Below are 65,381 nucleotides of genomic sequence, written 5' to 3'. Positions count from 1 at the left end.
AAAAAAAAAAAAAAAGAAAACAAACAAACAAAAAAAGAGAATCCCATTACATCCAACGACATAAATAGGATGAAAGTAAGTATATGGGAAAAGATATATCATACAAGCAGTAACCAAAAGAGGGCTGGAGTGGCTATGCTAATATCAGACAAACAGACTTTAAAAGTTGTTACTAGAGGAAAAGGAAGATATTTTATAATGATGATAAAAGTTTTAATCTATCAAAAATATGAAACATTATAAGCATATATGTACCTAATAACACAGACCCCAAAATACAGGAAGAAAGAATTAAAGAGAGAAATAAATAATTCAACAATAATTATTGGAGACTTTAAACCCTGATTTCAATAAAGGTATAACAAGATAGAAGGTCACCATGAGTATAGAATATTTCAACAACAACGTAAACCAGCCAGACCTAAGCCCCAATTATAGAAGACAACACCCAAAACAGCAGAATATTTTTCTCAAGTATACATGGATCACCTTTCAGGATAAACCATATGTAAGCCCACAAAACAAGTCTCAATAAATATAAGGGGATCGAGATTGTACAAAGTATTTTATCTGTCTGCAATGGAATAAAATATGAAATTAATAACATCGGTAAATTTCAGATGTTCACAAATTTGCAAAAATTAAACTACATACTCCTAAACAACCAATAGGCAAAAGAAAAAATCACAAAGGAAATTAGAAAATATTTTGAGATAAATGATAACGAAGATATATGTACACACATGGTCATGTACAAGTGAACACCAGCTTATCACATGGTTCAGGTGCACTAGCTTGCATTGTTGATTGCACAGTTTTAGAGAGATGTGGTGATGACCCTATTTTGCCACTTCCAGAGACCAGATGTACTGTGCAATTAACCAGAAAACACTGATTTATAAAGCATGAAAATAAGAATCTCTTCTGAGCTTATAACTAAATGTACCTAAACTATAATAAACACTAAATTCCAATGACTTGATATGGTTTGGATCTGCATCCCCACCCAAATCTTATCTCGAATTGTAATCCCTACATGTCAGGGGAGGGACCTGTGGGATGTCATCGGATCATGGGGGAGGGTCCCCCCATGCTGTTCTCAAGATAGCGAGTTCTCATGAGAGCAGATGGTTTTAAATTGTAGCACTTCCCTATTTGCGCAAACCCTCCATCCTGCAGCCTTGTGAAGAAGGTGCCTGCTTCCCCTTTGTCTTCCACCACGATTGAAAGTTTCCTGAGGCTTTCTAGCCATGCTTCCTGTTAGGCCTGCAAAACTGTGAGTCAATTAAACTTCTTTCCTTTATAATTACTCGGTCTCAGGTAGTATTCTTTATAGTGGTGTGAGAATGGACTAATACAGGACTACAGCTGTGCCTAAACAGGCTTCATCAAAAATAATAATAAAAAATCTACTCCAAAAGATGAACAATGGCTACCTCTGCCATATGGGAGGATTTAGATGGGCTACCTTCTCAAGTTGGGAACACAATCCTGTACATACGTGCTTACCAGTGCCACACCATAGATTACAAGTCAGCACAGGAAACCCAATCAGAGACTCTAAGATGCCCCTCAATAAATAATTAGCTGCACAGCTTCAGTAAGTGTGCTTATCTGACAGCCTAATATCTCTTTCAGGGACTAACTTTACAGCTGAAGTCACAATCTTCTAGGGGTGGTCACCAATCAATGATTAGGCAATGCAGTTGTAGTCAAGACCATACACTTCTCAGAAAGGCCACCAGCCAATGACTGAGCAAGTCGTGGGTAAAATGGCTTAGAAAGTCCCATAAGAGGGACCCCTCCTCCAAGCAATCTTTGCTTCAAAGCTCCAAATTGGACTAGCAAAGACTTTGTGAGATCTGCCCAAAAGACAAGAGGGAGAAATCGGATATGTATAATTGTTAAGTTCTTACGTGACATGCGAAATAATATACTATTTGAAGGTAGACTGTGATTAAGTAGAGATTACATTGTAAACTTTAGGGCAACCACAAAAAGTTCACTAAAAGAGATACACATAATTAGGTAGCAATGAAGATAAAATGGAATAATAGAAAAATGAGTGCCTATTCACAATAGCAAAGACATGGAATCAACCCAAATGCCCATCAATGATAGACTATACAAATAAAATGTGGTACATATACACCATGGAACACTATTCAGCCATAAGAAGAATGAGATAATGTCCTTTGCAGTGATATGAATGGAGCTGCAAGCCATTATCCTCAGCAAACTAATGCAGGAACAGGAAACCAAACATCACATGTTGTCACTCATAAGTGGGAACTGAACAGCGAAAACACAGGGAGGGGAACAACATACAATGGGGCCTGTCGGTGGGGCAAGGGAAAGACAGCAATAGGAAAAATAGCTAATGCATGCTGGGTTTAATACCCAGAAAGCTGGGTGGGAGCCTGAGGGCCATCAACACATGCATTTCATCAGAACAAAGAGGTATGCATCAAGCCTGGAACAAAGAAATATATTGTCTCACAAGACAATAAGCCCAGCACAGGCTGTGAGGGCTCTTTATCTCCCAAGAAGAAAATGTTCCAGGTACAAGGCCCACCTTATGCAACTGAGCAGGTTGGTCAACATGTGACAGGACATGACTGCCTTTACCAACAATATTAAAAGGAGAATGTATCATTATTGAGATTTATCTCAGAAATTCAATATTCTCAAATCAATCTCTGTAATTAACTGCATCAACAGACTAAAGGAAAATGCATTTGATCATATTCAAATGATTAAAAGTTTTATGATAAAAGTCTAGACAAGTCGAATTAAAAAAGAAATAATTCAACTTGATATAGGACATGAAAAAAAAAGAGGAAACCTCTACAGTTAGCATCATACTTAATGATGAAGGACTGGATAAAAAGCTGGGATGTCAATTCTGACCAATCCTACCAATATCTCTGTGAAAGTCCAGACCAATGTAATCAAGCAAGAACAAGATATTAAAGACATTCCAATAGGAAAAGAAAAACATGAAACCATCTCTATCTGCAGATGACACTGATCGTATTTGTCCCTTTTCACACTGTTATAAAAAAAATACCCAAGACTGGGTAATTTAGACAGGAAAGAGGTTTAATTGATTAGTAGTTCCATATGGCTGGGGAGGCCTCAGAAAACTTACAATCATGGCAGAAGCGGAAGCAAGCATGTCCGTCTTCACAAGGTGGCAGGGAAGAGAAGTGCAGTGTGAAGGGGGAAGAGCCCCTTATAAAACAATCAGATCTTGTGAAAACTCAGTCAGTATCATGAGAACAGCATGCAACTGCAGGCCCAATACCACCTGGAAACCACCAAGGCTTGGGGCTTGCACTCTCTGAAGCAATGGCCTGAGCTGTACATTGGCCCCTTTTAGCCATGGCTGGGATGCAGGGCACCAAGTTTTGGGACTGCACAAAACAGCAAGGCCCTAGGCCTGGCACACGAAACCATTTTTTTTTTCCTTAGGCCTCAAGCCAACCAGAAGTCCTGAATTCCTAGCCTTCCCAATTCTAGGAACCCCCTGCCTCTGGTAGGGAGGAAAGCATCTAATGTCAAAAAGACTCAAGGGCATCATGGACCTTCCATATGGGTACAGGACTGCAGGACACCCATCAGCCTCCAAAAGACCTCTCCACTGCCTTTCAGTTGCTAGCTTCTCAGACTCATAGGCCCAGGGGAATTACAATGGGGCTGCCGCTGGCCTGGGAAGAGCAAAAACTGTGGGGCCTTGCACGTAGCAGGAAAAGACTGGAAGGAGACTCAAGACCATGACAACTCCTTTCTGTGAGGGGCCCTGAGAGGGCAAATAGGTAATGACGGAGGGTGCCAAGTGAGAGGAATTTAACGAAGGGACGGTTGTGAAATTTGAGGAGAGAGGCGGTGAGGTCAGGAAGGAGATGTGGGGTCCTCAGGAGGGTGTTGAATAGGGAGAGGGCACGGGGTCAAGGGGTGTGGTACATGGGGTCTGCAGAGGATGTGGGGTCAGGAAAGGGTCTTAGGATTTCAGGTGTGGGGACACACAATGAGGTCCCAGGAGTAGAGCCCATTGAAGTGGAGGCTCTGTTCTATCTGCAATCTTGGTCCACACTCCTTAAGATTAACCAGAGAAACACGTAGAGGATAAAAAGATAGTGAATGTGGACAGAGCAGTGAAGATGCCAGTGGCCACAGAAAATACTGTTTCTTCCATGCTCTCGCCGGGGAGTGCTGCGGTGTTTGATGGAAGGTACAGCAGTAGGAGTGGTGTCAACTTCGACCTGCCAGAGCAGACGAACAGTACTTGAAGGAAACGCTGGGGTCAGAAGCCATGTAAAAGCTTCCAAATGCACGCGTGTCAGGGCCAGCAGAGGCAGAAGGTGCCAGCAACCCAGACCCCATGACTCCTTCTGTGGGGATCAGTCAGGTGGCCTTGGCATTGGTCAGACAGGAAGTGAGGTGGGTTAGGACTGAGAACTACCAGGAGTCAGCAGGGCACCACCAGCTTGGATCCTGGGTCTGGAAGAAGACCATATCTGAAGCAGTGCCCCTCCTCCCTCAGATTTGCCCAGGTCACCCCTAGGAGGCCATCCCATTCTTCTCCTGCCATCTCAGGAAAGTACATCACAGTGGAGGGCATAAGCTGACCCAGTACCCCCAACCATCATCCTATGCGTGACTTTACACACAGATACTTTCCTACACACAAAGACCAATTCAAAGCTGCTTGTCACCATCCTTTAAGTGAATCTTTAAGGAGCCTAATGTGACAGGGCCTCAGGTCAGGCCCACTTAATCAAATCCAGCACCTTCTGAATGACCACCAGGGCACACCCAGAATCTGCCTGGAGGAAGCCCAAGCCCTGCCCTGACTGCTTTTTCTCTACTTCACCTTTCTCTCCTCTTCAAGGAAATAAATTTGCTTATGCTGAGGGTTACTTGTCACCAGGCTGACTTATTTCTTCCACCCTGTCCTACAACAGTACTTGTGGACTCCAGGCAATGCTCCTGCAACCGCATCACCTAGGGACTAGTTAAGAACCAGCATCTCAGGCCCCACTCAGCCCTAAGGAGTGAGAATCCACATATCAACAAGATCCACAGGAGACTCCTGTGCATGTCCCCATGTGCTAATCCAGATGTGGTGTTTCTTCTTTGTGCCTCTGCCTCAGGGAATCTGTGACTCACTGAATTCAAGGTCCTCTGTTCATTAGTCAGGTGGAATCAGGCAGGATGTCCTGACTGGATCCTTTTCAGAATCTTCCGCCAACGAAACCATACCACATAGCAAGAGCTGCTTTCCACTTTCTGAAGTGGATGCACTTTTTTGCAGTTTAACATTCCCAGCAACAGTGTATGAGGGCTCTAATTTCTCTACAACCTTGTCAACACATTATTATCTGTCATTTTTGTTGTAGCCATTATAGTTAGTATGAAATGGTATCTCATTTAGGTTTTGACTTGCATTTCCCTAGTGACTAATGAAGTTGAGCATCCTTTCATGTTATTTTGGCCATTTGTAGGTAGGTATTCTTTAGGGAAATTTCTATTCATATTCTTTGCTCATTTTTGATGGTTTGTCTTTATATTATGGTATTGTAAATGCTCCTTACATATTCTGGATACAACTTTCTTATCTGATACACAGCTTGCAAATATTTTCTCTCAGTCTGTGGGTTGTCTCTCTGTCTAGAGGAGCCTTTTAGAGCACAAAATGTTTTTTTGTTTGTTTGTTTTTTGTTTTTTTATTTTAGGGAAATCTAGTTTATCCATTTGTGATTTTGTGGGGAAAACTATGCTATAAATTGGAGGGAAAATGCAACTGAGTGGCAGTATGAGCTCAAGGAAGAAATTTTTTGACAGTTGAAATGGTCACATTATTTTTAGTGTGAATGATCCAGTAAAGAGCAAGGATTAGCTAATAAAAGAGAAAAAAATGAGACAATTTCAAGAGAAAAATGCTTGAGAAAGAGTCTGTTCTAGGCTCTTACATAGTGCTGGAAAGCTTTGTCTTTTGTCAGAAAAGAAATGACAGAGAATGCAGGTATATTGGTGGCATCAGAGGTGGGATAAAGAGTGAACTGCCATCAAATAGTTTTCATTTGCCTTATAAGAAAGGTGGAAAATTGGCCAGGTGTGGTGGCTCACGCTTGTAATCTTAACATTTGGGAGTCCAAAATGGGCAGATAACCTGAGGTCAGGAGTTCGAGACCAGCCTGACTAACATGGCGAAACCCCATCCCTACTAAAATACAAAAGGTAGTCGGGTGTGATGGTGGGCACCTGTAATCCCACCTACTCGGGAGGCTGAGGCAGGAGAATCACTTGAACCCAGGAGGCGAAGGTTCCAATGAGCCAAGATCACGCCATTGCACTCCAGCCTGGGCAACAAGAGTGACACTTTGTCAAAATAAAATTAAAAAAAGAAAAGAAAGAAAGGAAAGAAGAAAGAAAGAAAGAAAGAAAGAAAGAAAGAAAGAAAGAAAGAAAGAAAGAAAGAGAGAGAGAGAGAGAGAGAGAGAGAAGGAAGGAAGGAAGGAAGGAAGGAAGGAAGGAAAGAAGGAAAGAAGGAAGGAAGGAAAATTATCAGATACTGTTGAAGGCTAGAGTGTTTTGGAGATTTGAGAAGATTTGAAATAGATTTTTTGCAGAGTGAGAAAGTGAATTCACTAGAGGAATTAAGCAAGTTGTCTCAAATACTTCAAAGGACATCATAAAAAATTGAAAAGGCAACTCACAGAATGGGAGAAAACATAAGTTAATCATATGGAATAAGGATCTAATATCCAGAATATTAAGAGAACAGTCACATTTTAACAATTAAAACACATATAACCCAATTTAAAATGGGCAAAGGATTTGAATAGACAGTTCTTCAAAGAAGATACATAAATGCCCAATAAGCACATGAAAAGATGCTCAACATCATTAGTCATCAGGGGAACACAAATCAAAATCACAATGAGATACCACTTTACATACACTAGAATGGCAAAAATAAAAACGGGAGACAATAATAATATCTCTAAGGATATACAGAAATTAGAATCCTCATACATTACTGCTAGAAATATAAAATGATGCAGCTGCTATGAAAAACATTTTGGCAGTTCCTGAGAAAGTTAAGAATGGAGTGTTACCTTATGACCCAGCCATTCCATTCCTAGACCCACACCCAAAATAATTGAAAGCAAATAATCAAACACTTGTACATTAATGCACATAGACGCATTATTCATAATACCAAAAGGTGGAAATAACCCAAATGTCCATCAAGAGATGAATGGATAAACAAAATGTATATATACATTTGTTCATCCTTGAGAAAATAAAGTGCTGATACACACTATCACATGAATGAAGTTTAAAAATAGTATGGTAAGTGAAAGAAGACACACACAAAAAGCTAAATGTTGTTTGATTACATTATTATGAAGTTCCAAGAATAGGAAAATCTATAGACAAAAAGTAGATTAATTCCTGACAAGAGCTAGAAGAAGAGGGAATGGGAAGTGATGGTTAATGAGGAGGTGTTTTCTCTTGGGGATAATGAAAATGTTCTGGAATTTGGTATGGCACAACTTATTAATAGTTAAAAATAGTGACAATTACTGAATCATACTTTTGAAGTGGTAAATTTATGGTATGTGTATTTTTTTTAAAAAGAAAGCAAACTGACAACCCACAGAATTGTGGTGGAGAATAGGAAAGAGCATCAGTAGAGAGCCTCTTTGGGGTGCAGCCCTACTGAGCTCATAAAAGCGAGGAGGGAGCAGGAACTCTGATATAACACTCCCACATGATGGACCTCACTCTACACACAGGTAGAGACAGATCACCACTGGGAGACTTTGAAGGTGATAGCAAAAACAAAGCCTAAACCCAGCTAAACTACCGAAGAAATTGACCACACACTTCCCTCGCACACAAACTTACAACCTAGCTGAAGAAGACACATTCCGATTTACATGCATTAATATTATTTACCTCAGCCTCTACTGTTCTTTTACACATGAGGACTGGCATTCAATAAAAATTATAAAATACAAAAAAATTAATAACTAGTAACTCATTTTCATGAAGAAAAGCAATAAACAGACCTGGACTCAGAAATGACCTAACTGCTGACTAAATTACAAAGTTACTTGGAAAGAATTGTGATTAATATGTGTATGAGTCCATTTTCACACTGCCGATAAAGACATACTCGAGAGTGGGAAGACTACAAAGAGCTTTAAGGGACTCACAGTCCCACATGACTGGGGAAGCCTCACAATCATGGTGGAAGGCAAGGAGGAGCAAGTCACATCTTACATGGATGGCAGCAAGCAAAAAGAGAGAGAGCTTGTGCAGGGAAACTCCCCTTCATAGAACCCTCAGATCTCATGAGACTTATTCACTATCACGAGAACAGCAGGGGAAACACCTGCCCTCATGATTCAATTACCTCCCACCGGGTCCCTCCCACAACACATGGGAATTAAAGATGAGATTTGGGTGGGGACACAGCCAAACCATATCAACATGTTAAAGAATATAGTGGAAAAACTGAACAATATGTATGAAGACAGGTATCAAGAAAATCATACATCACTGCACACACTTGTTAAAATAATTGATTGGGACGCCATAAGACTGAAGCAGCTCTAGCACCCTGAGTTCCTATGTAAACAAACTGAAAGTTTACTCAATGCAAATGGAAAAATGAAATAAATTTTACCAAAGTTGGCCAACTAACCTCTAATAGGGGATTTGCCTATTGGAAACCACCAAATAACCACTAACTAGGGGCTTTAAGACTACTGCTCCACTTTTTTTTTTTTTTTTTTTTTTTTGAGACAGGGTCTCACTCTGGTGCCCAAGCTGTTGTGCAGTGTTGTGATCATAGCTCACTGCAACCTATGCCTGTCAGGTTCATGTGATTCTCATGCCTTAGCCACCTGAATAGCCAGGATTACAGGTGTGTGTCACCACACCCAGGTGATTTTTTTATTTTTAGTAGAAATGAGGTTTTGCCATGTTGGCCAGGCTGGTCTCGAACTCCTGACCTCAAGTGATGTGTCCACCTCAACCTCATAACGTGCTAGGATTACAGGCATGAGCCACTGTGCCTGGCCCTACTGCTCCATCTAAACCAAAAAAATATTTTCTTTGCCTTGCTTCTGCATGCACATCATAAAAGTTCTGCCCTCATGCCCTTTTGGTGAAGCCCTGGATCACCTGTGGTTTTATGTTGCCCAATTCATGAATTGCTGTTTGCTGAAATAAACTCTTTACAATTTAATTTTTCTAAGTTTATCTTGTAACACAACTATTTTCAGTTTACTGTACACATTGAAACAAATAACTGATCTCTGAGTGATGAGAGATGGAAAATAAAGTGAGCCCTAAAATTTCCTTAGCTTACTGCCTGGAGGACAGAGTACACAGCAGGAAAGCCTTGATATTTTTTGAGTTGAGGCGGTAGAATTGGGAGGACAGAGAGACTAAAAATTGCAGAACAAAATAATGAAGAGGAGAAAGTCATATAGAGAGAAATCTCCAGAGCTTACATGGGTATGAGGATAGTTCTTATTTCCTCTATTCAGAGTGAAAAACCTTATAAAGCATGGGACATCAGCCAAAAATCTTAAGAGGGTTTTGTCCAGGTTATGAGGCATTATAAGCTATAGACTAAAACTGCTCTGATCTCACCTAAAAGTTAAGAGCAAGACTTGAAAAAAATGCTACTATTTTCAAGAAACTTATCTATGCTGAAGAATAAATTTCAATAATATTTTATAGAAATACAAAAATATCCAGCACTCAACAAAGTAAAACTCACAATGTCTTCCATCCAATCACAATGATCAATTTTGTAAAAAAGCAGAAATTATGATCAATAATGAGGATAAAACACACACATGACACCGATAATAGAGATTGTAGGCAAAGACAATTAAAAAATTCTGGCTCAAGCCTGCAATCCCAGCACTTTGGGAGGCCGAGATGGGCGGATCACGAGGTCAGGAGATCGAGACCATCCTGGCAACACGGTGAAACCCCATCTCTACTAAAAAAAAAATACAAAAAACTAGCCGGGCGAGGTGGCGGGCACCTGTAGTCCCAGCTACTCGGGAGGCTGAGGCAGGAGAATGGCGTAAACCCGGGAGGCGGAGCTTGCAGTGAGCTGAGATCTGGCCACTGCACTCCAGCCTGGGCGACAGAGCAAGACTCCATCTCAAAAATAAAAAAAAATTCTGAATGTATATGAGAACCACAAAGCAGAGGGGAAAATGAGGGATAAAAAAATACTTAAGGAAATAATGAAAAGTTTCCAGGTTTGATAAAAACCATAAAACCCAAAATCTAATAAACGAAAAAAAAAAATCGCAAGAACAATAAACGTGTATAAAGGTATACCAAGGCACTTGATAATCAAATTGTTTAAAATCACTGAGATTTTAAGAAGAAATCACAAGAAACTTTTAAAAGTAACCAGAGATACAAATTATGTACACTACCTACAAAGGAACAAAGATAAGGATGACAGCAGATTTCTTGTGAAAGATAATGAAAGCCAGAGGAGAGTACTATCTTTACATATTGAAGGAAACAAATTCTAAAGACATAAATTTCTATATTGATGAAAATATATTCCAGGAATAAAGATGAAACCCTTTTGTTTCAGGAATGCAAAATTATAATGAATTTATCACCAACATATGTGCACTAGAAGAAATGTTAAAGCAAGTCCTCCAGGCAGATGGAAAGTGATGCCAGAGAAAAATCTGGATCTACACAAAGGAATCAAGAGCCCTAGAAGGTGCAACTGCCTGCAAAGTATAAAACATATTTTCCTTGTTATGTAATGTCTTCACAGCAAAGTGACTGTTTAAAGTAACAGTACTTAAAGTACTTAAAGGTATTAAGTTAAAAAACAGCAATGTATGATGTGGCTTACAACATATGTAAATGCAAAATGTATGCTTAGAATAGACCATAGGATGAGAAGGGGGAAATGGAAGTATACCGTTGGTTTTTATGTATCTGACTATTGTAAGTGCCAATGGGTAGAGTTGAATAGAGATGACTGTTTTCCTCATTGCACATGAGGCATATTAATAAGGTGAGCCTGCACATAACAGACATTTTTAAAAAACACTCATCATTTATTATGTGAACAGAGAGAGTGCTGTGAACTCCAGACAATTACTCTTTAATATTCCTTAAATGAGAAACTCTTACAGAAAGAACTTTACCTTGTTTTCTTAAAGGAAATTAAGAGACATATCTCTAATAAATTTTGGTTGATATGAAGCCATCTGAACATCAGTCAAGGGGATTGTGCACCATGTGCGGAAGCAGAGGCAACAGGTAAAAGTAAAATGAGTCAAGATCCTTGTTCTTGTTGAGCATGCTTGTACATGGTCTAAGAATACTCTCAAAAGAAGGAAACACAGTGAAAATGCCCATAATGCTGTTTGGTGATGATAGGCTGTAGCAGGGGCCTCTTTTCCAGAGGAGAGGCTGAAGCAGGGCTAGGAATGAGGTTAGAGACAGAGATTGGGGCCAATACTAAGGAAGATCCTTGCAAAATTCTAACAGGGATAGTGGATTGAAGGGAGGAAGGGAGGGTAAACAGTCCCATTTTGAGAATAGAGAATAGATAAATACATAGAAGAACAGTGTATGCTTACATGTGTTTAGGTCAGGGGTAGGACAATGAAGAAATGGGTAAACAAGAGGTGACATGGTGAGGTATACTGACGATACAGAGATTGCGGGCTATCAGTTGTTGGCAGGGCTGGAGAGGCAGGAGGCAAAATTGGAATTCAGTGCACTGGGCAGAATGGCATCCACATAGATATGTGCCTGTGCAGGGGCATGATGAAGCCCACCTTTGAGGAAGGTCTTCTAGCACAGAGCTTTCCCAGTAGTGCAGGGACATCCCTAGTGTTCTGTAGCAGGTGAGACATCAGGGCCCACTGCCTCAAGGAGGGAGAAAGGATGCTGGGTGAACGGACTCTGGGACTAGAGTGCTCACTTCAACCAGACTGCTCTGCCTTCTAATGTTCATAAATTGGGGTTCTATGGAAGGCTTCAGTTAAAATAAGGGATTCTATGTCTAAAATTTGGCAACCATAGTCTACTTGTGAGATATGGGATGCATCGTGGTGTCCTGGCATCCTCTACTTGTGCCTAATATTGCCTTCAGCCCTTTGCTTCACTAACTTTAGTTACTGCAAAGTTGCCAGCTGCCTACAACACACTAGATTAGAGGAAGTTTAACAAGGAAGTGTGTACCATCTTCATGGATTTTCCATCTACCCTTCAAATATCTGCACTTTAAACCAATCTTCTATTCCAGACATTATCTGCTGACATGTAGACCCACTTTTGTAGTCACAGGACACAGGTTCTCTGTTGTGACAAGAACGCGGAAACCATGGGAGGCATTCTGAGCTGGGAACATCATCTGGATCATTTTTCATACACCTTTATCTACAGTTACTGAATTAATTGGTCCTGGGCATTCCCACTCCAGCTTACCGCTTCTTGCAGATGCACATTCCCTAACGTTGCTCATTGGTATTCCTAGCCTGTATCAATGGTCAGCCATCAGTCATCAACTCCACTCACATAGCACCCACCTCTATGAAGGGGGTCCACTGTACACAGGAAAAAATTTGTCAGCCTCCACTGGGGATCAAGACAGCTCCCTGCCCTGGTGAGAGTGCACAGGCTTACTAGAGTGGTCAAGAGAATGACTTAGGCAGCCAGCTATACCCTTCCTGACAGGAAACTGGGAAATTTTAATGTAGGCTGATTGTATATGTATATGTATGTGTATATGTATATGTACATATATATATTCACTCCATGGTTCCTGACACTCTCAGAGATCTTGTTATTTCCTAAGTGAGTAAAACATTAAGAATATCTTTCATTAAAATATTTGTCCTTTTGTCTTTGGTTCCTGAAGCAGTTTCAGAACAGCTTCGGAATACTAAAGGTGGAAGACAGTCTTTTGTTATACTGTCAGAGTGCTTTAGGCCTCAGAAGCAGACCTCAGAAAACACCATCTTGCTCTCTAACTTTCTTTTGCCCCCCTTTCACCTTCTTCTTTTTCTCCCTAAGACAAGCTGTAGAAACGAAAAATATACTCATCTCCCCTCACCTGTCTTAGAGCTGGTCATAAATAAATTCTCTGACCTACCTTGTCTGATTGTAGGTCTTAAACTGCCATTTCAGAAGAGGTCCTGACCCATACCCTGGAGGACACAATGCTGCTCAGGGAGAACAGGAAGAATCTGAACAGACAGGCCTTGCTGGTTTCCCGACTCAGTCTCTTAGTATTAGGTTATATCTTTCTGTCCAATCATATTTCTACACATCTGTCCATGCTTTAATCATGCCTATCCAATGAAGTCTTAGTAAAAGGCCCAGGAGGACAGGATATTGAGAGCTTCTGACCAGCTGAATTCATGGAGGCTTGCAGAAAGGTGCATAAGAACTCATCCATGTGCCAGGAAAGTGCTGCACCCCAACTTCATGGGAACAGAAGCCCTTGTAGGGCAGATCCTCCAGAACTCGCCCCATGTACCTCTTCATATGGCTGTTTCATTGTGTCCTTTAAAATATCCTTTGTTATAAACCAGTAAACAAAAATGTTTCCCTGAATTTTGTTAGCTTATCTAGCAAATCAAGCCTAAAGAAGGGGTCATGACAACCTGAAGTTGAAGCCAATCAGTTAGAAGTTCCAGGGGCCTGGACTTTTGACTAGCATCTGAAGTGAGGGCACTGTTGTGGGACTGAGTCCTCAACCTGTGGATCTGATGCTATCTCCAGATAGATGGCATCAGAATGGAATTGAATTAAAAGGCACCTAGCTGGTGTCTGTGTAGAATTGATTTCATGCTTTTTGGTGAGGAGAAATCCCCATACATTCAGTCACAGAAGTCTTTGTTGACTGCTGTGGTGTGAAAGCAGATGAAAACAGGGATTTTTTTTCCTACATGGCTAAGTTGTCCAGCATGCTACTGGTGCATTCAGCTATCAGGCCTGCTCACTCACATCACATGGCCATGTCCAACTGGAGATGATGGTGCCCAGATTTCCCAAGCCTATTCCTGCTCATTGTCCTGTCCTCCCTCCTCCCTTTCCCCTTATCTCCCTCAGGTCCCTGACCCCACTGGGCTGAACTCTGGATTGAGAGCTCTGAGTGCCAGCCTGCCTGGGGCTCTGTGGACTTGGTTGTGTGCGTGGTCTCTCTCATGGACTCTGGCAGTTGCCCTTTCTTGGATCCTCCTAATGCCCCTCAAGAGCTGAGGGTGTCCTGTCTTCTCTCCTTCTCTGCCACCTGGTCAGTCTGACTGCATTAGTCCATTCTCGTGCTACTATAAAGAACTGGCAGAGACTGGGTAATTTATAAAGGAAAGAGGTTTAATTGACACGAAGTTTCACAAAGCTAGAGAGGCCTCAGGAAATTTACAATCATGCAGGAGGGGAAACAAATATGTCCTTCTTCACATGGTGGCAGGAAGGAGAAGTGCTGAGCAAAAGGGGGAAAAGCCCCATATAAAACCATCAGACAACTCACTCACTATCACAAGAACAGCATGAGGGTAACCATCCCCGTGATTAAATTAACTCTCACCATGTTCCTCCCGGGACACATGGGGATTATGGGAACTACAATTCAAGATGAGATTTTGGTGGGACCCAGGCAAACCATATCATTCTGCCCCCAGCCCCTCCCAAATCTCATGTCCTCACATTTCAAAACACAATCATGCCTTCCTGACAGTCTCCCAAAGTCTTAACTCATTCCAGAATTAACCGAAAAGTACAACTTCAAAATCTCATTTGAGACAAGGCAAGTCCCTTCTGCCGATGAGCCTGTAAAATCAAAAGCAAGTTAGTTACTTCTTAGATACAGTGGGGTAAAGATATCCATTCCACCTGGGATAAACTGGCCAAAACAAAGGGGCTACAGGCCCCATGCAAGTCCAAAATCCAATAGATCAGTCATTAAACTTTAAATTTCCAAAATGATCTCCTCTGGTTTCATGTCTCATATCTAGGTCACACTGATGCAAAAGGTGGTCTCCCATGACCTTGAGCAGCTCTGCCCCTGTGGCATTGTAGGGTACAACACCCTACTCAACTTCCCTCAAGGGCTGGCGCTGAGTGTCTGTGACTTTTCCACATGCACAGTGCAAGCTGTCAGTGGATCTACCATTCTGGGGTGTGGCAGACTGTAGTTCTCTTCTCACAGCTCCACTAAGGAATACCAAAGTGGGGACACTGTGTGGAGGCTCCAACCCTACATATCCTTTCATCACTGCTTTAGCAGAGGTTCTCCATGATGGCCCTACTCCTGCAAGAATCTTCTTCCTGAACATCCAAGAGTTTCCATACATCCTCTGAAGCAGGCAGAAGTTGCCAAACCTCAATTCTTGACTTCCCTGGACCCACAGGCTCAACACCACAGGGAAGCTGCCAAGACTTGGTGCTTGTATCCTCTGAAGCCATGGCCTGAGCTATACCTTGGCTCCTTTTAGACATGGCTGGAGGGGCTGGAACACAGGGCATCCAGTCCCTGGGCTGTACATAGTATGGTGGCCCTGGCCCAGGAAACCATTTTTTCTTCCTCAGCCTCTGGACCTATGATGGGAAGGACTTCCGTGAAGGTCTCTGGCATGCTCTGGAGACATTTTCCCCATTGTCTTGGTGATTACATTTGGCTCCATGTTACTTATGCAAATATCTGCAGTTGGCTTGAATTTCTCCCCAGAAAACGGGATATTCTTTTCCACTGCCTTGTCAGGCTACAAATGTTCCAATTTATATGCTCTTTCACCTTTTGAATGCTTTGCTGCTTAGAAATTTCTTCTGCCAGATATGCTAAATCATTGCTCTCAAGTTCAAAGTTCCACAGATCTCTGGGGCAGGGGCAAAATGCCACCAGTCTCTTTGCTAGCATAGCAAGAGTTACCTNGAAATTTCTTCTGCCAGATATGCTAAATCATTGCTCTCAAGTTCAAAGTTCCACAGATCTCTGGGGCAGGGGCAAAATGCCACCAGTCTCTTTGCTAGCATAGCAAGAGTTACCTTTATTCAGTTCCCTACAAGTTTCTCATCTCTATCTGAGACCACCTCAGCCTGGACTTCATTGTCCATATCACTATAAGCATTTTGGTCAAAGCCATTCAACAAGTCTCTGGAAAGTTCCAAACTTTCCTACATCTTCCTGTCTCCTGAGCTCTCCAAGTCTCTAGGAAGTCTCAAACATTCCCACATTTTCCTGACTTCTGAGCCCTCCAAACTCTTTCAACCTCTGCCTGTTACTCAGTTCCAGAGTCACTTCCACAATTTTTGGTATCTTCACAACAGCTCGCCACTACCCGGTACCAATTTACTGTATTAGTCCATTCTCATGCGACTATAAAGAACTGCCCAAGACTGGTTAATTTATAAAGAATAGAGGTTTAATTGACTCACAGTTTCACAGGGCTGGGGAGGCCTCAGGAAACTTCCAATCATGGTGGAAGGGGAAGCAAATATGTCCTTCTTCACATAGCAGCAGCAAGGAGAAGTGCCCAGTCAAAGGGGGAGAAGCTCCTTATACAACCATCAGATCTCATGAGAACTCACTCACTATCACAAGAACAGTAGCATCTGGGTAAACACCCCTGTGATTCAATCACCTCCCATGGGTACCTCCCATGACACGTGGGGATTATGGGAACTACAATTCAAGATGACATTTTGGTGGGGACACAGCCAAACCATATCACTGGCCAAACCTTTCTTGAAGTAAAGATAAATGGGAATTTCATGTCAGAAGATGTTTACTGCTGGTCTTTCTTCATGTGCCACTTGTGAGAGAGGTATGGTTTTGACCACCTAGGAAAGTTAGTTTATGTGCTCAGTACTCAGTTTTAAATAAGACTACATCAAAGGCATGCTTCATTTCTGTTACATTACCTTTGAATTATAGTACTCACTTTAGATTATTTCATCCAGTTTTCACCTCTTTGCTGTCGTTTCCCATCTATTCTTGTGTGTTGTCTACTTTTTTTCATTAGACCTTAAACATATGAATCACTGATATTTTATATTCATATTTTGTAAGTATAAAATCTGTGTCATACTCTGGTTTTGTAACTTGCTTTGTCACTTCAGGCTCTTTTTCCTTGCCTTGCGTCATGCTGTGGAATTTTTTTGTGAAAAACTGAATATGATGTATTTGGTAATAGTAAACCAAGAGGAAAAGCGTTTAGTGTGATACTTCCTGTTAATCTGACTAGGTCTTCGACAGGGCTTAATGTTTGCTGTAGCTGTAGGTGCCAAAGCCTTCAATGCCCCACAGTATTCTTTTTCATCTCCTCCTGTTGTCTTTGGTTTTCTTAATAACTACCAATTAAATTAAGCCTGCGTCTTCTAGCTCTTCATCCATTGTAATCTACCATCGATATGGTTGTAAGGTGTTAGGGAAAAAATTGAAACCATTTTTGTAAATGTTATAAAATTAATTGGGGAAGAAGAGAGGAGGAGAAATGAAAACAAACCAAGCTTTCAGCACAGTTAGCACTAATCATTAGATTAGCTTGCTCTCTGACCCACTCCTCATAGTCATTTGTCTCTTTTCCTCAAAATCACACAGACCTTGTTATCAGATTATAGGTCCCCATAATTGCTCTATAGATAGCAACTTAAACATTCTGAAACGTTAAGTTTTCCTTTTGAGATGTTCTTTCCAATCCTTCATACCAGTGAAACCTACTGATTCTAGCTGGTCTGAAGGACCCCAGGAGGAGCTGACTCACGGAAGAATGCAGTTTCCACATCCTGATGACTTCATCTGTCTTACCCCAACCAATCAACCACTCCAACTTTAAGCCTCTTGCCCGCCACGATCCTCTTAAAAATTGTCACGCACGTCCGTGTGAAAAGACCACCAAAGAGGCTTTGTGTGAGCAATAAAGCTTTTTAATCACTTGGGTGCAGGTGAGCTGAGTCCAAAAAGAGTCAGCAAAGGGAGATGGGGTGGGGCCGTTTTATAGGATTTGGGTGGGTAGTGGAAAATTACAGTCAAAGGGGGTTTTTCTCTTGCAGGCAAGGGCGGGAGTCACAAGGTGCTCAGTGGGGGAGCTTCTGAGCCAGGAGAAGGAATTTCACAGGTTAATCGCTCAGTTAAGGTGGGGCAGGTCACAATGGGGACGTCCAATCAGTTAAGGCAGGAACCTGCATTTTCACTTCTTTTTGTGGTTGCTTCACTTGGCTTTCAGCCACTGGATGTATACCGTGCAGGATTGGGCTCCAAAGGGCGCTGACAAATCACATCCCCCAGAACTCCTTGGGGGAAGATGGATTTGGGGGGTCTCCTCCCATCTCCTTACTCAGGGCCCTGTGATAATTAAACTTTCCTTCTGCAAACTTTGCTCTCGTAGTGTATTCAAGTGTTACTGCTCAGTTAGCACATGAACCTGTTGGTCCTATAATAGGATCATTCCATAATCTTATGATTGAATTGCAGGAATTATTGAATATGTGTCTCTGAGTTGTGATCTTCATGACTGTTTCACCAGCAGTATAGTTTATTTGCCCCATTTCCCCCAACTCCTTTTGCTAGCTCCTGTGTTCCTATGCAAAGAAAGATTGTCAAATCAGGCAGCTCCAGAACCAGAATAGGTTCAGAGCAACTCCGGGGTTACCATGTGATGAGATAATATTTGTGTACCAATAAAGGATAGTAATATACAGAAAACAGAAGTGACATAGAGTAAGAACTGGATAGGCCACAGCTGGGCATTTGCCTTGTTTGAACCTGCTTTGAACAGTTGGCTGCTTGTGGTTGACTGAGACTCAGTTGCTTGTTACAAGGTATATTACAATCTGTTTATACTTCAAGTTAGGTTACACTACACTATGTATAGAGGAATCTTTAGGCCAACCTTCAAATATGTAGAGGGGAAGATTTAGATCAAACTCAGTTATACCCTTTAGGTAAGACAAGAAAGCTAGAAGTTTGCAGTGGGAGGAATGCCATTCCCCAAGCTGGGATGATGCTATGGCAAAGGCTTTTATTGCTGGAGAACACCTTTATTATGGAGAAGACTCTGAGTGTTTTTCACAATGGCTATTTTTCTCCTACTCCTTCCCAGATGAATGAGAGAAGCTTGCTCAGATCTTCAAGGTGAGAATTGGCTGATGCTCCTGGAGGTAAAGCACTCAACAGTTTGCTTCCCAAGACTGTGGCTGCCAAGTAGTTTATCACTCCCATGGTACTCCACATTCAGCATCTAAAATTTCATTAAATTGCCTTTAAAGGTTTTTTACTAGGTTACAGACCCAGAATCATCTACTCCTGATAAGTGTAACTTAGCTTTGTCTCTTTGAACCTGACTCTCCAGATTTTGGGTGGTAATTTGCCCCGCAACATCAATTCCTTAGTATGTGTGAGACAAATAATTGATTTTCAGTTTGCCAAACATATTTTGTAGTAAAATGACAGTGTCAATGTTCAACACCTTTACAGTCAGGGCTGAAGTTAGAAGCCCTGTATTAATTTTTAGTTATCGATTTATTATTATGTATACCTGTTAGAGTAGGCAGATAGCCAGAAATGAGCAGGCAAGGGAGTCCCTGGGAAAAGGAGTCCTAGGAGACAGTGCCCACTGACAGTCAGAAAAAAATAAAAGCAAAAATAAAAACCAATGGCTATATTGGCTATACCTGGCCTTGTGGTAAGGCTCTTCCAGCCCAGAAGGGGTCTTACCAGGCCCTAGCCAGAGACAACAATAGTAGGGACTTTTCCTACTGAGGAGCATGCACACTCCCCCCATAAATCACCCTGGAATAACCTTTTGCTTATTGTAATAGTGAAAAACACACCCTGGGGTGGAGACTTTAAACGCTAATGAGACATGCCACGTGTGTACTAGTATGTACAACCACAGAGCATGTGCGGTCAAGGGGATCACCTAAAACATGATTGCAAGTGACATTCCCTCATGCCCCTTCATGAATAATCATGTAAGATTCTCATAAAGACAGTCCCGCAGCACTAGCTGTTGCTGGCTCATTCTGTCTTTCAACAGCCCACTCTGATTTGTCTTCCAGAGTGTACTGTCTCTTTAAACAAACACTGCTATTGCTCTTTTTCCAGCCAAACCAGCCTGGAACTATTTTCCACAGAGTAAGTCTGCTCCTCTCTAGAAGTATTCTCTTATATCCTTAATAAACCTTTTGCTTACATTACTAATTACTAATTTGCTTACAATACTAATCTCTTAGCCAAATTATTTTCCCCAAGTTAGACAAGAACTGAGGATTTCTGTACTTCCCAGGAAAACACCTACCTTACCAAGATTATTCCAGTTATTCGTTTTCTATTACTAGATTGTGCATTTTCATTGTATCTAAGTATTTGTTGGCTACTACATAAATGAGCCAAAGGTGGCCCCTGCGTTTTGCCCTAAAATAACCCCCATGGCGTTTAGTTCTTCACAGCAAGTTAAGGTCATTAGCCCAAAGCCCACTAGCGCTAAACTCAAATTCTTATGCATCCAATTGCTTTCAATATAGTCCAGATAAACATATTTTAACAATTTGGAACCTATCTATTTTGCATACCCCACAAAAATGCACCAATATCTGCTAACCATAGAAAATCTGCAGCTGTAAAAGACCTCCAAGCTGCTGTTGTCCTTTGTAACTCTCCTCTTACCCAGAGATTCCAATCTTGCTATTGAGTAACATTTCCTAGACATGTAAACCAGCTCATCAATTTCTTCTTTCCTGGAAGGTTGCTTGCCTTATTCATCTTCCCAAGATGATTCTCTCCCCTCATGCAACCCTGTCCAAGTGCTTCCCAATAAAACTGGCTGAATGTTACTGCATCTCATGGTCCTGCCCCTTTCCTGATCAACTCTCAAATCCTTAAACTAATCACAGTAATCAAAGGTAACAAAGATTTTTTTCCTACGTATTCTTCAAGAATTTTTTATTTTAGTTTTGACATGCAGGTTTATGATCCATTTAGAGTTGCATTTTTCTATGAATCAAGATATGGACTGAAATTTATTCTTTGCATATGGGTATCAACCTATTCCAGACATAAGTGTTAACTATTCTTTCTCCTTTAATTTTCCTTTGTATCTTGTATCAATAATGAATTCTCCATAAATACGTATATGTGTGAGTATATTTCTAGACTCTCTTTAGTTCCATTGATATATTTCTATTGTTATGACAACACCATACTTTTCTGATTATCGTCACTTAAATAAGCCTTGAAATTAATTACCGTAACCCCTGCAATTTGTGTTGTCATTTTAAACGTTATTTTGGCAACTCTAAGTTCTTCGTACTCATACGTGAATGTGAACACCAGTCTGTCAATTTCTATTTTTAAAAAACCCTTTCAGGTTTTTTATATGGATTTGATTTAATCTGCAGGTAAATTTGGAAAGAAAGTACATCTTAATAATATTAAGTCTTCCAACTCATGAATAAGATACCTATCTCCATTTATTTAAGAGATACATACCAAAATAAACTTTATTTAGGCATTTATCCTTCATTAATTTATCACTGCAATATTTCATAGTTTTCGGTGTACAGATCTTCTACCTATTTTGTCATAGTTATGTCTACGTATTTTATGTTTTCTAGTGTTATTTTTATTCTTTTCTTTTCTTTTCTTTTCTTTTCTTTTCTTTTTGAGACAGAGTTTCACTCTTGCTGCCCAGGCTGGAGTGCAGTGGCGTGGTCTCGGCTCACTGCAACCTCCATCTCCCAGGTTCAAATGATCCTCCAGCCTCAGCCTCAGCCTCAGCCTCAGCCTCCCATGTAGCTGGGATTGCAGGTGCCCGCCACCACGCACTGCTAATTTTTGTATTTTTCATAGAGACGGGGTTTCACCATGTTGGCCAGGTTGTTCCTGAAGTCCTGACTTCAAGTAATCCGCCTGCCTCGGCCTCCCAAAGTACTGGGATTGCAGGTGTGATCCTTCGCGCCTGGCCTAGTGTTACTTTTAAATCATACTGTTTTTAACTTCAATTTCCAATTTTCATTGCTAGTATATAAAATAGAATTAATTTTGTGTCTTGATATTTTATCTTGTGACCATGCTAAATTCAATTATTAGTTCTAGAAGCATTTTTATTTTAGATTTGTACACATTTCTGCATAGACTGAAGACGGTTTTACTTTTCCCTTTCCAATCTGCAGGTCTTTTTCTTTCTTCGTTGCACTGAGCAACAAGTATAGTGTTGAACAACCACCCCACCTCTGTGAACTCAAACGTCTTAGGTTGTAGTTTCCTGCATGCAAACACCCCGCACAACTTCTGGCAAATGAATATCTCCCTCATCCCTCCTGTTAAAACCCAAATCTGGTACTACACAGACTGAGATGAGCACAATGCCCACAGTTGAAACAAGACTAATAAGATACTCAGTAGAACAAGGCTATTTACAGCATGAGAGTCTGGCAGCCCGAAGGCAGCGATTTCAGATTGGAAAACAGAAAACTGAAGGGAGCTCAATGGACACTAGGAAAAGAATGCGGGATGGAAATTTTCCCTGACAGTAACCAAGAAGTGAGTGGTCTCCAGGTCACATAGGATAAATTTTTAGGAGGGAAGTGGGATGATTCACATCTCTGCATACAGCTAAATTGGCCATATTACCTTGGAGGGATTTTGGTGAGATGTACAAAATTAAATAATCGTGAAGGGTAAGAGAGAACGGAGTGAGCCACCGAATGAGGTGGCCATGGGGGAAGGCTTGGAGGGAACACTCTCTCCCCACTATGTGACCTACCAGAACTTAGCATGGGGAGATGAAGAGGGTAGCAGGTTAGTTTGGATGGCTGTATAGGGTTGCTAATGAAATGCTATGTTTCTCCAACCAGAGCATCTTGGCTCCCTCAGTGCCACCCCTCCCCCACCATCACCGCAGAAGTGTCAGGTTGGTGTTTTGTATATTTAAGCCTTCCAGAGCCACCACTGGATGGGTAGTGGCTCTCTGACTAGTCAAAGCTTAGGGATGTGGTTTGTCATTGTCCTGGGAGGGGTATATATGGGGAGGCCAGGTGGCCTGGAGTAGACCATTGAGAGACGAGGACAAGGTGAAGATGGCCGGGAAACCATGAGCCTCCAGCCTAGTTGTGGAACAACCACCTGCCAACACCAAAGAGGCGAGGAAGAGGAAGACCCCTTCTCAATCAACGTCCAGAAGCCCTAACAAGGTGAGGAACCCACCCGAGCTCCTCCTCGTCTTCCCCTTGACTCCTCCCTCCCAAGACTTCTACCCTATCCTGGCCTGACACAACCCCCACCCCAGCCTGTACCCCTTCTCATGGAACCCCTCTTTCCACCCCTCCTCCATCCACTTCCCCAAAACCAATGCCTTTCTGTGATCTGTCATTATATGATAACTTAAAGCAAAAGAAATGTGAAGAATATAAAGCTGGAGAACATAATGCCAGCAAAGGATGGTTTGATAATTTTATTATGTGTATATATATATATATATATTTAAATATATACATAATAAAATGAAATATATATGTGTATATATATATATATACACACACACATATAAACTGGGTCAACTGAGGCCAGATATTGGGGAGTATGGGCAAGTTTGGGCAAAGCACAGGTATATATATATCATGTATATTATATATATCATATAATGACTTGGCTTTTTCTGGATTCATATTAGAATCTATAGGTATGCCTTTCTTGTGGCAATTCTGCACCACATAAAGGCTGCATTTTCCATATTAGATAAAAGGTGTTTCACAAAATGTGCAAGGTTTCCACACCTGCTGATGTAGTTGCAGCAACAGCTTCATGAATTTCTTTTCTTTTCTTTTGTTTTACAATGCTTATTATGCTGATTTCATTAATCTTGAAGCAGTGGGCAACTACAGCTGCAAACCCAATCTACTGTACATGTTAAGCAATTCAGCTTTTCTTGTAATGTTATTTCTTTTCTCTGCTTATTGGCAGGAATTCTAGCATCACTAGTGGCACATTGTATGGATCCGATGGTGTTATTCAAGTTTTAAAGTATTGCACTAAACAGGTATTGCACTAAACTGGGCTAGAGGCAATGGTCTGATAATCTTAGAAAATGGTTTGGCTTGAAAAATGTCAGGATAACAGGAAAAGCAGCTTCTACTAACCAAGAGATAGCAGACAAGTTCCCAGATGTCATTAAGAACATCATTGAGGAGAAAAGATATCTGCCTGTACAGGTTTTTAATGCAGATGAAAATACCCTACTCTGGGGGAAAAAAATACCACAAAGGACATTAATTAGTGAGGAAGAGAAGTGAGCACCAGGATTTAAGGCACAAAGCAATAGGCTAACTCTATTGTTTTATGCAAATGCAGTCAAGTTTGTGATCAGGACTGTCCTTATCTATAAAGTTGCTAACCCTCAAACCTTGAAAGGGAAAGATAAAACACCAGCTTCTAGTCTTTGGATTGTACAACAAGAAAGCCTGGACAATTAGAACACTTTTTCTGGATTGGTTCTATCGATGCTTTGTCCCTGGAGACAGGGAGTGCTTTGGCAGTAAGTGACTGCCTTTTAAAGTTCCTTTGATATTAGACAATGTCCCTGGCCACCCAGAATCCAAAGAGTTCAACACTGAAGGTGCTGAAATGATCGAAGTTATCCCCAAACACGAGGTCTCTAATTCAGCCTCTAACTCAGGGGGTGATAAGGACCTCTAAGGCTCACTACACATGGTACTCTATGGAAAGGACTGTCAACGCTATGGAAGAGAACTCCCATAGAGAAAAAATTGTGGAAGTCTGGAAGGGTTATACCATTGAAGATGCCATTATTGTTACAGAAAATCTGTGAAAGCCATCAAACTTTAAACAATAAATTTCTGCTGGAGAAAACTATGCCCAGATGTTGTGCATGACTTCACAGGATTTACGACAGAGACAAATAAGGAAATAATGAAAGAGGTTGTGGATATGGTCCAAAAGATGGAGTGTAAAAGATTTCAAGATACGAATCTTGAAAAAATTCAAGAGCTAATAGACACCATGCCAGAGGAAATAACGGAAGGTGACTTGATGGAGATCAGTGTTTCCAAACCAGTGACAGATCATGAGGAAAAAGATGTATAAGAAACAGTGCCAGGAAAAAAAAAAATTAACACTAGACAATCTGGCAGAAGGATTCCAATTTTTTAAGACTGCTTTTGACTCCTTTTATGACATGGACCCTTCTGTGATGTGGGCAGTGAAACGAAAACAAACAGTGGAAGAAAGACTGGTACCATATAGAAACATTTTTAGATAAAAGAAAAGAAAATTACAACCTATTCTCACTCAATTACACTGAGTGTGCCTGCCTCTCCTGCTTCCCCTGCTACCTCTTCATCCTCTGCCAGCCCTGAGACAGCAAGACTAACCCCTCCTCTTCCTTTTCCTCAGCCTACTCAATATGAAGATGATATCTTCATGATGATTTACTTCCACTTAATGAATAGTAAATACATTTTCTCCTTCTTATGATTTTCTCAGTAACATTTTCTTTTTTATAGTTTATTGTTAGAATACAGTGTATTATACACATAATATATAAAAATACCTGTTATTCAACTGTTTACATCATCAATAAGACTTCCAGTCGACAATAGCCTATTAGTTAAGTTTTGGGGAAAGGCAAAAGTTATAAGTGGATTTTTGACTGCATGGAGGGTCAGTGCTCCTAACTCCCACATTGTTCAAGGATTAATTGTAGTTGCTTTATGTTGGACACCTGCAAAACAGTTTATGGGAGAGAATACAAGTGCTCATCTATGTCTTGTCCTCCTTTCCTTCCTGAACACAGGGGAACATTACAGTCCTTTTGAAGTTAGGAAGGGTCATGTGATGACTCTTTGCCACTTAAATATGAGCAGACACATTATTTTGTGACAGTCATTTCTATTGAAGGTGCTGCAGAAGCAATGCATTCTCAAACCATAACAACACAGAACACAGATCACTCTACACCTAGGAGTTGTCATACACATTTGCTCCCTTAGATGTGAGAAACCAGATTCTGTGCATTTAAGGCCGTGGGTAGGAATCACCCTACAGGATGCTGACTACAGGAAGTTTTTCACGTTACCTGCAATCTTCAGGCTTCTGAAAGTTGTGTTGTCCTCCTCAGTATGGGTGGACGGCAGTGGCCAAAATAGCCAAAATCTCAGTTGAGACCAGGGGTTTCCTTCTCCTGTTGCTGTGCCCAAACTAGCCCATACTCCCCAATACCTGGCCTCAGTTGGCCCTGTTTACAGCTTTACCATTCTTATCTCTACTAACAACCACTGGGCCCAAGATAGGATCTGATGATTATGTTAACACGCAAATATCATCATTTGAAATTCCCCAGTAAGGAATCACCTTCCAAGATATTGTGGTAGAACTGGCAGGAGATGATGAAGTTTTTGGCGAGTCTCCTAGTGGTTGGTAAATAATAATCATTGCAGTGTGATGAGTGACAAATCACTATGATTAGGAGGCACTATTCAAATAATCCCCCATGTAATGCCTGGCTTTTGATTAACTGATTACCTTAAATGGGTGACAATGAGGTTTTGCTTTCTGAGGTTGATCCAGAGAGGTGCGGCTGGGGTGTCCTAGCAGAGGCAGCTAGGGCCTCTATATCCCCAGACAGGCAGTTAAAGAAGACTAAAGGCTATAGTGGATGGTGGGGGCAGTGAACATCGGGACACTCCGCGGTCCCCAGAATACTCCTACACCCACATTAGGATTTAGAAAGGAGCTTGGTGTGAGAGGGTTTTGGGGTCCTGAGGGATTAGGCCACGCTGAGGAACAGCCACCCCAGGAGATACGTGAGGAGGAGCACCTGCCAAATCCAGCTGTACTGCCCTGGGTTGGCTGTGGGGAGAGGGACATGGGAGCAGAACGAGGCTGGACCATGTTATGAGCCAGGTGCTCCTGGGAATGGCCAGGGGCAGATGCCTATGTGACACTCCAGGTTGGAAGCAAGGACACTGCTAGAAACAGGGACACTGCATGTCCCTTCTTAGAGCCAATGTGTGTGGAGAGTGCTCACCCTGTGTTTCCTAAGGACTGTGGGGCTGGAGCAGCTAGGATGTTCCACACATCCCCACAGCCTCCCCTGGAGGCATTTACAGGGTCCAGCATCCTCCACAGCAGCCCCCAGTGTGGGCACACATCACACAGGACAGAGCCAATCTTGACCATGGCAGAGCGGAGCAGATGGGAGCCTCCTTGTGCCCATCTGTGGATAGGTCTTGAGGGTTTCCAGATGCCCTGAGCCTGCCCACTGAGGGGCTGGTGGGAGGCCTCTCAGACATGATCTCGTTTCCCTCAGAAACCTCCCTCTTCCACCAGCCATGGCTAACCACCTACTCTGAACTCCAGCCTCCTTGGCAAGGAGCTGATCTCCTGCCTGGCTCTTGTCAGCCCTTGCCTTTGTTGACATCGACACAATAAATTGCTGGATTTTAATTGGGATTTTGTTAAATATATAGATCAAGTTAGGAAGAACTGACATCTTAACAATACTGAATCTTCCTATCCATGTATATTTGTTTTAAATGCCTCCATTTATTGTTTTTAATGTTTCTGTACCAATATTTGTCTTAGATTCTACATGTGCATTGATTGGTACAGCTTTCTTCTCCTGAAAATCTGTTGTCATGGGTAGTTCATCTCACATCTCAGAACTGTGCAGATATAACTTGTTCTAGCCCTGGCTGGGGCAAAAGTCAGAGTCACCAAACTGGGGCCAGGATTAATACATGGATCTGTGGGTGTTGACCACGAGGGAGGCTTCCAAGACATCTTCCAGGCCCACCCTCCTTGCATTCAACCCAACATCCCAAAGCTTTGTGAGGGACAGTCCTCTGGCTGGACACCCTGAATGCCAAAGAAAAGGTTCCACACTGTGCTTTCTCCTGGCCTCCCAAGTTCATAGTTTTGAGGAATGCTGGAGCCACGTTCCAAATTATCTCTGTCACAGCTTGTACTTGCAGGTTGGCCCTCCACATGATTATTTAAAAACCATTGTTACTAATTGTCAGGGAAATGCAAATTAAAACCACAGTGAGATACCACCTTACTCCTGCAAGAATGGTCATAATTTAAAAATAAAAAAAATGATGCTGGCATGAATGTGGTAAAAAGGGAACACTTTTACACTGCTGGTGGGAATGTAAACTAGTACAACTATAGAAAACAGCATGGAGATTCCTTAAAGAACTAAAAGTATAACTACCATTTGATCCAACAACCCTACTACTGGGTATCTACCCAGAGGAAAAGAAGTCACTATGTGAAAAAGACACATGCACACGTATGTTTATAACAGCACAATACACAATTGCAAAAATATGGATCCAACCTAAATGTCCGTCAACCAACAAGTGAATAAAGAAAATGTGGTATATAGACACCATGAAACACTACTCAGCCATAAAGCAGAATGAAATAATGGCCTTTGCAGCAACTTGGATGGAGCTTGAGGCTGTTATTCTAAATGGAGTAACATAGGAACAGAAAACCAAACATCGTATGTTCTCACTTAGAAGTGAGATCTAAGCTAAGAGGATGCAAAGGTGTAAGAATGATATAATGGACTTTGGGGACTCAAGGGGAAGGATGGGCAGGGGTGAGGGACGAAAGACTACATATTGGGTACAGTGTACCCTGCTCAGGTAATGGACGGGTGCACCAAAATCTCAGAAATCACCTCTAAAGAATGTATCCATGTAACCAAAAATCAACTATACCTCCAAAACTATTGATATATTTTTTAAAAAACTATTGTTACTCACACAATCATTTTCAAGGTTTGAATCAGCCTAGGGTTACCTACTTGTCAACTGCAAACCTCTCTTGTGCCAATAATATTTCCAATTTCCTTTTCTCCATTTCCTCCCAGAAAGCAGCCAGAAGAGGAATTATGTCTCTGAGGACATAATTATGCCTGCATAATGAACTGGAAGCCACCTCCGAGTGGTTTGGGTAAGACTCTGTGATGGTTAATACTGAGTGTCAACTTGATTGAATTGAAGGATGCAAAGTATTGATCATGGGTGTGTGTCTGTAAGGGTGTTGCCAAAGGAGATTAACATTTGAGTCAGTGGGCTGGGAAAGGCAGACCCACCCTTAATCGGGGTGGGAACCATCTAATCAGCTACCAGCATGGCTAGAATATAAACCAGGCAGAAAAACGTGAAAAGACTAGACTGGCCTAGCCTCCCAGCCTGTATCTTTCTCCCATGCTGGATGCTTCCTGCCCTTGAACATTGGTCTCCAAGGGCTTCAGTTTTGGGGCTTGGACTGGGTCTCCTTGCTCCTCAGCTTGCAGACAGCCTATTGTGGGATCCTGTGATTGTGTGAGTTAATACCTAATAAACTCATCTTTAAATATATATACACATATATATCCTATTAGTTCTGTCCCCCTAGAGAACCCCGACTCATACAGGCTATAAAAGATTTGTTGTTCTGGCTGCACCTTTTCTATGCCTGACCCCTAGTGATCTGCCAGCTTCCTCATCTAAAAAATGGGGTGTATTAGTCCATTCTCATGCTGATATGAAGAAATACCAGAGACTGGGTAATTTATAAAGAAAAGAGGTTTAACTGACTCACAGTTCTGCAGGGCTGGGGAGGCCTCAGGAAACTTATAATCATGGCAGAAGGGAAAGCAAACACGTCCTTCTTCACATGGCAACAGCAAGAAGAAAAGCTGAGCAAAAAGGAAAAAGGCCTCTTACAAAACCATCGGATCTTGTGAGAACTCACTCAATATCACAAGAACAGCATGAGGGTAACTGCCCCCATGATTCAATTAACTCTCAGTAGGTCCCTCCCATGACATGTGGGGATATGGGGAACTACAATTCAAGATGAGATTTGGGTGGGGACACAGCCAAACCAAACCATAGCACAACTTCAGAGCACTGGTTAAGATTGCACTAGTTTCCTGGGACTGCCATACCAAGGTATCGTACCACAAAGTGTGTGGTATAAAACAACACCAATTAATTCTCTCTCAGTTCTGGAGGTTCAGTGCCCAATATCAAGGTGTTGACAGGGTTGTGCTCCCTCTGAAGGCTCTAGGCGAAGATCTTTCTTTGCCTATTCCAGCTTCTGGTAGCCCCAGGTGTTCCTTGGCTTGTGGCAGCATCACTCCAGTCTCTGGCTTCAGTTTCACATGGCTGTTTTCTCTCTAGGTCTGTGTTTCACTTTCCCTTTTCTTACAAGGACATTAGTCATATTGGATTAAGGGCCCACTCCAATGACCTCATTTTAACTTTATTACAGCTGCAAAGTCCCTATTACCAGTGAGGTCACCTTCACAGGTATTGGGGATTAGGACTTCAGCATATTGAAGGGTATATTTTGGAGGGTACAATTCAACTCATAACAACAATTAGATGGCCCAAAGTAGGCCTTCTCATGATCAATAAGAAGGAGCAATTAATGCTGAACATCTAAGACACACCTTCTCCTGTACATGGTAATATTTCTGAAAGAGTATAGATCTTAAGATGCATAAGTACATTGATTCATGCAGGGTTTTTCCCCTGAATATCTGTTATTAAATAGATGGTTCATCTCACATCTTAGAATTGTACAAGCACAGTATAAGTTGTTTTATAAGAAGACACAAAAAACCTCAACATGTCAATGATTGGTAGGAAAATGGGAATGTGGGTACCCACAGATAATGTCTGCAGATATTAGAAACTTGGAAAGAAACGGCCATTGTTTCTGCAGACACAAGTTGCCTGGTTTGAGGCAAGGGATGAGGAAGAACTGCTTTTTTGTCTGTGCCCTGTGACTGTCCAACATCAGCATTAATTTCATGACCATTGCCTGAGCACCTACTGCATACCGGGATCCAAGGATGCAGGGTCATAGTGGGAAGCATCATGGGACTCCAGAACTGAGTCCTCCAAGCGCAGAGAGCTAAGAGAGCACATGCACAGCTGCCTGTAGGGAGAGTGGGGTGGTGGGAAGGAAAGGGAGGATGGTTGCAGACAACATTGTTCTCCAAAATGGTGCACCTGCCTCCACTCACTGACTTCTGTGCTTTTACAACTGTTGTTTACTCTGCCTGGAACCTCATTTCCTCTCTTCCTACCCTGCAATGTTATTTTTTCTTTCAGATTCAGCTCGGCGGTTCCCACATCCCCAATGCTTATCATGCACAATGCTGTGTTTTCATTATTCATATCTGTGTGTTCCCAGTTCCTTCCACAGTGCCCGGCACAAAGCAGACACTCTGGAAGATATATGTCAGATGAATGCGACTAAAGGAGTGAAGGTTACAGGCTACCCAAGATGAAAGGATCCATTAGGGGAAGGCAAGATGAGGAAGAGCACATTTGATTAGTAGGGCAGAGGGCCCCAGAGGAATGTGCCAGAAATCCAATGTGGAAACATAAAGGGAGAAAGACAAGCAGTGAGTGGAGATTCAAGAATGAGAGCAGGTTGGGAACAAACAGAAAAAGGAATCATGTGGGCAGCTGGTTGGTGACCTTTGGCAAGCATGGGCCTTTTTGTCTGCCCCATGTGCTTGGCCACATGCACTTGACCTGGGCTTTGCATACACCACACACTGGAGGAATGTGGCACAGCTGGGAAGGCTTCCTGGAAACCCTGGCATCAGGAGAGGTCCAGAGAAGAAGCACAGGGATAATGTGGTAGTTTGCAGGCCCAGGCAAATGCTCCCCATTCTGCCTTCCAACAGGAAATGGCCCCTGCTTCCTTTAGTAGAAAGCATGCTCCATGAGGGATGATAAACCACCCACTCCCAGGGCTACCCTGGGTGACAGGAGGTCCACTGGGGCCTTGGGATTGTCCTCCCTCCCTCTTCTCTCTCAGTAACTGTAGTTTGATACCTGAGGGAAGACTCCCTGAGGAGGTGGCTCCTTCTGGGCTCTGGAAGGCCATGGGGGTTGCTGCTAGTCCAAGCAGAACTATAGCTACTACCTCTGTGGTCCCTTCGGTTGCCTCCCCGCAATCTCTTCCTCCAGTTCTCCAAGCCCCTAAATCTAGCCCTGTATTTAACCAAATCCCTGTCTAGACTCCAGACCCACTCGCCTCCCAGGGAGATCTCAATGTGTATCCAAGTTAGGCTAAAGTTGCCTGAAACAACGGGTTCTGTCAGGAAGGGGGAGATTGCATTCTGCAGGTGGATTAATTCCCAGCATCTTCAGCAATTCTCTAATTGTGGCATTCAAAGTGTGGACTTTAGGGAACCTAGAGTGGGGAATTCCAGACTGAGAAAGCCTTGCAGGCTGGCACCTCCATGTTTCCTGGCTATAGAACTTGTCAATCTGACCTCCCAGTAGCTCTTTATAGTCCCATAGACCTTGCAGGGACTGGATCCCAGCTGGCCCTCTTTCCACTGGAGCAAGGGTGAAGCTGGTGTTGAGTTCAAATCTACTAATTCCACACTCTCTCCATTCTACTGCTGCAGCCAGGGAAGGAGGCTTGGTGGTGTGGAGAGCTGTTCCACAGCCATTTTCTTCCCCTATGCCAGGTTTCCCCAGTCCAAGTGTCTAAATGCACCAGGATTCTCTTCAACAGGCCCTTGCTCTTCAGAGGACAGCCATCCTATATCACCACATTGGAGCCAATGTGAATATTGAATTGGTCAAGCCACCAACTTATCAGAAGGGTGGTACAAATCCAAGTTAGTCTTTAAAACCATGGTTAGATATACACTAATGCTTCTGAAACACTGTAACCTAAGCCCATGCCAAAGTCACAAGAATATGCTTTCTGGCTTATTTGGGGGTCATGCTTTTTCAATCCAGAGCCATTTCTTGCCTTTGAGTGAAGAACATTGGGAGCCCCTAGTAAGATAGCCCTGGAATTTTGTGGCAAGTCAAGAAAAAGATAAAGTCAAACTCTGCTAGTGGAGAAGATGTGGGTGTCATCTTCTCCACTAGTAATACTTACTCTTGATATGTCACCTTTCTTCTGAGAACGTAGAAACATTTCATAAGTGGTAATTAAGCTTCCCAACAATCCTGGTGCCTGCATATGGCCCAGGATCTTTCTCTAATGTCAGGATCACTTGTGGGTCTGTCTACACAGGTCATTGAGGCTTTGGACCTCCATCTAGGGTGGGACACTGAGTGAGGGCTCTGAAGTGAGCAGCGGGTTGTCAGTAGGGTCTTTTGCACTTGCTGGAGAGAGGACCAGATGGACATCTGGTTTCTGGCTTTTTTTTTTTTTTTTTTTTTTTTTTTCCCAGTAGCATACTGGGCTGGACTTCTAGAAGCAGTCAGGTAATTCACCTCTTGAAGACTGGGGATGTAAGGCCTCAGGAAAGTCCAGTTCTTCCTGTATTTCCTCACAGACAGGTTCGTATATTCCTCTTGGCAATTTACCTTGTCAGAGTAAAAGAACACACTAACAAGTAATTTGTGCATCAGCGCCCTGTTGCCTTTGCTAGATAGCTTCTAGGGCCTGGTCAACTCTGGAAGAACTGCTAAAACTGAACTTGTGGGCCTGTAGAGCGGTGGTTCAGCTCCAGGACTCCCTGAGATCTCACTAAAATAGCGTCTGCCCTCAAGGATCTGGACTCTGAGAATCCTGCCTGGTCTCTATCTATGAAGCTCTTGAAAGGAAAACGGTGCCTGTTATTCAAGTGTCTGAGCTGGCAGACCATCTTCTCATGCCTACTTGGGGCAAGGTCACTGGTAATGAAGATGGTGCTGTCCAATCTGACCACTGGCAAGCATCTCTTTCTAACGGTGTGGGCTTCAGGTTCAGCTAGACCCTGAGTTGCGTCTGTGCTCCTCCACCCTTACTTGCTGGCTTGCTCAGGGTCTGTTTTACAAGCTTCTCTGTACCTTAGTTCCTCGTCTGTATTTCAGTGTTTATTGAGAACCTCCTCTGGGCTACACATTGGACTTTACCCAGAGGATGGGAAAGGAAGATGGGTGAAAAAGTCTGGGACAGGGTCCTGGTGCTTCAGCAGATGAAAACTTGATTCGGGTTACCCATCCTTAAAATCAGCTCATATAATAATATCCATTACCCAGTGGGTGTTGGGAAGCTTAATTACCACTTATGATATGTTTTTACGTTCTCAGAAGAAAGGTGATATATCAAGGCCAAGTATGACTATAGCAATTGTGATTCTCTCAAGCTGCCCTTGGGGCTAAACAGTATAAAATTGTCATTTGTGAAACTCTGCTATTGCAACAAAGGATGACTATTATCCATAATGATACTAGACTAATGTTCAAGACATTGCTGTGCTCATGAAAACTTAAATCTGCCCGAAGTGAAGATGGTAAACTAGGTCACCTGCTATGAGCTTGTCCTGCTCTTGGATTCCAAAAGTAAACAAAATCCTCGAGGGGCTGACACCTGAAAGAGTACCAGATAGCAATAGCATTCTTTGAACACCTAGCGTGTACTAGGCAGTGTGTTATGCACATGATCTCACTGAATCTTCCTAACACGCTTAGGAAAGAGGATTTTATCATTTCCATTCTGCAGAGGAGAAAAACTGAGACTCAAAGATGTTGACTTGCCGAAGGAAGACGAACCTGGTACCTGTAAGTAGGGCAGCCTGGAGTGGAGGCAGACGTCAGGTGTGAAGTGACCACAAAGTTTAGACAGGATCCAAGGAGGCTCTGAATTGGGTTAGAAAAATGAGGATGATTTCCACGTCTCCTGCTTGAATATCCCCCTACGAATAGGCCTGCTGCTAAGGGAAAAAGGGAACCCAGGAGGGGAAGGCGGTTGGGATGGAAAGTGACTTTGGGGCTAGGTAGCTTGAGTTGGAAAGAGCCAGCATACCTGGACATGCTGACTTGGGAATTGGAAGGGAAGTTGGGACCCAAACTTTGGAGTCGTTGACAGATGTGACAGGTGAAGCCTGGGATGACATCGCCAAAATGCAACGTCTCACTCGTTGTCACTACTCCCAGGGCTCAGCTGTCACTGGGGAACATCTCCAGAAGGTAGCGCGGGCCAAGGTGACAGGTGTCTGCCAAGACCTGTCCGCCAGACTCCTCGGCGGCGCGCTCCCTCCCTGCAGGCCTTCAGCCCGTCAGTATCCCCTTCTTCGGGGCCCTGCTCACTCCCAGCCTCCATCCCCCTGCCATCTCCTCTCTTGGGCGGGTCGCGTGCAGACCCAGGCATGGGGGCCTCTCAGCGCTGTGCGCTCTGGGCGGGGCTCCGGACGCATGCGCGGCCGCCGTACGGAAGCCCGGAAGGAGGGGCAGGGGGCGGTGGCTCAGGTTTCTCCGGGCGGTGGCGGCGGCGGCGGCGGTGGCGGGAGCAGTAGCGGGAGCAGCAGCGGGGACGCGGCTGGAGCTGGCGCCATGAACCCGCTGTAAGGCGCAGGCTGTGTAGCACGGGCTGCGGGGGAGGAGGAGGAGGACGCCGCGGTGAAGTTCTCCGCCATGAACCTGAGGGGCCTCTTCCAGGACTTCAACCCGAGGTGAGGTGGCGTCGTTGGCGCCCCCGGGAGTCCGCGCTATGGGCTCGGGCAAGGGCTGGTGTTCGGCTCCGGGGAGGCACGGCGGGCGAGATGCTGCAGCCCGAGGACCCGGGCGCCTGCCCGAGCCTCCCTGCGGGTGCAAGCTGTCCCTAGGCAAAGCTGTCGGCCTCGGCGCCCGCCCGCTTCCTCCTCCCGTGCCCGGTGTCTTCAGCCCCTGCCCGGCCGCGAGCCCCGTCCTGCCCCAAGGGAGCCCCATTCCTCTCTGCTTGCTGTCCCTCGTTGGTGTCCCAATTTCTTCCTCTCGGTTCCATCCTCTTCTACCCCGCTGCGGGCCCTCCATTCTCCGCGTCAGGGCCGTCTCACTTGACCCAACACCCCTACCCCCACCCCAGCTGTTTCCTCCAGTTCCGCGCAGTCCTTGGGGTTTTCCTTGGGTCTGTGCCCATCCCTCTCTTGTTTGGTTCTTTGTTGAACGGATACCTGCAACACTGTTGAATACTTGGAGTCAGTGTCAGGATATGGCAATGCCTTATATAATGCATTTCTGGGTGAGCCTGATCATTTTCCATACTCATTTTCTCAACAGTCTTCACTACAAGTTTATTTGCAGGAAGTAGATATTGCTGTCCTTCTTTTCCAGATGGGGAACACCCAGTGGACAGTGTGGAGAAAACACTGGCTAAGAACTCAAGCGCCTGTCCTTGCACTTCCAGGACTATTTTGTAACTGTTCTTTCCCCCAGGCTGTGAGCTCCCTGAAGTTGAGACCATCTCCTGCTCATCTCAGTGTCCCCAGCGCGTCCCACCCACTGTATCTGGCATATAAAATGTTTGTGAAACTAAACTGAGCCCTAAGACTTGAATTGGAGACCAGGCCATATGTAACTGGGTGATTCTCTGCCCTTCTTTGGCCCTTCTGTAAAATAAGGAGTTGGCCTAACTGATCTCTTAAGTGCACTGCTCTCCGAAGGGAGTATGCGTTTCCCTTATTTGCTAGTTGGGAAGACATGCGCTCAGTGAACATTTGTGTGCTGTAACATATGCTAGGTGCTTTAGATGCTGGCGGTCTCAGCATAGGGGTGAAGAAGGGCTTGTACACTTAAGATGCCTTACAGTACTGTGCAGTGCTGTACTATGGGGGCCAACTATGGGGACCGCTGTCTTGGCTGCTTGTTGAGGATGAAAGGAAGTTTTAGGGAAGTATTTGTATGTTGAGGGTGCAGTCTCCCTAGGGATGGTGACATTTTAACTTGTGAGTCATTGTGACTTTCTGTGTGCTCTTATTCCACTTTGAGTTCATGTTCTGGTCTGCAGTGCCAGTGTCTCTAACACAGTGCAGACATTATCATTGCTGGCCTCGAAGGCATAGAGGAGGTAACAGAACTAACTGCAGTCCCTTCCTCTGCTGCATCAGGGAATTAGGATTGGTCTGCAGGGTAGTAGGGTTGGTGCTGTAGCTGGACAAGCCATGTGTGTCTTCTATTTGGAGATGGTGATAAGAAAGTTAAGTAAAAACTGAATTGTTTTGTGCCCCTGGGCAACTCACTCATCTATTGTTTTATTTGTAGAATGAGTATAATCTCTCAGCAGGGTAAGGAGGCCAATTAATGATTGATTACAAAGTGCCTTACAAATAGAAACCTACATGACTTGTTTGCAAGGTGACAGATAATTCAGAAGCCACAAGAAACTGCCTCAAGTGATCAAACTGGCTAACAAGAGTTGCCAAAGCAAAATAGTGCTGCACTGATATTACCTTTAACCATTTTTTCCTTTAGCCCTTTTCCCCCCCAAAAAATTAGTATATGAAATTACAATGAAATACCTGGTATCTAAGCAGATTTATAGTAATTATCAACATATTTATCAATATCTTAATTCTACCTGGATTAAAATGTATTTCTGCCTGAAAAGTTTAAAGGTCTATTATACTGTGCCATTTTCCTGATTCATTGTTGCCGGTGGTGAGTTCCTTAATTTTACAGATATTTCAAGAGGACATTGGCCAGGTATTATTGGTAAATCAGATTTGTTTTTTTAGCTGGTAGTGTTTCATGTCTCCTGAGCACTCCTAGTTTTTGACAATGTGCTTTAGTCTCCTTGCATGCTGAGGAAGGCCTTCCCAATAGCTAGAAGGAAAACTGAGGGGTGTACACAGAAGTTGCCTTATGCTGGGGATTCAAACCTTGATGCTACTGCTTTGCCCCCTTCCTCTAATTTTGAATCCATTCAGTATCTCCCTCCTACCCCAGAACCTTGTCACCTACTGTTCTCTTTACCAGGAATGTTTCCCTCTCTTTTCCTCTCCTCTAGACCTAGTGAACTGCTATTTATCCTCACTTGGCACTTGCTAAGGGAAGCTCTCCTGACTTCCCTGACCAGATTTACTGCTCCCTGTTTCTACGGTTCCTGTAGTATTTACTACTCCTCCATCATAGTACATATTTGTACCCTTGTGTCTGTCTAGATTCTTATTTGATTAATACCTTCCTCCCCACTAAACTTTAAGTTCTATGGGGTCAAGACTGTGACTGTGTCAGTATTGTAGCCTGCATACTTGGAATAGTACCTGGCTCAATAAATATTTTTTGAATAAATGAGTGGATAACTCTCCAGAGCCTATAAGAGAAATCTAGAGCTGCTGCTTTCAATCACTACTTTCCTGGTGGTCTGTGGCCTGGTTCTCTTTCTTCTCACACTCTTCCCACCTTCAGAGTGCAGCCATTCCATTGGAGAGATGGGAAATAACATGGCACTAAGGCAGAATATGGCTATATTTACTTTGAAGAGTATGTCTTTGTTACAGAAATAGTCACTGTCATGGTTTGGTGGGTCCCAAGGCATGGGTCATGGCTCCAGATCCCCTTTCCAACCTTTTGGATCTTGGTAAGTCTGAACCCACTGCCGTGTTGGCAAGGCTCTGGAAACTGCAGTGACAGAGAATGATTCACAGGTGTCAACACTCAGATGTACAGGGCTGCCAGCTGACCCACTCTGCCTCTTTCCATCTGGCACAGAACTGGTTGATCATGAACTTCTTTTCATAATTGCTTTTTAGTTATGCAGGTTAACACATGCTGAAACAGATGTACTGGACCCACAAACAAGTCCTTCCTTGGATGTCTGAGGCTTCCTAACAGTGAAAGAGCCCTGTTCTTAGAATAGGCAAACTGATTCTGAGGCATTTTGGGTGGTAGGGATCTGGTAGTAGGTAGCATTAGGTGGGCTCCCTGCACTCACCACGGAGCCTTGAAATTTTCTGCTACATTGGGGGAGTTGCTGGTTCAGAGAAGGCTCTTCCACCCTCGCAGCCATGTGGCACTGGAAGGCTGTAAGAACTCTACTGGGCCTTCTTAGTCATCTGTGTGGTGAGCTCCTGATGAGAGTGTGGTATATCCCTCAGGTGGGCTAGACTGGAACAAAGGCTGAGAAATGTTGCTCCGGGGGTTCCGTCATGTGGGCATAGGGTACTGATGAGATCAGTAGTGTTTGGAAACTTCTATATGCTGCATCTTCAAAAGACATTCTGTAGTCCATATAAGTTATCTTGTCCCTTGTTTGAAGTCAGGAAAAAGGAATGCGATTGCTGGTAATATAGTTCACTAAAGGCAGCTACCTGGCCTCTAATAGTTATTTGCAAAGTATTTTTAGAACATTGATTCATCACACATCTCCTAGGTTCCTATCTCATGCCAAGCAATGTACTAGGTGCTCTAAGTACAAAAATAAATGGAATGTAGTCCTCCTCTCAATGCATAAGCCTAGTGGAAGAAGCAGAAATGAAAGGGAAATAAGAATTCAGTAGAGTATGAGGCATTACAAAGAAACCAAATGTCTTGGAAGTACAAATGGCAGAGCCACTAATTCTGTCTCGAGCAGGCAGGGAAGAGTCTATAATGGAAATGACTTTTGAGCTGGGTTTTGCATTGAGCTAGTCTTTTAAACCAGACTTTTGAGCTAAAATTGTAGGGTTGTCATCAGACTAGAGAGTTGGAAGGGTATCTTGTGGGGAAAAGAGAGATCAGATTGTTACTGTATCTATGTAGAAAAGGAAGACAAGAAACTCCATTTTGATCTGTACTAAGAAAAATTGTTCTGCTTTGAGATGCTGTTCACCTGTAACTTTAGCCCCAGCCCTGTGCTCACAGAAACATGTGCTGTAATGAATCAAGGTTTAATGGATTTAGGGTTGTGCAGGATGTACCTTGTTAACAATATGTTTGCAGGCAGTATGCTTGGTAAAAGTCATCGCCATTCTCCATTCTCGATTAACCAGGGACACAGTGCACTACGGACAGCCGCAGGGACCTCTGCCCAAGAAAACCTGGGTATTGTTCAAGGTTTCCCCACACTGAGACAGCCTGAGATATGGCCTCATGGGAAAGGAAAGGCCTTACGACACCCATGAAGGGTCTGTGCTGAGGAGGAGTGGTGAAAGAGGGAGGCCTCTTTGCAGTTGAGATAAGAGGAAGGCTTCCGTCTCCTGCTTGTCCCTGGGAATGGAATGTCTCGGTGTAAAGCTGACCATTCTCATTCGTTCTATTCTGAGATGGAAAACTGCCCTGTGGCTGGAGGCAAGATATGCTAGCAGCAATACTGCTCTGTTACTCTTTGCTACACTGAGATGTTTGGGTAAAGAGAAACATAAATCTAGCCTATGTGCACATCTGAGCACAGTACCTTTCCTTGGACTTATTCATAATACAGATTCCTTTGCTCACATGTTTTCCTGCTGACCTTCTCCCCACCTGTTGCCCTGCTACACTCCCCTCGCTAAGATAGTAAAAATAATGATCAGTAAATACTGAGGGAACTCAGAGGCTAGTGCTGGTGCGGGTCCTCCATATGCTGAGCACTGGTCCCGTGGGCCCACTGTTCTTTCTCTATGCTTTGTCTCTGTGTCTTGTTTCTTTTCTCAGTCTCTTGTCCCACCTGATGAGAAATACCCATAGGTGTGGAGGGGCTGGCCCCTTTCAGTATCTCAGAAGGGACAAAGTACACAAAGGCATGGGGTCATGATAGTGCCTGGTATGTTCAGGTAGTGAAAAGGTCCGTGTGGTACGAGCACTGCAGATGACATGTGTCGTGTGAATTAAAAATATATAGTGTTAGTTACTGCAAATATTTTTTACAGGTTATTGTTTTTAAGAAAGCAGTATCCAATGCACAAGTGTACTGTCAATACTGTCAATGAACTACTTACCACTCAAGTGACTGCTTATTTGTTGTTCTGTCCTCTCAAGCCACCTACAGTCAGAAAATGGTCTTGATTTTACTGATGTTGCTGTTAATAATAGCTGTGACTTCTTGAGTACCCACCACATGCCAGGCCCAATGTAGGGGCTTTGCATCCATTATCCATGATCTTTACAACAACCCTGCAAAATTAGATATCAGCCTTATTTTAAAGTCTTGACAGCTTCTGACTTCCCTGAAGTTTCTCAAACAGGAAGAATCCAAGTCAAGATTCGAATCCATGTCAGTCTCATGAAGCCTGTGCTCTTTCCTGTATGCCATGCCATATTTCTAGTTAAGTGACAACTCCTTTCCCCCATGACATTGTAGATCCAGTATACTAAGGAACCCTCTATTTACGAATTGTAAGTAATTGAAACAAACCTCTTAGTGGCGCTTATACACCTAAATGAGTGTTGTCATTCAAAGAAGTTACTTGGGGAAAGAGAATGTATAAACCTATTCCATCGTTCATACTCCTTGTTACTCATCTGGAATTCCCTTTAAAGTCAGTTTACATATCACATAAGAGGATCCATCTCATTGCTTTATGATCATCTATCATTTTCAACCAAAATAGTTCCACCTAGTTTGATCACACATCCTATTCACTAACCTTGGCTCTGACTGACTGTTTGCCATTTCCAAAATTCGAATCCACCCTCAGTGAAAATTGAGTACCATTTGGGATAGTTAGAAGATCAGACTGCAGGTTCTCAAGGTGCTTCCAAGAAAAAAGCTTCAAAGATGATTTGAGTAATGAAGTACCATTGGAATTACTGCATTGCCTCCCAAGGGGACTGGTTAAAGGAGAGAAATCTCATTTGAATGTATAATTTTTAGTTTTAAAAATATCATTCCTATTACTTGATAATTATACACACATTGTTCTTAGCTGTGTCCTTTGAGAGCCAGGATTTGGAGGTGCTGAATTAGGTGCTGAATGAGTGGATGTTGAGTACAAATAGACATCTACCACTGGGAAATCTTTGTTGTACAGGAGAGACGGTGGATTGAAGGAGTTTTAGATAGTTTCCTAGGACTCCAGAAGTTAAGCTTTCTAATATGGAGCTTGAGTTTTTAATTATCTTGCCTGATATGTCATGCCTGTACAAGGTGACTGGAATTTAAGACAAAAGCCTCGAACTCTGGAGATAGATGCTTTATAAGTAGAGACTCATACTTTGTCAGCTCCAACCTAATAGTGACAATAATGATTGCTGAACAAGATTGTTACCTACAGTGTGGCAGAACTTTTGTCTTTCATAGTACTGCTAAAACTAGAATGGGTAAAATGTATCATTTACACAGTGCTTTCACATACCCTTGTCTTAATGAATCAGTATATGAGGAATCAGATGAGGAAACAGACCTGGGGGAAAATAACTCACCCAAGACCACACCGCTGATGAATAGCAGTTGAGGAACTTAAATGCAGATCTTCCTACTGGCGTGGGCTCTGCTTTTATTTGGCTTTTGTGCTTTTTTGTATCTACTGGTTAAATGCTCTTAAACATTTTTCATCTTAATAAAACCAGCTAAAATCTCCACTAAAAGACTTTAAATTTGGTTAATAAGGTGTAAGAGGGGCAATTCCCTTGATAGTTTGTGAGAATGTCAGGTTGTCATTTGGAGCCATTCTGTCAAGCTGTAAACTGGGATGTGCCATCCAAAGTCTGTGTGTGCGTATGTGCCTGTGCGTGTGTACGTGCATGCAGGCATGTGTTAAGGCGCGTGTATGTGCTCCAGGGAAGCCAGCAGCTTCCACTGGAAAAAAACTGATAGGTCTAAAAAGAGTCCAGCTGCGTTCTTATGATATGCAGAAAACAGATACCAGAACTTTTACACTCAGAGTCATCATTCCTTTGCTATGTATATTCTCTCCCTCCCTGCTTCCTTTTCTCCCTACCTATTCTCCCAGCCCTGCAAAGTGGAGAGAGGGAATTTGAGCCTGAGCAGAAAGCTCCATGTAAATTTCAGAGAGGACATCAGGTAACACTACTTAGTGATTCATAGTATACTAACACTACAGATTCAAATGAGAGTGGAATAAATCCATTCTAAAGGTGTAACTGGAAAGATGCATTTTAAGAAGTAGTGATTAATGTTAAACTGGAACCTCCCAATTCTCCCAGGTTTGTGGAGAATTAAGCAGTCTGTTTTTATATTTGGAATCTGGTCTGAATATTTCTTGAAAAGTAACTCAAAGTAGTTTAGGCTATGACCGTAACTTGTTTTTGTAAATGCATTTTTCTTATCACTGTATTATTGCACATTATTGTGTATTCTCTTGCAAATCAGGCTTGATATTTCCTTCTGGCTATGCAGTCACCTTTTAGACTTTGCTTCCAAATATATTGATATAGTTAAGATACTATTCTTTCTTTACCCAACTAGGAGTGTGTATGAATTACATCTTTTGAACTTTCTGATTATATTACTTTGTTTTACTTGATCAGCTTTGTAGTTTAATTTTTTTTTAAAGCCAGCTGTTGGGATTACTGATCAGTTTCATTTTTATATCTATATTTCTACTTTTACTTTTATTATTTTCATGTCTTGGCTTTTTCCCCAAATTTCTTAGAAACTCAGTTTACTAGTTTTCCTTTGCCTCTTCTTTTTTCTTTGTTTTCTACTTTTATTTAAACATTTGAAATGAACACATTTTCTCTGAGTTTTGTTTTGGCAGCTGCCCAGGTGTTTTTATATTTCAATTGTATTTTAGTAATTTTTTTTTTTTTTTTGAGACGGAGTCTCACTCTGTCGCCCAGGCTGGAGTGTAGTGGCCCAGGCTGGAGTGTAGTGGCCGGATCTCAGCTCACTGCAAGCTCCGCCTGCAGTCCCAGCTAGGGAGGCTGAGGCGGGAGAATGGCGTAACGCCGGGAGGGGAGCTTGCATGAGTGAGATCCGCGCCAGCTGCACTTCAGCTGGCGAGCAGAGCGAGACTCGTCTCAAAAAAAAAGAAAAGAAACATTCTATGAAAATTATTTCGCATATTCCATGGTCTGTTGTTAGGTTTTGTTATTTAGGTTTTCCTTATTAGTCTCTAAGCATTTTTTTTTTTTTTCTCCCTCTTAGCATTTTAATACTTTTGGCTTTGAAATCTAATTTACTAAATTTTAAAGATAGTAAATGTCTCTTGTCTGATCCAGGCATCTACAACCTCTCGTCATACTGATTCTGATAGTTGGATTCGACTTTGAGCTTTGGTTCTAAGTGTAACTCTTGAATGGTACAGATTTACTTTCTTAACTCTAGGAGCAAGCTTTCTTTAAGTAGAGGGTGGTAGGCGAAAATGGAGCCCCAAGTATGTCCACATCCTAATCGCATGGAAGCCAGGGAATATGTTTGTTACATGGCAAGGGGCGAATTAGGTAGGCAGATGGAATTAAGTTTTGCTATCAGCTGACTTAAGATGGATTATTCTGGATTCTCTGGCTGGGGCGGCAATGTTATTTTACAGGGTCCTTAAATATAGAGCCGCAAGGGAACTCAGAAAAGGAGTCAGAGTGATTTAGCTATAGCAGTGAGGTACTGCATTCTTCATGTGTTGAAGCTTTGAGATGTAGGAGTCCCAGGGCGCGCACATATGAGGAGTCTAGCAGGCGGAGAACAGGTATGGGCTAGCCTCTAGAGCTAGCAAAGACAAAGAAACATTGCTCTTCTAGAGGCGCTTTCAGAAGGGCATAGTTCGCAGATGACACGCTTAACGTATTTAGGCCACCAGCGGACCCACTAATTGAACTCTGACCTCCCAGAACGTAGGGTTATGCTTTTTTAAACCACTAGGTTTATGCTTTTTAAGCGGGCCACTCTGGTTTTGTGGCAGTTTTGATGGCAGCAATAGAATTAATAAGAGAAATTCAGCCCATGTATATTTTTTTCTAACCTAACGAGTAGTTAAAGTCAGAATCATGAATTATATTTTGTGTGTCCTTTTGTAAGTTTATCTTTTCTATTTTCCATGTAATAGACATAAAATTTTAAGTTTCCTTTAAATTATGTCAAAAACCACATAAAATAATCACTTTTCCAGCATTTAAAACATTTTGGTAACTTCCCTTTTCTTTAGTTCCACTATTCTCTTTTTTTATTAAATAAGGAAACTGTTTTACAGAGGATAATGAAGTTAGCTTACAGCATTTACCCCCCCAACCACCACCAGCAATCTACTTTTAATTTATAGTCTGAAAATCCTTTAGGATAAAATTACCTGTACTATTATCTAATTTACGTATGAATCCTGTGTCTGTCATTATCTTAGCATTTGTTAATGTTTGAATCCACTAATTTCTTTTAAATAGTCTGTGTGTTTTCAAGTCCATTGTTTCTGATAATTATATTTGTAGCCACAGGCTTTAGTTGACAAATTGGTTCTGTTTTTTTAGATTTTGGAATATTCCCCTCTGCTTTAAGAGAGAAGACTTCTGCCTCTACTAATTGTGCACTGTATTTGTGGTGATAACTCCATTTCTATTAACTTGTGAATCCCACTCCACCCCACCTTGACACAGGCTCTCTTCTTGTCCAAAGTCTAAGGGATGAAGTCATTTTTATCTTGTTTCTTTAAATGTTCTCCCTCTCTTTGTAGCAGCTTGTAAAAGCCTGTTTTTGTTTCTGAGTATTAATAATATTAACTAATGTGTATTGAGTACGCTGGTTGTCAGACTGTTTTCCACAGACCTTGGAGGTGGGCCTTGAGACCCTTTCCAGGTATCCGCAAAGTCAAAATAATAATAATACTAAGACATTCTTTGCCTTGGTCGACATTGGCACTGGTGGTGCAAAAGTGGTGCGTCAAACAGCTGGTGCCAGAGCACAAATCAGGACAGTGGCACCAGCTACACTAGTCTTCTGTCACTGGATTCTTCACCACCACATGCTGCACTTGCAGTTAAAAAAAAATGTCAGCTTCACTTACGAATGTCCTTGATAAGGCAGAAAAATATTAATCTCATTTAATCTTGACCCCTGAATGCACATCTAGTTTAATATTCCATGTGATGAAATGAGAAGAATGCATAAAGGCCTGTTGTATGCTGAAATGCAGTGGTTGACTTAAGGAAAAACGTGTGTGACTGAGTTACAAGCTGCTGTTTTCATAGAGTATCATTTTATTTGGAAGGGTAACTGACAGACAAGACTGTGGTTATTTGTGTTATGGTGTTTGACAGACATTTTCTTGAAAATGCAAGAAGCAAACCTTCAAGGAAAACAACTCGTGGTATTTTTTATAAATGGTAAAATTTGATCTTTCATGGGGAAACCAGAATTTTTGAGAAGTTGTATCTACTACCATGAGTTTGACAGCCTCCCAGTACTTAAAATATTTCTGATGAAGTCGGTGGAGATAGTAAGTAATGTGATATTTTTTTGCTATTGTGTATGAAATGTGTCGACATTTGAAAGTTCTTTATAACTCAGTAAACCAATATTTTCCAGTCGACCTACATTGTATTATATACTAATGTTGGGATAAAAGATTCACTGAAAGTATAAGAGAGACCAGTGGATTTCAGTGTAGCAGAGTACAAAAAGGTCATTGATATGATTTCGGATTCCACGTCACAGTTAACCTTTAAGAAACTACCACTTGTTGAGTTTCGGTGTCCTGTTGAATATCTACCATTATCTGAAACAGCTATTAAAATAGTTCTTTTCTAACTACACATCTCTGTGAGGCCAGATTTTCTTTGTATACTTGAACCAAAACAATGTATTGCAACAGAATGAATGTCAATGTAGATATTAGAATCTAGGCGTCTTCTGTGACATCATACATTTAAAATTTTGCTAAACTGTAGAAACAGTGCTGCTGCTCTCACTAAATTTGTGTTGGATTTGGAAATGTTTTTAAATAATGTTATTTATGTTAGTATGTAATGTGTTTATTATTACCTTTAAAGAGTAGATATTTTTTGAATAACCACTGTATCAGAAATATTAAATACCAATAGGGATAACCCACATCAACAAGAGCTCTTTGGGATCCTCAGTGGGTGCAGCACACCAACATGGCACAAGTATACATATGTAACAAACCTGCACATTATGCACATGTACCCTAGAACTTAATGTATAATTAAAAAAAAAAAAACAAAAAACTGAAAAGGAGTCCTTTTAAGAGTTAAACGTCAAAATTTTGATATTAAAAACTTTGAGAGCCACTGACTTAGTTAGTGCTTTATACAAAGCACTTGTTATAGTCATTATCTTATATTCGTAGCCACCTTATGGGGTACATATTATTGCCCTGACTTTACGGGTAAGAATACTATGACACAGTGATGCTATGTATATTTTTGTTAGCCTCCCCTCTGAATCTCATGGTCTTCCCAGCATAGTTTTCTCTCTTAGAGGCTTGCTTCCAAGTTTAATTTTGTAGGTCCCATCTTCTTACAACCCTCCTCCCTTTTTTCCAATCGAAGTTTCTTGTGTTATTTTCATAGTACAAAATAGTACACGTACCTTACAGATAACTCAGATATCATAAGCAAAAGAGTATAAAGACTATCCTTAATCTTCCCGAGTGGAGACCCGTTAGCTGCTCAGCAGATATTTATTCAGATGCTTTTCTAAACATGTTCATTTATCAGTGTAAAACCTGTATAGTATAATACTGAATTAAAAGGATTTTGGAGTCAAAGGGTTTGACTCCCAACTCTGAGCTCTTAGACAAATTATTTAACATCTAAGCTTTCTGTTCCTTATCTGTAACCGCACTGATCTGTTTTCTGTGTCTAGAGTTTTGCCCTTTCCAGAATGTCAAATAAGCAGCATTGTACAGTATCTTGTGTTTTCAATCTGAATTATTTTACTTATAGTGCATTTTAGATTCATCAGTGTTGTTGTTTTCACCCGTAGTTTGTTACTTTTTACTGCTGATTAGTATTCCATTGAATGGATATACCAAAATTGGGTTAACCATTCACCAGTTATGGATATGTGAGTTGTTACCAGTGGCAATTATGAATAAAGCTTCTTTGAATATTTGATTACAAGTCTTTGTGTGGACATACGTTTTCATTTTTCTTGAGTAAAATACCTAGGTGTGGGATTGCTGGGCCATAGAATAAGTATACACTTAACTGTGTAAGAAACTTCCAAAATGTTTTCTAAAGTGGCTGTACTATTTTGCATTCCCACCAGCATATGTAAGAGTTCTAGTGTGTGTGTAATCTTATCTCATTGTGGTTTTAATTTGCATTGTCCTAACACCTGAAAATACTGAGTATTTGTTGTGTGCTTATTTGCTTTTGTATGCCTTCTTTGATGGGATGTCTCTGAATTTTTTGGCCATTTTAATTGGCTTGTTTGCTTATTTTTTTAGTTGTAAAAGTCCTTTTTATATACTGGATACAGATTACTTCGTCAGATACATGTTTTCAGAATATGGTCGTCTACTTTGTGGCTTGGCTGTCATTTTCTTAATGATAGATATCTTTTGGAGAGTAAGAGTTTTTCATTTTGGAGAAGTCCAATTTCATATCCCATCTAAGAAATGTTTGCCTAACCCTAGGTTGCAAGTATTTTTTTTCATATGTGTTTTGGACATTTTATAGTTTTGTATATGACATTTAGGTCTATGATCCATGTTACATAAATTTTTGTATATGTTGTGAGTTTAAGAGTCGGGGTGTACTTCCCTCATTTATCCAGTTGTACCACCATTTATTGAAACATAATTATTTCTCCATTGAATTGCCTTGGCACCTTTGTGGAAAATTAACTGACTCAATATGCATGGGTCTGTTTTCCGACTCTCTAGTATGTTCTATATATTTATCCTTATGCCAGTACTACATTGTGCTTATTACTGTAGCTTTATAGTAAGCTTTGAAAGCACATAGTATAAATTGTCCAACTTTGTTTGTTCTCAGAATTGTTTTGCCCATTCTAGGTCCTTTGCATTTCCATTATGACTTTTAAAGTCAGTATGTCAATTTCTACAAAAGAACCTGCTGGCTTCCAATTTTCATTGGTATTGCATTGATTCTTTAAAATAATTTGGTTCATTTGGTGTGTGTGGTAGGCTAAATCATGGCCCTCAAAGATACTAACTTCCATGGAACCTGTTAAAGATCTTGAGATGATGGGGTTATCCAAGTGGGCAATAAATGCAGTCAATCACAGGTTTTCTTAAAAGAGGGAGATAACATTAAGAGAAGGCAGTGTGGTGGAAACAGAGAGATTTGAAGATTTTATGCTGCTGGTTTTGATGATAGAGGAAGGGGCCATGAACCAAGGAAATACAGCTCTGGAAAAAACAAGTAATAGATTCTCCCATAGAGTCTCCAGAAGGAGTAGGTCCTGCTGACATCTTGATTTTAGCCCAGTGAAACCGTTTTTGGACCTCTGGCCACAGGATAATAAATATGTGCTATTTTAAGTCACCAATTTTGTAGTAGTTTGTTACAGCACCCATAGGAAACTAATACACGGAGGATGTAAATCTTAACAGTAGTGAGTGTTCTATGAACACAGTATATTTCTCCATTCATTTAGATCTTTAATTTTTCTAGGCAGTTGTGAACTTAATGTGTCCCGTCAAAAATCACAAGTTGACTCTAATCCCCAGTGTGATGGTATTTGGAGACAGAGCACTGGGAGGTGATTAGGTTATGAGGGTGGAACTCTCATGGTTGGAACTAGTGTCCTTATAAGAAGAGACCAGAGAGCTAGCTCACTCTCTTTTCACCATGTGAAGGGTATGAGAAGTCTGCCATCTGCCACCCAGAAGGCAGTCCTCGCCAGAACCCAGCCATGCTGGCATCCTGATCTCCAACTTCCAGCCTCTGAAACTATGAGGAATAAATTTCTATTGTTTATTAGCTTCCCCACAGTCCTACCAGTGTTTTGTAGTTGTCAGTATATAGGTTTTGCATATATGTTGTTACGTTTACCCCTGTTTTATATTTGTGATGCTATTGTAAATGGTGGATTTTTCATAAACTTTTAATTTTTGAATAGTTTTAAATTTATAGGAAAGTTGCAGTAAATGATATATATTTTAAATTTCTGTTTCCAATTTGTCATAGCTACTGTATAGAAATGCAATAATTTTTGTACATTTACCTTGTATCCTTCAATTTTGTTAAATTCACTTACTAGATCTACTAGCTTTTTCGTAGATTCCTTAGGATTTCCTACACAGAAAATGTAGATAATGTCTGTAGATAATGACAGGTTTACTTCTTTCTTTCAAAACTATATTCTTTTAATTTCTTTTTATCATGTTATTGTTGTGGCTAGGACCTTTAGTACAATGTTGAATAGATGTGTTGAAGTGGACAAACTTGCCGTGTTTCCTGTCTTAAGGGGAAAGTATTGAGTCTCTCACCATTAAGCATTATAACTACAGGTTTTTCATAGATGCTTCTCTAATCCTAATTTGTTTAGAGCTTTTACCTTGAATGGGTAGCAAATTATGTCAAATGCTTTTAAACAACTATTGAGATGATCATGTGATTTTCTTTTCAGCCTACTGATACCACAAAGGTTGCTAACTGATTTTCAGATGTTAATCCAGGATTGTGATCTTGCAATCCTAGCTAAACCAGACTTAGTCATAATGTAGTATCCTTATATATTGCTGAATTCAGTCAGCTAAAATCTTTTGAGGATCTTTGCATCTCTGTTCATGAGAGATATTGGTCTGTAGTTTTCTTTCTTGGTCAGTATTGGTATCAGGGTAATGCTGGCTTCATAAAATAAATTGGGAAATGTTCCCCCCTCATCTTTTTTGCAAGAGTTTGTGAAGAATTGCTGCTATTTCCTCCCTAAATGTTTGGTAGATTTTGCCATGGCCTGACATTTTCTTTGTGAAAAAGGTTTTAACTAGAATTGCAGTTTCCATGTCTTTGTTTCAAGAAATTTCCTGGCATAAAGTTGTTTATAATATCCCCTACTTATCTCTTTAGTATTTTTAGGATTTATAGTGATATCCCTGCTTTCATTCTTGATATTAATAATTTGAGCCTACTCTTTCTTACTGATTACTCTGGCTATAGATTTACCAATTTTCTTATTTTCTCAAAGAAACTGCTTTTAGTTTCATAGTTTTTTTTCTCTAATGCCTTTTTACTGTATTTTATTGATTAATGTGCTTATATTTATCAGGTTCTTCTTTCTGTTTACTTTTTAAAAATTTCCTTCCCTTTCTTACATGGAGGTTCCTTACCTCCATGTTCTATTTTCATAAGATAGAATCTCAGATTATTGACTTGATATCTTTTCTAATGTAAGTATTTGATGCTAAAATTTCCCTTAAGTACTGCTTTAGTGTATCTCACAAATTTTGGTATATTGTGTTTTTGCCTTTATTTAATCCAAAATGTTTTTCAATTTTCTTCATAGTCTTTGACCTATGGAGTATTTAGCAATGTGGCATTTAATTTTCAAGTATTTTGAGAATTTTCCAGATATTTTTCTACTGTTGATTTCTAGTTTGACTCCATTGTGCTTATTTACTTTGTGTGATTTCAGTCCTTTTAAATTTGTTGAGCCTTGTTTTATGGCCCAGAATTCAATCTGTCTTGGTGAATGTTCCATGTGTTTTTGAAAGGAATCTGTATTTTGCTTTTGTTGGGAAGAACTCATTAATATTAATTAGGTCAAGTTGGTTGATAGTGTTGCTACAATCATATATATCCTTAGTAATTTTCGGTTTATGTGTTCTGTTAGTTACTAAGAAAGGAATGTTAATTTCCATTTATAACAGTTTGATTTTTTTTATTTCTCCTTTTAGATCGATCAGTATTTTCTACATGTATTGTGAAACTTTGTTATTAGGCATATAAACATTTATGATTGTTAGATCTTGACAAATTGACCCCTTTATCATTATGAAGTGCCTCTGTTTGTCCCTGGAAATAGTCCTTGTTCAAAAATATACTGTGTCTTATGTTGTGGTAGGCAGAATGCCCCACCCCCACAAATACACAGATACTCAGGCCCTAAGCCCTGAAACTTGTGAATATGTTATTTTACATGGCAAAGGGAACTTTGAAGATATATTTATTAGCATTAGTTTCTGCTGTTACCATGACAAATTACTGACACTACTCAAGCTTATTATCTCTCAGTTCTTTAGGTCAGAAGTCCGGGTATAGCATGACTCAGATGGGTCTTCTGCCTAGTTTCACAGGGTCAAAATCAAAGTGTTAGGAGGGCTCTATTCCTTTCTGGAGCCTCCAGGGATTAATCTGCTTTCAAGCACTTTTGGGCTATTGTCAGAATTTAGTTCCTTGGGGTTGTAGAGCTGAGGTCCCCTTTACCTTGCTGGCTGTCAGCTGTGAGTTATTCTCAGCTTCTAAAGCCTGCCTGCATTCCTTGGTTCATGGTTCCTTACCTCCGTGTTCAAAGCTAGAAGTAACAGGCTGAATCCTTCTCAAGTCTGGAATCTCTCTGACTTCTTCTGCCTCATCTCTCTTCTACCACATCTCTCCGACTTACTCTTCTGCTGTCTTAAGGGCTCCTGTGATTACACTGGGCACACCTGGATAATCCAGTATACTCTCCCTGTTGTAAAGTTAGCTGATTAGTAACCTTAATTCCATCTGCAAAGTCCCCTCACAGTATTACTTAGATTACTGTTTGATTGAATAATCAGGGCACAGGAATCCTGGGAAACTTCTTTAGAATTCTGCCTACCACAGTTATGGACCTTAAAATAGGGAGAGTAGCCTGGCTTAACCAGGTGGACCCAGTTTCATCACATGAACTCTTAAAAGCAGAAAACTTTCTCTCACTGGAAGCAGAAGTGATATGGCAGAAGTGAGAAAAAAATCCCAAGCATGAGAAAGATTCAATATGCTATAGCTTATTACTGGCTTTGAGATGTAGGGGCCTATTTGCAAGGACCCAGTAGAAGCCCCTACTATCTAAGATCAACTGCAGGGTGACAGCAAGCAAAGAGACACGTACCTCAGTTCTACAACCACAAGAAACTGGATTCTACCAACAACCTGAATGAGCTTAGAAGTGGATTCTGCCAGAGTCCCCTGATAAGCATTCCACCAACTGACATCTTTATTTCAGCCTTGTGAGATTCTGAGTAGAGAAACCAACCAAGCTCATCTGGCCTTCTGTCATATAGAACTGTGAGATAATAAATTTACGTTGTTTTAAGCTGCTAAGTTTGTGGTAATTTGTTATAGCAGCAATGGAAGACTTAAACAGATGTTAATATAGTCATTCCAGCTTTCTTTTGGTTAGTGTTTATTTGGTATAACTTTTTCTTTCCTTTTGCTTTTAATCTGTGTGTGTCTTTATAGATAGATAAAGTGGGATTCTTATAGACAGCATATAGTTGCCTTGCTTACTAATCCAATCCGATCATCTTTGTCTTTCAGTTGGCCATTTATATTTAATATAGTTATTGACAGGGTTGAGTTGTAACTACTTTCTTGCTACAACCTGGAAACTGCCTCTGATCTGCAAACTGTGGCAATAGTGGGGTTTACCTTCTTTGTTTCCTCCCTCTCACCTGTTCTCCACTGCCTGTTGTCAATGTCTGAAAACTGTTCTTTTGTAGACAGTATCAAGTTTCTTATTTAGGTGGGAAGGTAAATTATATTCCCATTATTAAATCAAGGCTGGAAATAGAGGTCCTCAAGAGTATAACTTCTAATTATTTCAAGGACATCCTCAGTAGCAATTCCCTTTTATATGAGATGTGAGCATGTGTGTATGTGTAATTTATTCATTCATAGAAAGTATAATACATATACTAAAATGTTCATGCCATATGAATATGACAGATGGCTGCCTTTTTAGAAATAGAATCAGTCCGTGATAGAACTTGCCCATTTTCAGAGCACATCAGCCTTTTCCAGTTTCTGTGTCTTGGTATAGCTAGTTCCTTCTGCCTGTAATACCTCCTCATCTCACTTCCTTTCCTGCCTGGCAGCTTTCTGCTTGCCCTCTGGAACCAGCTCCAGGGTCACCACCTCTCTGCTTCTGAGTGCCTCAGACACAATCTGTATTTACTCTTCCAAGCTCTCATCACAAACATCATGCTGTATTATATGTTTCTGTGTGGTCTTCCTTCTATGAGGAAGCCTTGGAAAGCAGGAGACTTATTTTAGACTTCTTTATGTTTCTCTTATTCCTAACACATTATGTCTACCCCATAGACCTTTTCAATAAATGATTGGTTAAGCTAGTGACTCCTTTTACATGCTGACAAATACGGCTCTTATTGCTCCCCATTTCAGTATCACATATTTGTGAAAGTGAATCCTCTTTAATCGTTTTACTTTTCTCCTAGTAAATTCCTCATCTATGCCTGTCTGCTGCTGTTCTCTGTGCTGCTGGCCCTTCGTTTGGATGGCATCATACAGTGGAGTTACTGGGCTGTCTTTGCTCCAATATGGCTGTGGAAGTTAATGGTCATTGTTGGAGCCTCAGTTGGAACTGGAGTCTGGGCACGAAATCCTCAATATCGGTAATACTGCTTTATACCACTCATTGGTCTCTAGCATGAGGGAGCAATATCTTGACTTTTCTCACTTTTGATGAAGTAAGGACCATTTTATTTTCTGCCTATCTGGGGTCTTAGAACTATAGTATAAGCTAACAGATCTCTTCTGTGTTTTTGAAAATTTAGTCTTTGGTATGTATTTTCTTGCAAAAGCAGTGCCATTTAGGGGTAAGTTGCCAGCCAGCTCACAAATGCCTGTATAATCCAAAATGTACCCAAAATACAGAACTGGTATGCCATACTAGACTAAGCAGCATGAAACCACCCTGTTTTTAGGAAAAGACACTCATATTATGTTTGGTCATGAAAGATCTTTCTCCAATTCAGTTTTGAAGCTGGGGCTCCCGTTGTCCCACCCTCCTAGTCCCAGAGCTTTAGGACTATTAGCAGTGTAGGGGAGGTGGCTTGGCCAGGAGAACATGAGTCCCTGAGACAGCAGCTAGGGAATGAGGAAAGTCAAGGGTTGGATGCCAAGAAGGAAAGCAGAGCCTTTAGGGGCAGGGGAGAGGAGTACCCTTTACTGTTTCCAACTCTTGCCCTCCCTGCTCTTGGATACCTCTGCTGGCCCAAATTCTTGGTAGTTGGCTCATACCAGCATGCAGCCTGGTGTTGCTGGGACCTGCAAGAGACTTTCCCTTCTCTGCCACAGAGACTGTAACTACATAAAGGGAAAAGGGGACTTAAGACTGGGAGGCTATTATGAACCTTCACTGGGAAGATGAGGAGTATAGGAATTCCCAGAAGGCAGCTGCTCGTGTGGGAAAAGTGTAAAGTTGAAACTTTTTTTTTTTTTTTGAGACGGAGTTTCGCTCTTGTTGTCCAGGCTGGAGTACAATGACGTGATCTCAGCCCACTGCAACCTCCACGTCCCGGGTTCAAGTGATTCTCCTGCCTCAGCCTCCTGAGTAGCTGGGATTACAGGCACCTGCCACCATGCCCAGCTAATTTTTTGTATTTTTAGTAGAGATAGGGTTTTACCATGCCAGGCTGGTTTCAAACTCCTGACCTCGGGTGATCCACCCACCTTGGCCTCCCATAGTGCTGGGATTACAGGTGTGAGCCACCACGTCCAGCCACTACATCTACTTTTAAATTTTGTTTACTAAATATAAAATGATTCAGATCATGTAAATTACATGCCAAATACATGTCTAAGAACTGTAAAACAGTTACACAGAAAGCCTTGGCAGGTGAGGAACATTCATGTATAGCTGTTTCAAAGTTCTTAGATTTTGTTTTGAAAGATTGATGACCTGTGTGGCTGTATATGTTTTCTTTTTTTATGAGATATTTTCAGATATCTAATGTTTGCTTCTCAAAGAATGCAAAGTTAAATAAACATTTAGGTTCTACTAATTGATATTTAGAATATATTCAAACTTCTCTTTGTTGGTCTTATTTAAGATGCTTTGAGCAAGGAAAGGAATTGTGTATGTGGGGTTGAATGTAAGGAATGTACAGGCGTGGTCATTCTCATGTTGACATTAACCAGTGGAACACAGTTGGGTCCTACAGGAATAACCTCTGATAGCATTTTCTCTATGATCTAACTTCTGGTGTATTTATCACCCACAATACATGTATATCATAAATGTTCATCTGTATTTTGAATAAACATTGTAGGCCTTTCAAATGCATTATAGAGCCTTTTCCTGATTGCTGGCCTTACCATTGCTCAATTGTAGATCTGTTAAGGTTATTGTGTATGATACTTAACTAATTAAACTGATTTTGTTTGAGAACAGTTTTAACTCTTGTTCTTCTTTCTCTTTCATCTGCAGGTGTTAATTTCTCTTAATGGAATAGAAAGGAAAATGAAAATCATTTATATGTTTTATTTGCATTTTAAAATAGCACCTAACAATAGTTACTACTATCTTGTTGAAATATAACTGGCACTTGTTCATAGAACTAGAGTTATTTTATAATATTGTGTGAAGGATGGTTTACATGGTTTTAATTCATTGAAAATGAGGATCATGAGACTTAAGGGGTATTTGCCTGGTTTTAGCAGCAGAAGCAAATCAGCTTGAATACTCTTGGAAGTAACTTGTTGTTGAATTTAAAGATGTGAACAGAAGTGTTTATGTACATTGTCAGGGAAATAACTGGCTATTACTTTTGAGAATATGCCTATACAGTTAAAACATTAAATTCTGGTTTGGTTGTAATGTTCATTTGGTATTATGTAGTAGTTCTTTGATGTTTCAGAGATTGCCTACCAAAGCTTAGGTTTAAGTTAGCTTTCTACCTGATTTCCCTTACTTTTGTCAAATTTTCAAGTAAAATTCAAAGTATCAGTATAAGTTGGTATTTGCCCTGAACTGCTTGCTTATAATGGAGATTCTGAAATGAGGGTGTTTTCTTCTTCTCTCCCTTTTTAGAGCAGAAGGAGAAACGTGTGTGGAGTTTAAAGCCATGTTGATTGCAGTGGGCATCCACTTGCTCTTGTTGATGTTTGAAGTTCTGGTCTGTGACAGAATCGAGAGAGGAAGCCATTTCTGGCTCCTGGTCTTCATGCCGCTGTTCTTTGTTTCCCCGGTGTCTGTTGCAGCTTGTGTTTGGGGCTTTCGACATGACAGGTCACTAGAGGTGAGATTTCATATATTTAAGAATGTTTTCCACTTTGGGAGGTCAAGGCAGGCAGATCACTTGAGGTCGGGAGTTCGAGACCAGACTGGCCAACGTGGTGAAACCTCATCTCTACTAATAATACAAAAATTAGCTGGGTGTGGTGGCACATGCCAATAATCCCAGCTTCTCGGGAGGCTGAGGCTGGAGAATCTCTTGAACCCAGGAGGTGGAGATGGCAGTGAGCCGAGATTGCACCATTGCACTCCAGTCTGGGTGACAGAGTGAAACTCCATCTTAAAAAGAAAAAAAAAAGGAATGTTTTCAAAAGTAAAATATTTTGCTCAGTTATTCAGATGTCAGTTTCTTACCCTTTTTTAGGAAGAGTTTGATCATTAACAACTCTACATCATGAGACAACAAGGCAACAAAAGACAATGGAAATAACCATTTTTCTTTCTTCACTTAGAACACTAGCTTTTCACCCAGGACCTCAGCCTTCTCTCAGCTTCATATCCTGTATCGGACAGAAACAGAACTGATAGGTTAGATACAGATGTACATATAAAGAGAGTTAAGGAACTGGCTCACATTACTGTGGGGCTGCCAAGTCTGAAATCTCCATGGCAGGTGAACAGGCTGGAGACCTAAGAGGAGTTGACACTGCAGTCCTGGCACAGAATTTCTTCCTCTCCAGGAAGCCACAGTTTTTGCTTTTAAGGCCTTCACCTGATTGCATGAGGTCCACCCATGCTATGGAGGGTAGTCTCCTTTATTCAAAGTCAGTACCTTCATAGCAACACCAAGCTTAGTGTTTGATTAAATAACTGGGTACTAGAGCCCAGCCAAGTTGACACTCAAAACTGACCATCTCCCCACCTCAGACCCCATGAGTTAGCACCTCCCCTGCTCTCTGGTTAGCTTATACTGATGTGCCCATGTGTTTGTTTATTCATTCAGTAAACATTTATCAAGTATTTACTGGATGCCAAGTCCTTTTTCCCTAAGCATAGGGGATATGCAGATGAATAAAATACCAGGACTAGTAATAGTAGTAATGAAAATAATTGCAGATAATGTTTATTGAGCACTTACTGTGTGCCAGGCATTTTGCTAGGCACATCACATGCAGTAGTTTTCTTATTAACTATTCACAACCCTGTGAGGTAGGTCCAGAGAAGATAAGTCATTTGTTCATGGCCACATGCAAAGGGGCAGAACCAGGATTCCATTTGAGTCGGCTCAACTCTAAAGCCTGGGCACATAACTACATAACTGCACAGAAGCTGAGGGCCCAAAGCTGAATACTGGTGGGTTAAGGGGAGAACTAGAGGCTGTAGATGCCTGGTTTTGAGCTGTGTGGATAAAGAGTGAAGGAAGAAGACTGCAGTTGGCTTAGGAAGTAAACGTAGCAGCTGTAGGGTGAGTCAGGCATATAAGCCTGGATCCCAGGTATAGGCGTGAGGGGAAGGCACCTAGACAGAGGGATGGTGATGGAGCAAGGCTCTGTGGGACTCAGGGAGAATGGGACCCGGAGCACCAGGAAGGGTTTGGCGTTGAACAAGGGGAGCTATTCCCTGATTTTCATGCTGGTGGAAAGGCCACAGCATGGGTATGACTGGTAGGTAGGAGTGAGCTGTGGAGGGAGAGTATCTGATGGTCCACTTTCACCCTCCCTAGAATTCCCAATTTATATCAGGGACTTGAGCATCCATGGATTTTGGTATCCACAGGGGGTCCTGGAACCAATCCCCTACAGATACCTAGGGACAACTATACAAGGGCTAGGACAGCATTGGGCCTGAATTGCAGAAAGTAAGTCTTTCATACATTCACACTCTTGGCATTCCTGCCCTTGGAAGAAACAACATACCAGGAGCTGAGCTCCCTCCTCCTATGACGCAAGAACAGTACCTATGTTGGTGAGGGGGTGATTTGGAGTAGGCTCACGCAGAGATGGGAAGGAGGAGTTGAGGGTCTGCCAGGGAGCCCTGTGTCGGGAGGAAAGGGATGGCATTTTTGGGACACATTGAAGCCTAGAGGCAGGAAACACTCCATCAGCTGAGTGGACTGTGGCAGTTCAGATCCGACGGGAGCACAAGGTGGAAAGGAAGGAACTGTGGGAGTTGAGATGAGAGGGAGCCTCTACAGAGGGATTGGGCCAAATAGGGGCCACATCCTCAGCCTGCAGAGCATGTGCTGAAGTGCCCCAGGCACCCCAGTGCACTCGCAGGGCACCAGGGGATAGTGGACATTTTGAGGAAAACAGTAATACCTGACATTTGTTGGGACACCATACAAACTACTAGCTTGAAATAGTTTACAGGTTTATTTTTAGGCCACACTGCATTCCTTTCAGTGACGTCATATCTTTAAGAAGCTGGGTTTTCGGCAGCTGCTTTGAAAACTCAAAAGGCTAGTGCTGTGTGAAAATCCAGGTGAAGAACAGGTGACAAGAGTGGGAGCACCTTGTCTGATTCCAAGGCGTGGGAAATGGTGAGCTACCTGACAGGCACACGCATCCCACTGGGAATTAGTTTTGGTTATTTAAGAATAATATTAACATTTTTCTTTAGATTTATATGAATTATTTTTTCAAGTGGCTACTTAGAAATACTTACTAGGTTAGACGTAATTACTTAAATCAATGCAATGGTTGGCATTCCCAGCCACATTAGGGATTTCTTTTGGCCTAGAAGTCTATGGAGGAATTACTAAATTCCTCATGTACCTATGTACTGAGAACTTTGGGAAGCTCTGGGCCCGGTCCCAGATTTCGATTCTGTGGTCAAGAATGTACTTTACCAGAGTGAGGAGCAGCCTGCAGGGCATTTGAACTGGAGGCAGGAGGTTAGTAAGGGGTTGCTGAAGTGGTAGGGGGATGGTGAGGAAGAAGGCCTCACTAGGCAGTCATCATCAGGATAGAAAGTGGGCACAGGATTCAGGAGAAGTCTGGACGCTACAGTGGACAGGATGTGGTGACTGAATGCAACAGTGTAGGAAAAAGAATACAGGGTGATTCCCGGGCTCATGGCTTGAGAAATGAGACCACTTTTGTGCCTCAAAGTGACATGAGAGGCTATAGAAAGAGGAGAGATAAGGTTCTAAGTGCAGGCGATAATGACCTCTATTTGGGACTGGCTTCATTTGAGGTGCCTCTAGGAGAGCCGAGTGGCATATGCACAGCTGGGTTTGCTATGCAGCAGGAAGGCTAAGTTGGAGACAGATGAGAGAACTCACCACTAAGGAGGTAATAATGGAAGCCAAGGGTCTGGTTGAAATTTCTTCTCCCCCAGTCCAGGGTGCAGTGGGTGAGTGAAAATATGTGTGTTCTTGTGTCTGTCTCCCTAATGGGGAGAGAAGACTGTTTGTGGCTCTGGGGAGCATCACCATTTAAGGAGGGGGAAAAGGAGACAGAAGGAATTACCAGAGCACTCCAGAGAGCTCCAAGACTGCATGGTGGGATCCTAGAAGGCCAGGAGGAGGGGAGCAAACAGGAAAGACCCATCCACAATATCAGTAGGATGCCAACTGAAGTGTTTTTGCTGTCTCCTGGTTATTGGTGACTTTGATGAAAGCTGTCTTCTGATGGTCATGGGGGGTGGAGGCCAGATCACAGTGGAGGAAGCTGGGAATGGTAAATGAGATAGTAGGGGCTTGCATATTCATTACTGTCTCACAGAGAGATACCCGAAGCTAAGAGGGGTCTTGGATCAAAGGATGGGGTGAGTTTATCTGGTTTGGGGTTTTTAGTTTTTAATGAGAAGGAGTTGTTTCTGTGCTGCTAGGAGGGATCAATGGAATAGGTGGGGTTAAAGATACAGTAAAGAATCTATAATTGATGGCTTGATGTGACAAGGTCCTCAAGGAGCCTGAAAGGAAAGGGTGGGATCCAAGGGCAAATCTGAGGTATGAGAAGAAGGACGCACAAGGATGGTTTTGAGTAGACAGTGTTGTTTGTAGGGGCATGAAGGAAGCTTAGTGGTCTATTGCAGTTAGCCTGTGTTCCCAGCGAACCTGGAAACAAGGTTCTCATCTGTGCTCAGGCCTCAGGCCACAAAGGGCAAGGCAGCAGAGGGGCAAGACAGCAGAGGGACAAGGCAGCAGGCCGAGCCATATTTCCCCTTGCCATAATACTGCTGTGCCCCTCTGGTACTGAAAATCAGGAGTTTCCAGCGCAACATAATATTACACAAGTTACACTGTATTATAATGTGTATTGTCTTTTAGTGTGTTAACCAAATTACTGCAGTATTAAATGCAAATTATACTTTGTTTAACTGATTCTTCTCTTCATTTTTAGTTAGAAATCCTGTGTTCTGTCAACATTCTCCAGTTTATATTCATTGCCTTAAGACTGGACAAGATCATCCACTGGCCCTGGCTTGTATGTAACTTTTAAAATCCTTAAATAAACTTCTTTTTTTATTATAAAAGTAATTCATATTCACTGTAGAAAGCTTGAAAAAGATAGACAAGCAGAAGTAATAGCCTAATAGTCACCCATAATCCCACTATGGGGAGATAACATAGTTAGTGTTTTTTATGTCTGTGTTTTATACAAACAGTTGGGATATAACTGTGTGTACCGTTTTGTATACTGATTTTTTTGTTTTAATGTTGTATCATAAACATTTTATCGTGTTAATAAAAGGTCTTTATAAACATGACTTCTAAAGTTTAATTGATACAAAATATTCTTCGAGTGCATGTATCAAACCATCCTCTTATTTCTAAAATATGGTATTTCCATTGTTGCCAGTATTGAATGATTTTAAATCATGCTGCAGTGTATATGTTTATGCATTAAAATTTTTGCCTTAATGTTTTTTTTTTGGTTGTTTTCTTAGGAAATAGTCCAGAAATAGTGTTACTGGGCTACAGGTTGGGAACTGTTTGAGATTCCTATATACGTATACTACACTGCCAACTTGCTTTTCCAAAAGCCATACCTGGCCAGGCGCAGTGGCTTACACTTATAGTCCCAGCACTTTGGGAGGCCGAGGTGAGCTGATCACTTGAGCTCAGGAGTTCAAGACCAACCTGTGCAATGTAGCGAGACCCTGTCTCAAAAGAAAAAAAAAAAAGCCATACCCATTTACACTCTTGCTGGTGGTGGCATCTGTCATACTTCTAAACTGTGACTTCAGTTACTGGGCATTTGGTTGAAATTAACCATGAATAAATGGGTGGATGGATGCAGAGACAGAAAGATAAGTGGCAAGACAGAAATTAGAGAACACAGTATAGTTTCCACTATTAAATGCATGGAAAAAAGATGGAGACTAAAGGCAGAAGAGTTCCATTGCCACTGGGAGGTAAGGTCATGCTAGTGTTTTTGTTTCAGTTTTACTTTCTCTGTTGTTTGATGTATAATTTTGCATACAATATATTTTATGTATTAAATATAGTTACCTTTAAAAAGTAAAAAGTACAGTAAAGAATTGGGAGCAGAGAAGAAACGAAGGGAAGCTAAATACACTCCATACTTAAAGATGGGAATAATCACTTCTGCCCATAGTCTTTGTTTTTATTCAGCCACTCATCCTACAACTTCACAGTGCTGTATCTGGAGAATGGTCATTGGGTTCAAAACTGTTTCTGTTGTGACATGGAGGAAACATGTCCAAACAAGACCAAATTTTTTAGTATAAGATACTGTCAGGGAAAAAAAAATGATTAGTAATTTTTAGTGCTTTCCACAAATGAGAACAAAGATTTTTTCTGCCCTTCATCCTCTGTAGATCCCAGTTGATGAAGCAGTCTGAGTACATGTTTCCCATAGTGAGCAAGAGACAACAAGGAAGGCTATTGAGATCTAACATTCCACCCATGAAGGGAACTTCAGTAAAAAGGAGAATCTCATCACAGAATGGGGAAGGGGAAGAAAGGCTGTGCATAGACTCTGCAGAAAACTTACAATCAAAACTCCAGGCTGGTCAGGAGGGGTAAAATTCCTGTGCCAACTCAAATCATAGATCTAAAAGAAAATGTGAAACTATAGATCTGTTAGGAAATAACATAGGACAGAATCTTTGGGGTTTGCAGTTAGGCAAAGAGTACTTAGAAATGGCACTGTTAATATGGTCCATATGAGAAAGAAATCATAAATTTGGACTTCCTCAAAATTGAAATGAAGACAGACCACAGACTGGGAGAAAATAGTTGCAAAGCACACATCAAAATGCTCACTTGTACCCAGAACATACAGAGAACTCTTAAAACTCAAAATGCAAAAGAAACACCTAATTTAAAAATTGGCAAAAGAGTCAACAATTTGCAAATGGGATATATGCATGGTGAAAAAGCACAGGAAAAGATGCTCAATGTCATTACAGTTAGGGAAGGCAAACTACAACCAGGATGGGGGCCCGAAACACATGGCTTCAGAATGACGAAACTCAACAACACTGAGAAGGGCATGTGCCCAGTAGGATGCAGAGGAACTGGGACACTCCAACGTCACTAGGGGGAAGGCAGATGGTACAGGCATTGTGGAAAATGGTTTGGCAGTTTCTCATGCAGTTAAAAGCACATTTACCCTGGGACGTGGCTGCCCTACACCTAACTATTTACCCTAGGAAGTGAAAGGGCGCAGCCAGGTAGAAACCCACACTCTAGTGTTTGTAGCCGCCTTGTTTGTGATAGCCAAGGGCTGGAAACCATCCGCAGCGGAGGGTTGGGTAAACAAACTGTAGGCATCGGTACAATGGAATACCACTCAGCAATGAGAGGGTCCACCTATGGGTACAGGGAGGGAACAATTTGGATGAATCTCAGAGGCATTATGTGGATGGCGGGAAGCCAGTCTCAACAGTGTTGTCTCGCGATGTCATCTACATAAAGTTCCAGCAGAGACAAAAGTACAGTGACAGACAACAGATCAGTGTTTGCCGGGCTAATGGTGGGACACTGTGATAGTGAAGGGACAGCCCAAGAGAGTTTTGCAGGGTGACAGACCTCTTCCACATCCTGTCTATGGCTGTGCGAATCTACACTTGTGTGAAGACTCAGGGAACGCACACCAAAGGAAGACAGTCACTTTTCCTACTGTATTATAGATAATAAAAGGGAAAACGGAGAAGTGTCATCCCAGGGGGCAGGGCAGAAGGGTGACGACATGTCACAGGGGAGCCTTGGCCAAGTGGCACCCCCAGAACTCATCCTCTGGGCTTGTGTGGGGATGAGACAAGGTCTACCTGGTATGACAGCAACACACTTGGAATGCACCCTTGCCCTGGAGGCAGGGACCCGGCAGCGCTACGTATCCAGCATCAACCTGTATTCAGCATCAACCTGTATCCAGCATCAACCTGCCAAGTTCACTAATTTGGTAGGGGTGAGGTTAGGGATCCTTAGGAGCCCAGGCAGCCACACTTTCTGGGGAGCCCTTTCCCATTTGTGTTGCCAAAGTACCCTCAGCAGGTTGTGGGAATGTTAGCTGTGAAGAGAGTCTGTTGGGGTAAGATCTTGTGTGTGTGCACAGGGTGACAGCTGTGTCCCATTTCCTGGGAAGCTGTGATGGCAGCAGAGCCTGGGGGAGCCTGAGCGAGTGTGAGAGGGTGGGCCTCTGGAAGAGTAGAGGCTGTGGAGCCAGATGCAGGGCTGTCTGTCACCCAAAAGAAGAGGGACTGAGGACTCACTGAGCGTTTGTGTCATAAACGGTGGCAGCAGGCCCCATAGTGAACATACCATACCTTTTCTGTCCCGAGTGATCCTCGAAGCAGTCCTGGGAGGTAGAACGTCCTTATTCAGCTCACAGCAGGGACTGCCTTAACTGGAGAGACACAGCACGGTGCTAAAGGTGCCTTCCATCAGAGGCCGGGTCAGAAGCTCTAAAGAGACTTCTTCTCTCCACCACTCCCAGGTTGTGTGTGTCCCGCTGTGGATTCTCATGTCTTTTCTGTGCCTGGTGGTCCTCTACTACATCGTGTGGTCCGTCTTGTTCTTGCGCTCTATGGATGTGATTGCCGAGCAGCGCAGGACACATATAACCATGGCCCTGAGCTGGATGACCATCGTCGTGCCCCTTCTTACGTTTGAGGTAAGCGTTCCACGGGAAGCCTCTTCAGCCCCTGAAGCTTGCGCTTCCCCTGACAGGATTCTGCACCCCTGGAAAGGTGGCCTCTGTCCGTCAAGCTCACAGTGAGCCCACTCCAGGAGAGGGGAGAGAACACGGCCATCTCTGGGAGGGAGCTTTGGAGAAAGGAAAGCATCCTTCCTTTCTCTTGGGGTCAGTGTGTGGGGCTGGCAGGGAGAAGAGTGCACCGTTTTTAGCCATGGTGCCTCTGTATGACTCCAGTTTCCACTTTTGGAAAAGCAGAGTTGGATGCCGGATTTATGTATTGGAGTCGCATGGAGAATTCTAGAATGGGAGCTGTTGACTCCTTAGAATAAACACTGGGAGGAGTTTGCCATAAAACTGCTGGCATTGGGAACTTTTCAAGTGGAGAGGCTACTGCAGAGCTCTGAAGAGGGACACAAAAGCTCATTTGGAGTTTTCCCCATGGATAGGTGGTTTCCTGCCTTTTCCTGCGGTGCTGATGTTCCCTCTTCTGGGAGCCCATGCCGGGGTGGGGTGGTGGGGAGGAGCTGCCTAATGAGGTCTGGCTTCCGCCT

General features: G+C 42.0%; 1 protein-coding gene across 3 annotated transcripts; it reads left to right on the top strand.

The window, feature by feature from the left end:
• Positions 1-35,230: 35,230 nt before the first annotated feature.
• Positions 35,231-61,757, top strand: TMEM185A (transmembrane protein 185A). Of its 3 annotated transcripts, XM_017862952.1 has the most exons (5): positions 35,231-35,474; positions 53,979-54,155; positions 56,576-56,783; positions 61,066-61,149; positions 61,613-61,757. In XM_017862952.1, the coding sequence occupies exons 1-5, from the start codon at positions 35,437-35,439 to the stop codon at positions 61,628-61,630; spliced, it is 525 nt and encodes a 174-aa protein (XP_017718441.1). In that variant the 5' UTR covers positions 35,231-35,436; the 3' UTR covers positions 61,631-61,757. The 3 variants fall into 3 exon arrangements, with proteins under 3 accessions (XP_017718441.1, XP_017718442.1, XP_017718443.1); XM_017862953.1 differs by lacking the exon at positions 61,613-61,757 and having other exon boundaries at positions 61,066-61,429; XM_017862954.1 differs by lacking the exon at positions 61,613-61,757 and having other exon boundaries at positions 61,070-61,151.
• The last annotated feature ends 3,624 nt before the right edge of the window (positions 61,758-65,381 follow it).

This window comes from Rhinopithecus bieti, unplaced genomic scaffold (assembly GCF_001698545.2).
Source record: "Rhinopithecus bieti isolate Rb0 unplaced genomic scaffold, ASM169854v2 scaffold_67094, whole genome shotgun sequence".
Lineage (NCBI taxonomy): Eukaryota > Metazoa > Chordata > Mammalia > Primates > Cercopithecidae > Rhinopithecus > Rhinopithecus bieti.
The sequence above is the reverse complement of the archived record's forward strand: the minus strand, read 5'-3'. Positions and strand labels throughout refer to the sequence as shown.

What these genes read in the sequence shown, in the direction of transcription:
- TMEM185A (XM_017862952.1), top strand. Translation starts at nt 35,437, where the DNA reads ATGAACCTGAGGGGCCTCTTCCAGGACTTCAACCCGAG. An exon ending in TTCCAGGACTTCAACCCGAG is followed by an intron (nt 35,475 to 53,978) that starts GTGAGGTGGCGT and finishes CTTTTCTCCTAG; the next exon opens with TAAATTCCTCATCTATGCCT. An exon ending in GACATGACAGGTCACTAGAG is followed by an intron (nt 56,784 to 61,065) that starts GTGAGATTTCAT and finishes CTTCATTTTTAG; the next exon opens with TTAGAAATCCTGTGTTCTGT.